At 41.5% G+C, this 55,131-nt stretch overlaps 1 protein-coding gene across 1 annotated transcript; it reads right to left on the bottom strand.

The window, feature by feature from the left end:
- Positions 1-489: 489 nt before the first annotated feature.
- Tmem236 (transmembrane protein 236) lies at positions 490-42,389 on the bottom strand. Its single transcript, XM_036187045.1, has 4 exons — positions 42,133-42,389; positions 25,911-25,983; positions 20,228-20,369; positions 490-1,061 (listed from the first exon to the last, which is right to left on the bottom strand). The coding sequence occupies exons 1-4, from the start codon at positions 42,387-42,389 to the stop codon at positions 490-492; spliced, it is 1,044 nt and encodes a 347-aa protein (XP_036042938.1).
- Between the last annotated feature and the right edge of the window lie 12,742 nt (positions 42,390-55,131).

The raw sequence follows: 55,131 nt of genomic DNA, 5'->3' as shown, positions 1-55,131 counted from the left end.
CTGAGCCATCTCTCCAGCCCCCGAAATTTTATGTTTTGAAGGAGACCCTAGAGCTACAGTTTTCACATGTCCAAGAAAACTCTAAAATAAATTCAATATCTTTGGGTTATTTTCTAAAACTAATTTCAGTTAATTAAGCCGTAAAATATTCTTCAATGTACATGTCATGAAAATCTCATTCTTGAGCTAGCTCATGGTTCCCAGAACTTTAAAAGGCTTTATTGAGAAGTGATTTTTTTAGCAAAAAAAAAAAAAAAGTGGGATATGCATGGCTAAAATCAACAACTAAGGTTTTCAGAAGCCTAGAAGAAGCAATTTGGAAGAATATAACTTTGCTTAAAGGTAGCACCATTTATATATGTTTTTAAAAAACTATATTACAGTTTGGAAGTGGTTAATTCTATATAGTGCAAAAGCTTCTGCTTAGAAACACTGTACAATTGTGTTTATATGCATAATCAGGATGACTTACTTTCTTAACATTTGCTGCTAAAATGGAGAGGTTTCAAAGGCAGAGAAAGGCCTGAGTTTGGTGACATAATTGAAGTAAATATAGGAGACAGTCACTAGAATATTTTTGCACAGGCCCAGTACTGGTGTGATAGTCCCCAGGGCAATGATCAAACTGAGTCTAAGGAAAATAAAGGGGAAATCCTGTAGCAGGACCCCCATGGAACTGAGAAGAGGGTTCTTAGGCGTGAAGACCATTCGCAGGAGAGATATGTAACTGAATATGTAGACCGGGTACAGCCAACCCGACTTGTACACGGAGTGGTGCCCAGCCACACGCAGCATTTCTACAGTGTCTGACCACGTGAGGAAGCTTTGCAGGAACAGCTGGGCTCGGACATCTCTGTGAGACATTGTCCTCAGGATTCCAGAGTGAAATGAGGGCTCCAGTGGCCCCACCAGTGCTGTCATGTAGTGGTGGTGGGACTGGGACATCACAGTGGGCTTGGCTGCCTGGGCAGATTCAGGATTTCCACCACCATGTACCACCTGTTCTGTCACAGTTTTTATCTGTTGCAAAGAGGTTATATGGATGTCATTGTCTTCGTGACCTGAAAAACATCAATTAATTTACATTTTAAGCATTTCTTTAATCTAAAAATTTTTACTTTACTTGTTACTAAACTGAGTTCGATGGCAACCTAATATCCCAGTATGGAAGGAGGACATGGAGGCTGAAGGATGACAAAATGTAGGCTAATCTAGGATACATAGCGAGACCCTGTCTCAAGAACAGACAATGTAGCAGATAGATAGATGACTGATGATTGATAGATAGATGGATAATAGATAGATAGATAGATAGATAGATAGATAGATAGATGATAGATGGATAGATAGATAGATAGATAGATAGATAGATAGATAGATAAATGGAGGATAGATAGATTGATGATAGATATTTAGGTAGTTAGAGAGACAGACAGACAGATAAAGGTAATATTGATCAGTTGGTAAAAACTCTTGTTTGAGATTGAGGCAAGACTGATGACGTGAGTTCAATCCCAAGAACTACCAAAAGTTCTCTGACCTCCAAATGCCCATCTTGGCAAATGCAGGACAGTACAGCAGTGATGATTCATCCTGTTCTGCCAGAGAGTCCAGATACCTGAGTTTGGTTCCCAGCACCTTGTCAGGATGTTCACTGTATCGGCAACTCCAGCTCAAGGGACATTCGGTCCTCTGTTCTCAGTGTGCACCTGCACTCACACATACACACACCTCTCCACAGACACAGACACAGAACGCAACAAAGCTTTCAAATTGTAATTCTTAAAATAGAAGTCTAAATTTTTGACTTGCAGAAAACAATGACTGAGTGACAGACTTTAAAAAGTTCAGAGATTCTTGGCACCTTGGTATTTTTCTTGGATATGAAACCTAAGTTATTTTCACAATTTGACAGAAGAGGCCATTATTGATTACTTATTGGATCCTTGGAGAAAATGAAGAAATGATTACCAGTCCATTTTTACAGTTTTAGAAACTGAAGCCCATGAGGTTAAATAATGCTCAAATTCAGACTCAGTGGCAGAGCTGGAGCCCTCTGCCTGGCTTGCTCAGCTCCAAGTGACAAACTTTTAACGTCATGGCTGCTATTGTCTGCATAGAAGCAAGACAGTGTGTGCTAACTATAAAAGACATGGGTATCAGAACCAAGTGAATGGACAAGTTTACCAGTTCAGGACCGCCCCCTGTAAGATGAAATGGGCTCCCAGGACTGATTCTACCTTAGTTCCCTAGAAGGAGAGTTTAGTGCTCAGAGGGAAACTGTTTGATCCACAGAAAATCATGAAAATAGTTCAGCTGTTCTTCCCCAGGGGCTTTAGGAGCAGTCAACAGGACTGGTCAGCTGAACCATGATGTCTGGGTCATGGGTCATGAGGCTGTATGTTAATCAATATACCTGTCAGATGAATGGGAAGATATCTGATCCTTGCCACAGTGTGTGTGTGTGTGTGTGTGTGTGTGTGTGTGTGTGTGTGTGTGTGCATGTTTGTGTGTGTGCAGATGAATGTGTGTGTACAAGGATGCCTGCATGTGCATGATAGCTGCTAACTTTGGATGTTGTTCCTCCAGTGATGTCCATTGTTTTTTAATACTGGATCTCTCACTGAGAACAGGCTAGCCAGAAATAACCAGAAAATCTATCTGTCTCCACCTCCCCAGTGTTAAGCTCACAAGTACCTACCACAATATCCAATACTTTTACATTTCTCTGAGATTTATTTATTTTATTTGTATGGATATTTTGCCTACATGTGTGTCTCTACACATGTGTATCTGGTGCCTACATAGGCCAGAAGAAACTGGAGCTACAGGTGGTTGTTGGCCACTACATAGGTGCTAAAATCAAACCCCTGTCCTCTGGAAGAGCCGCTAGTGCTCTTACCTGCTGAGCTGTCTCTCTAGCCCCGTGTCCAGATTGAGTGTGGCTTCTGGGGATTGACCTCGGGCACTCATGCATGCTTGCAAGCCTGTTACTGACTGAGCTATCTCCTGGGCCCTATAGCACATCATTTGTCCCACACCTATCCACTTAAGCACCATTTCTGTGTTGCTAAGATTTTATCAGCCTGGCAAAGTTTACCGAGAAAACATTCTGAGAGGTCCTGTTACCTGAGAAGACAGAAGGTAAAGGAGTGTTAGGTGGGGAGGTCTGAAGGGCAACCATGTCAGCAAAAACTTGTTGGGCTGAAAGGGAGAGGAGTGAATTTAATTCATGACTAAGCTACTTAGTGACTAAGTTAAGAGTATTTACTAAGGATTCAACAAACCTCGGTGATTTTTCATATAGTTATTATTTAAAACTTTTAAGGTTAAACTGAGTGTTTTTTAAATACAAAGATTAAGTGTTTATTCTCTTGGTTTATATATATATACACATATATGCACTGGGTGTGGTGTGTGCACGTACATGTGTGTGTGTGTGTGTGTGTGTGTGTGCACGTGCGTGCGCGCACACAGACGTAGAAGCCAGAGTTTGACTTTAGGGGCCTTCCTCAATTGTTGTTCATTTTCTTCCTTTTTAAAAATAAAATGTGATTATTTTTTTTTCTCTTTTTTTGAAAATAGATTGTTTTTACATAATATACCCTTATTACAATTTCTTCTCCTTCTATTCTTCCCAGTTCCTCTTCATTTTTCCTTCCATTCAGATCTACTCCCTTTCTGTGTCTCATTAGAAAACAAACAGGATTTTCAGGGATAATAATATAATACAATAAGACAAAACAAAAACCAATACATTGGAGTTGGACAAGACAAATAAAGGCAAAGAGCCCAAGAGAAGACAAAAGAATCAGAGACCCACTCATTCACACACCCAGGAATCACATAAAAACACTAAACTGGGAGCTATAATATATACTCGGAGGACCTGGTGCAGACCTCTGTGGGCCCTGTGCTTGCTGTTCTGGTCTCTGTGAGTTCACACAAGCTCTATTCAGTTGATTTAGAGGGCCTTCTTCTCCTGGAGTCCTCTGTGACTCTTATACTTTTTCAGCCTTGTCTTCTGTGGGGTTCCCCAATTCCTGAGGAGAGGAGTTTAGTGGAGACTTCCCATTTAGGGCTGAGTGTTCCAAGGTCTCTCTCTCTCTCTCTGAATAATATCTGGATGTGGGTCTTTGTATTTGTTCTCATCTGCTGCAGGAAGAAACTTCTCTGATTATGGCTGAGCAACTACTTTAGTGACCAAGACAGATACTAGATAGCCCAGTAACCTAGGGTAAAACCAAACACTACTGTTTGGGGGGCAGGGGGGAAGGAGTAATAAAATGACTCCTAAAGACATTCTGCTATGCTGTGGGATGTCGTTCTGTGTGCTGTAAATATGTATTGCTCTGATTGGCTGATAAATAAAATGCTGATTGGCTACTAGCTAGGCAGGAAGTATAGGTGGGCAAACAGATGAGGAGAATTCTGGGAAGAGGAAAGAAGGAGTGAGGAGTCACCAGCCAGACACAGAGGAAGCAAGATGACAAGGCAGAATTAAGAAAAGGTGCCAAGCCATATGGCTAAACATAAATAAAAATTATGGGTTAATTTAAGTGTAAGAGCTAGTCAGTAATAAGCCTGAGCTAATGGCCAAGCAGTTATAATATAAGCTTCTGAGTGATTATTTTATAAGCAGCTGTGGGACCTCAGGTCTGGGCGGACTGGAGAAACTTTCAGCTACACTGCTACACTCATAGATCAGTACCTTCCGCATTCTTTTTTTTAAGGAAAAGTCTCTTACTGAATCTGGAACTCACTGGTTTGCTGAGGCTGGCTGATTATGAGCTTCAGATCTGTCCTTCTCCATACCCCTCCCAGCACTTACCTCAGCACTTCAGTGCCTGGCTTTCTGCTTGGGTGTTAAGGATCCATAAGAAATATTCTAGGACCTTAACCCCTAGGTACCTCTTAACCTACATTAGAAGCCACAATGGCACGAATGGGTATCATTTCACAAACAATACTAAGAGACAGTGATAGTCTATAATGTATTATTTCTATAAAATCCTCTCTTTAAACTCAGGTGCTCACTTCTACATTTTACTTAACTTTAAAGAATTTACTAGAGTGCTGGAGAGATAGCTCAGTTGGTAAAGTACTTGCCATGAAAGCATGCTAACCTGGATTGGACTCAGAACTAATATTTTTTTTTAATTCTGGATATGGAGAGGTGGAGACAGGCAGCAAGGACTCGCTGGCTATCCAGCCTAGCATAGTTATCAAGGTTCAAACCAGTGGGGAATCTCGTTTCAAAAACAGACTGATGGCTTCTGAAAAATGGCACACAAGGTTGACCTCTGGCCTCTAAATGTACAATGCTGTTGGGTAACAGTTTCCTCCAACATTGAAACAGTCATCCTGTAGGGAAGCTCTTAAGTAGGAAGGTAAAGAAAATGGCTTCAGGAAGTCCCTGAAGCTGACCAGATTCACTAGGCTCCTCCCTGCCAAAGTAAACAATGAAAGCTGAGTCCCACTCAGATTAAGGAAGCTGAGTCCCACTCAGATTAAGGAAGCTGAGTCCCACTCAGATTAAGGAAGCTGAGTCACAAAGAAGACTCAGATAAGCTGAGCTACAAGAAAGACTCTGTAGCCAGAGCAGCTACCTGGAAGAGGTTTAGACCAACTGAAGCACCCAGAAAATACCCTCTCCAACCTGTTGAGCAGCCTGGAGGCTGTGCGGTGTGCTCCCAGTTTCCCAGCTTTTGTGAGCTGTTACCCATGCTGGGTTGGGCTATGGTGATGCAGCTGTCTTTGAGTAATTTCTGCTTCTGTAAATAACCCCAGTTAAATTCATTGGTTCACCAAGTTGGACTTTGGTGGTATCCATACTTTGGTCTGTGGTGGGCTCTCTATCTGGGGTGAATAGACCTGTGTGCTGTGTCTCCCTAGAAAAAAAAAGTTGTTTTTTTTTTTCCACGTAGCACATAGACATATATACACACTTGAAAGAATTAAAGGGAAAATCCATTTCTTAGAGTCACCATTTCCTAGAGAATCTCCTTTGCCCACTTAACACACAATGTTATTTGTAAGGAAAACCAAATCTTGAAAGTTGTAAAAAGACAGGGAAGTGCAAAACAAAATAATAATGGGAGATGTAGCACATGAAAGCAGAAGGGGGTCCCTATTTGAGAGGATGAAGGGGACCAGCAAGAGACGGGGAGGGAAGACAGAGAAAGCCGGGGGGGGGGGGTGTATGCTGTGAAAAGAGTGAAGCATGTCAATACAAAAGAAAAAGGGAAAAATGAAAATTCCCTTGCCAGCATTAAGAACAGTATGCACATACCAGCTTGATGACTGATTGCAGACTCAGCTTTGTTTCACGGCCAGGAAGTGGCACATGAACACGTTCTCAATGCTCACTGAGAGTTGCACTATCTCAGAAGAGCTGTCGGACAGAACACTGAGTTCCTAGCTAGTGTTTGGCTTTGAAAAGATCCTAGGAGTCTGTGTATATTTGGTGAAATTGGATCTGGAAACATCACGTGTTATGCCAGCTCAATGGAGACTAGTTTAGATTCGGGGGTGTCATCCTGATTTCCAGTGTGACTGGCTAGAACTAAAGCAGAGCTCTCTGCCTCCCCGTGGGGTAAAAGAGAGCAGAAGGGGCCAAGAAACTTGTGGGCCATTGCAGTAGACCAGCAGAGGACTACCAAGAACAGAAATACTGCGTTTCCAAGTTAACACTGCTTAAATTTCCTCATACAGCAGGCATTCATTTTCTTGCTGTTGGTTATTTTTTTTGTTTGGGCAAAGCTACATATGTATGAGCAAAATGAACAAAAGATGTAAGCTTAGAGAGCACAATACACTCGCTTCCTGAGAGGCTCAAGGTGCCCTGAACAAACTGAAAACCACAGCAAGTTTGTGTCAGTGGCTGAAACAGGTTCCTGCCTTTACTGTACTAAGTGAACAATTAAAAGGCATTATTTTGATAATATAGGAGCATTTCAGTAGGTAGTCTTTGCCTACTTTACTTCACCATTTACTTGTATTGATTTATTTCTACTTCTCACTTACCCCTCCAATGTCTGTCCAGAGAAAATTGGTAGTGAGACATTTTTAGGTGATATGTATTCCTCTTGCAAAGAAAAGAAGGCAATAAATTATGTAAATAGAATGAAGAATGGTAATAGGGAGGGGTTATGGGGAAGGGGACTTGAAAAGCCAGAAATGAAGCTGAAAGTCCCAAAGGAGACACCCAACTGCCCCCTCTAATCAAACAAGTATCAGAGTACCACATAACTGCTAGGCATGGTGCGCACACTTACAATCCCAGCACTTTGGAGGCTGAGGCAGGAGGATCACCATGAGTTCAAGGACAGTCTGAAAAGCAAATGCTACATATAAAGATTTTTGTCTCAAAAAGTAAAAAAGGCAACCAAATAAACAAAATCATGGCAGCAAGCCTAAGCTAGACTTTAGAAAATTATGAAGCAAACAGCATGGAAATGGACCTCACTGTAATGACTCTGAGTCTCCCATGGTCAAAGCAAGAAGGATAAAATAATACATGATGGTGAAAATAAAAAGGGAAGTACAGTCATCCCATGGGATCGGTTCCTAGGATGTTCATGGGATGCTCTAGTTCATGACAAAAATGATGCAACTTTTGCAAATAAGCTATCTCTATCCTCCTGTAGAGTTTAGATCCTCTCTATACCACCTATGAATATCATACAGCAAGAACGTTCTATGGTTGTTATGATATATATATTTGTAGGGAATGATGAAGAGAAGTCAGTACATGGTCAGTGCAGATGTAATTTTTCTCACCATTTACTTTTTTATATGTGTTCCTGTGTGTGTGTGCGCGTGCGCGAGCACTCTAGCATGTCCATGTGTGCGAAGGCCACTTGACCTTGGATGTCCTGCTCGGGTGCTCTCTACCTTATCTTTTCAGGAAGACTATTTCACTGAACCTGGAGCTAATAGATTCAGCTAGACTGGATAGCCAGCAAATCCTACAGATTCTCTTGTCTCTACTCTCCCAGCTCTGGGATTATAAGGCTTTTTTTTATATAGGAATTCCAGGGGTTTAAACTTAGGTTCCCATGCCTGCACAGCAAGTACATTACCCATAGAGCTCTCACCCCAGACCTTTCAAACATTTTTGATGTAGTGTTGGTGAATCTGTAGATGCAGAAACCACAGATGGTGGAGGAGACAGGGCAACTGTAAATTCTGTGAGGAAACACAGTCGTGGGGGGGGGGCAGGAGCTCCAAATAACCACAGGAGTCAAGGGGAGCCCATCTGAGAAGTGACAGAAGAAAAAGGAACCTGACAGGAAGCAGAAAAATCCTTCAGTTATCAGAAATGAAAAGAGTTGCTGAGAAACTGGAGAAGCAGAATGGAGATACACTGGGGAGCTAACGCTTACCGTTCATCAGTCACAACTCTAAGCTCCTTATTTAAAAAAATCCCAGCCATATGAACAGCATTGTTTTCTCCTGACAATGATGAGTAAACTGAGGTACAGAGAGATTAAGAACTATTTCCAGTGCCACAGAATTGACAGGTAGAAAAAAAAACAGAACTTGTATCCCAATCCCACAAACACTATACAACATTCTCTGAGGTACAGACAGATTAAATAAAACCTTTAGATCCGAGGTTAATGTTTCAGACTTTATTCTAAGTTCAGGAGTAGAAACTTAAAAAAAAAAAAAAAAAAGATCCGAGCCAGAGAAAGACTCACTTAAAGGAGAAAAGAAGGCACTGGCCAAAGAGGACCAGTGACGTCAGCAAAGGGACAATCAACAATAAGATCTCAATTCTCCGGACACAAAGAGTTACTCAGAAAAAAGTAACATTAGCCTTTTAACAGTCTCTAAACTATTTTCTCTGAGAGTAACATGTTCTAAAGAAAAGTAGTCTATGATGACTCAGAACATTGTGAGGAAATGTAGAAAATTAATTGTTATTTTAATATTAAAAAAAAAAAAGGTAGTCACAGCATGTTTCAGTACAGCACTTTTAGAAGACAAGGGAAAAGAAGGCAACACATTGGAGTGTGTGCCGAGGGAAATGACAGGCATCATGATTTGAACACTATAGACTCCTTGAGGGAGGAAAGATAGACAACAATCCAAACTAACAAGTGATGAGGTGTGCCTCCTGCTTCACGAGGCCCCTATAAAGTAGAATGAGTCGATGTCCACAAACACTGACCAGTGTGTGTGTAATCCCTATCACAGTTATGGATGTGTTTACAAACAAAAAGCAGAAATATCTCAACAATGTACTGTTCTCAATTAATTGGAGAAGAACAGAAAATCAGGAAGGTGAAATGACAGTGTGGTTATGGGTAGCCCATGGTGAAAGTCAAAAAGTTTGAGAAATGAGGTTACATGACTGTCTTAACAAAATCATGAGATGATTCCTCATATTTGCCCATCCTCACCACCAAGAAGAATGCTATCTCAGATCCCCAGATGTAATACTGGAGTAGAGACAGTTTATACCCTCCAACAAGAGTCCACAGTGTGCACCTCTTCCCTATTCTGTGATCAGTAGTCAGGGATTCATCTTGGCTGTGTGCATTGGTCTTTGTAGGAATGTTTACATCACAGAATCTGGCATGTTCTATGAATCAGGGGCTGGGAGATGTCTCTTAGCTAAAGAGTTTGCCATACAGGCAGAGGGACCTAAGCATCATATGAAAGGTGGACATAGTGACTCTGATCTGTGATCCCAGTACTGGAGAGGCAGAGACAGGAAAATCTGGAGGGGTCACTGGCCAGTCAGTCTAGCCAAATTGGCAAGTTCTAGGCTTAGTGAGAGACCCTGTCTCAAAAATCTAGGTGTATGACCAACGTAGACATCCTGGCATCGATATACGCATGTGTCTATGTACCATCACACATATGAACCTACACACACACACACACACACACACACACACACACACCCAGAAGTCAGCTTCCTCATTCAAAGTTCTACCCTGGAGAGCAGCTGGTTAAACATTGACCAACATAATATTGGTGGTTCCCAAAACCATGCAAAATTTCCCCAAAAATAATGAGGGGGAGGAGGGAAAAGAGAATGAAGAGGAAGAGAGAGAGAGGGGGGAAGTTGAAGGCGTGAGGGAGATGGCAATGAAGAAAAGGAGTAGCAACTCAAGACAATCAGCCCACCATTGCTTTGGGAAGGACACATGAGCACACATTCCTAACTGTAAAATAGCTGCACCAGTTCCATACAAAAGATGATGCATTGTTATTCGGAAAATGTAGAAACTCCAGTGTCCACTTTCAGTTCCCTGTTAAGCATTTCATGAATCTGCTAATTAAAGCATATGTCATCTCTGGGCTTTAAGCAATGGAAGCTTTGAAGGAATCCTAATCTAAGAATACAACTGGAAGGCTGGAGCTTTGGAGGCCATTTTCTCCACTGCCATTACTTCCCAGATGGATCTAACACTGACCAAGAATTGCCAAAACCTGACACAATGGTGTTTGGAGTAATTGACTCCATTTTTGAATGTTAAGAACGCTTCCTGATCAGAACTTCCTAGCCCCCAGCTTCTCATGCAGGCTGTTCTGGCCTTTTTCCATGGTTAAAATAAAGTTGGAAAATAAGGTTGCCTTACTGTGTATGTAAATACAAAAATCACAATATTGTACATTATAGCATATGTATTTCTAATCATATAAAATGTAAAATAAAATGTGAAGTATTTTTAAGCACATACATAGGCACAATTAATTCTAAATTTGAAGGTTATGTATGCACTTTTAGTATTTCCTGTATTGTTGCAAATCATTGAGGGATTCAAGTGTCTACATACAGACTAGAGTTAGAAATGCTGCTAGGAGCCCAAGCTGAGTGACAAATGGTGACACACAGGAAAACAAGCTGATTCACTGTCTTCTGAGCACTCGTCTCAGCTTTATTTATACATACTCAACAGCACAGCTAGTTAACATCTTCTCAAGTCCCCTAGACCCTGAGTTCCACAGACAAGGCCTCCATCTGTTTTACTCTTGTACCCCATCAGCTGGTAGAATACCCAGCTACCTTACAATGGAACAACAGGTTTGCTAAGTAAAGGATGGGAGGAATGTCCACCCTGGAGTCTGTGAGGACCAGGGAGCAATGAGCATTCTGGGAAAGAAACAACTTACGGTAAGGTACCAAGAAAAGGCATGAAAGCATGGTCCAAAAACAATGCCCCTGACTCAACAGACAAACGCATTCTGGAGTCCTGCATAGGCTCCATCACTTAGATTGGCCCCTGGCCCCGTGCTTACATAGGCTGTAAGACTGAGCCCCCCCCGCATTTTTTTCTTGGTTTTTCAAGACAGGGTTCTCTGTGTAGCTTTGTGCCTTTCCTGGAACTCACTCTGCTTGGCAGCCCAGGCTGGCCTCGAACTCACAGATCTGCCTGGCTCTGCCTCCTGAGTGCTGAGATTAAAGGCGTATGCCATCACTGCCTGGCAAGACTGTGTCTCTTTGAAAGCTCTTGAGGACATCAGGAAAAGCTGGCACTGTGGTCTATTTAGCTCTATGGTAAGAGGAGATGTGGCATGGCTTTGGACCCAGAGAAGAATGACAGCCCCATAGGACTCACCCCCAGCAGCTATCATTCACTGGATTTCAGAGGCCTCTCAGATATGAGTAGCAATGAGGGCCATGGAGCTAGGGAATAAAAGCACTGATGTATTTATTATTCAGAGAAGACTGTAAGCTCATAGAAAGCAGCTTTTATTCACACCCCCAATAATCAACCCATGCATACTCATTGAAACAGGGGCTTGGTGGAAGCAGAGCATAGGAAAAGCAGTGTCCCCAGAGATAGGATCCCACCGTCAATGTGCACACAATGTGTACAGAGAGTGATGGAGAATATGCTCATTGTTCAAACAGCCCTCCCCCTTGTCTAAGGTAGGAACATGTAGACATGGAGACTCAATAACCCAGGCCAGTAATTTTGAACTTGTCTTGGCTAATATAGCTGTGGAAAATGGGGCTTGGTATTTATTGTAAAGAAATACATGTTGAATTCTTTATATCTCTTTACTCTTATCTGTCTCTCTGGAAATCTTAATATCTATTACCAAAATTTCATGCAACTTTCAGTAGTCTTCTGTTGCATACTAAAATTGTTCATGGCTCTTTGCCCACTGAAGAGAAAAGTCACCATTTTGTAACACACTATTAAAAGTATCTATGAAGCCTTAGAGATGGTTCAGGTGATTCAGCACTTGTTTGCAAGCATTAGGACCTGAATTTGACCAACACCAACATACAAATTTGGGGAAGGGTTGGTGCATGCTGATCTTCATATTGGGGAGACAGAGACAGGCAGATCCCTGGGACTTTCTGACAAGTCAGCCTAGCCCAATTAGTGAGCCCCATGCCAGTAAGAGCCCCTGTCTCAAAAACTAAGGTGGGCAGTTCCTGAGGACTGACAGAGAAGACTGAACTCTGGCCTTCAGACACATGCATGCACACATGCACATACATACATACACACACACACACACACACACACACACACACACACACACGCACGCATGCATGCACACACACAAAGCTGACCTAATCAAATGGGGCCTGAACTCAAGGCTATTTAGCACTGATGCCCTGTGTCTGCTGGTATAAGGCTTATACTAGGAGTGTTTGGGGACCTGTCCATACAGTCTAAGCCTGAAAGCCAATGCTTCATTAGGAGATAAAATCAGAAATTTCACTCTACTCTCGCCTACAGTCTGGGAAACGGTGACTTCTTTCTTCAGAAAAGGAAAAAAATCCTAGAACTCTTGAGTTCTGAAACTTCCTTCTCTATAGCAAAGGGCAGTGAGGAAGGAAACGGGCTCATTCTTGGCATAGCCTTGTACACAGTGTTCCTCAGACTCAGCCTTGAGAGCATTGCAAAACCACACATTATGGAAACCCAGCTCACACTGGATGTGCCCATAATGTTTAATAAGCTATTCCTTAAGAAGCAACAAAGAGGAACTCAAAATGCCATTTTATTCAGAAAAATATATCCTGTGCCCTCTTCCTTTTTGTGGGGGTTTCATACATATATGCAATCTAATGTGACTATATTCATCCCCATTTCCCTCTGGTATCCCTGCTTCTTTCCCTCTGACACCATTCTTCTCTCCTGGACCCATATTGGCTTGACTAGTTCAGAAAAATGACACCCCTCCTCTCTTTGTTTCTTTCAACCTCAATATAAAACCTCGTGTTTTATATTCAATTTAGTTAAGGTGGGATGAGCTGCACTCTAAGGAAACGTGGGAGGTATTAAGTCCTTTGAAAATTTGGATCTGGTTTCTCGGAGTTAAAGTGGTATTTGCCATAGTTCCTAATACTCTCTGTCTCATCAGTGGTTTAGGGAGCCTTACAGAGGTTACATGTGGCAAAGTATGTCTCCCTAAGCTTGGATCAGTGAGTACATATGTACTCTCATTTCTTAAATTGACTTTTTCATACATTACATCTTGATTTTATTCTTTCTCCTCCCTCAGTTCCTCTCCACTCCACTTCATGTTCTTTCTTTCTCTCAACTCCCTCCCCCGCAAAAACAAAAATCAAAAGTAAATAAATAACAACAACAACAACAACAACAACAAAACCAATAAGACGAACTACTATAAAACAAAAAGTGCATTTAAAAAAAAAAACTATGGAGTCTGTTTTGTGTTAGCCAACTGATCCTGGGCACAGGACCTGCCCTCAAGTGTAGGTGATACACCCAATGGCATTACATTAGGGAAAACACTCTGCTTTGGGCAGAGGGTATCAATTGTAGATAGCTTCTTGTTTAGGAGTGGGACTTTGTGTCCACTTCCCCTTCTCAGTTCTGGAGTTTTGTCTGGTTTCAACCTGTGCAGGTCTGGAGCATTGCTGTCACAGTCTCTATGAGTTCCTAGGTGCATCGGCCCGGTTGTGTCTGGAAGAGCCCATCTCCTTGGAGTCATCCCCTATCTCTGCCTCTTACACTCTTTCCACCTCCTCTTTGGCATAGATCTCTGAGCCCTGAGGGAAGAGGGCTGACAAACACTACTTACAGCATTTTGTTTTTGTTTGTTTGTTTGTTTGTTTGTTTGTTTCTTGTCTTACTATGTAGTCCATGCTGGCTGTCTTCCTGCTGCACAATCCAAGTGGTCAGAGTATAGCATGCAGCATGCACACCAAGTTTAAAGAGACTTTCTTGGTGGTTTGACTTTTAAGGCACCCCCATACATGTGAAAAGGTGGTTTCTGGTTCATCAGAAATAACCTAAAAGTTCCATGTATATTACCATTGCTATTCCTCTAAGAAATTATGTCTGGGGGCTGAGGATCTAGTTTGATGGTAGAACCCGTGGTTAGTATCTACAAGGACATGGGTTCACTCTGCAGTACAGAAAGAGGAAGAGGAGAGGAAGAGTAAGGAGGAGTGGGGGGAGAGAGTAATTGCATTTTGATAAAACACTATCAGGAAGACATGGCCCAGAAGAACGGTTCCTGTTCTTCCTTCTCTCCCTTCTCTACAAGCTGCTGAAGCTAGGTCATTTCTACTGATCCACCTTTTCTACAGCTGATGTACAGATTTCTCAGCATTATTGAACAAAGTCACACACTGTTGATTAGAAGCAGAAGGAATTATTTCCACAATGTTCTCAACAAGTTGCTCATAAACCTGTTTACACTCTCCCTTGCCTGCATCATCCTTGTTGCCCCCAACATGAGCCCAGGGCTTCCCTAATCGCACATCTCCCTCTAAGCATAGGTATCATTCTCCACACTAAGGGTACGTCCTGTTTCATGAGGAAGTTGTGACGTCAAAGCTGTCGGCTACCCCTGTTTTATTTCTCCCTGCCCCTCTTCTTATTTTCACAATTGAAAGTCACCTAGGAATCTTTAAAAATTACTAGTCCTGTGTAAGAACATTGAATAATAGAATAATTCATAACCTCTAAAAAGTGACCAGGGCTGCCAGGTGATGGCGGTGCACGCCCTTAATCCCAGCACGTGGGAGGCAGAGGCAGGCAGATCTCTGTGTGTTTGAGGCCAGCCTGGTCTACAGAGAAGTTCCAGGAAAGGCATAAAGCTACACAGAGAAACCCTGTCTCTAAAAAACAAAACAAGTTACTAGTACCACAGCCTTACTGCTAAAAATACATGTTAACTATCATTAGATACAGCCTGGGTTTCAAAAACAAAAAAACAAAAAACAAGACCCCTTAATTGATTTTAATATATATCTGAAAATGAGTAACACTGCTTTTAATTCAAGACACAGAGAATCCTCCAGTGAGATTTTCTTTTTTCTGTTTAACAATCTACATGTGTCCAATCTTGTCCCAGAAGTTCTAGTTCAGTCATCTGGGACTGTACTTGGCTCTAATATCTTTAATGTACTCTATTAAGGGGCTTATTTTAATTTTATGTGCTCTCTGTGTGTGTTTGTCATATACACACATGTGTATGAATGCATGTTCCTGAGCACACGCATGCAGAGCACAGAGGAGGATACTGAATATCTATCATATTCTGCCTAAGTCCCCTTAGTCAGAGTTTCTCACTGAATCTGGAGCTAGGCTGGCAGCCATTAAGCCTCTAAGATCCTGCTGCCTCATAGGCCACAGTACTATAGTTACAGACACGAGGAGCCTTCCTGACCCACCAACACTGGGGTTGCAGACACATGGACAGCTATGACCAGCTTTTTATATGGGTGCTGAGGATTTTAACTCATAAGCTCATGCTGGGCAGCAAACGTTCTTACCTACTGGACTATATCCCCAACTCCTGTAGGTGTTTTTTACCTGTTATAGCCATCAGAAAAGTAGAAATACAAGAGAGGCATAAGTTGAAAACCTCTACTGAGTCAAGTAAATTAATGTCTTATCTTACTTAAGTTATTAACTATTTTTGGATTAGCAAATTTGCATCCTATGCAGAATTCAACTTTTTGCTGGCTTGGTTTGGTTTGATTTGATGTTTGGTTTGGTTTGGTTTGGTTTGGTTTTTGGTTTGGTTTGGTTTGGTTTGGTTTGGTTTGGTTTGGAGACAGGGTCTTACTATATAGCCCAGACTGACATGTAACTTAGGATTCTCTTGCCTGAGCCAGTAGGATGCTAGGACTGCAGGAGTAGCCATTAGGTCCAGGGTCAACTTTTCTTCATCAGACTTCATTTGCAAAACAAATTAATAATAATAACTTTCATTTAGAGAAAAAAAAGACTTTTAAGCATAATAGCAAATCCCAAATCAATAAGGAGAATTTGGTAGCCTGATATAAACAAATGAAAAATTCTTTCTAGCAAAACCACCATGGCAAAATTGAGAGGCAAATGATGGCACTGATGCTGCAGCTATGGCAGGCAGAGCTTGGTGTCCCCAATATCCCTGTCACCACCACCCAGTACAAAGAAAAAGACAGTACTTCATTATTCAAAACAAAAAATCACCAATGAAATGAAGCCATGTTGAATACCACTATAATTTTTACAATTGTAAATTCTGAAAGTCATAGATATGCTGCTATTTTGCCTCTGGAACTGGCAAAAACAGAATAAAAGCCAAAGTTGAGAAGGTGAGTGTGAGTGCTGATGCCACTGCTTAGGAATGAGAGCATTCGGGGAGGGAGCAGTTTGGTTGTGCATATTAAAAGCCTAACAATCTTAACGTGGACATTGAATCAGAAATCTGACACGGATGCATGTAACCTAGAGAAATATTCACCTGTGCTGCTGAGGCCCCTGCAGTGCCCAGCGAGGACTGTGAGTCGAGAAGAGGGCACAGAAGGAGTTGGACGAGGGCCCTTGTGAGCTGATTTATTTGAGAACCTTACCCTGCCAACATCATACCTGGCACTGCCTCCGCTCTGCAGAGCGCTGAGGTTTTCCACTCAAATAGCCTGCTGACCTCATCTCCAGCAAGACCTCTCTAAGGCAGCCCAACCACTATTGCCACGCACCACACTGGCTTACCATCCCCTTCTCTAGTTCCCTGGGTGAGCCGTCAGCCTCTGGTAGTCACTGTCTTCTGGCAACATGGTTGCCAAGGAGTCTGGGCATGAACAGATGCTCCAGGTCTTCTGAGGACACTCTGCAGTCATCATCCTGACATCTTTAGGCTCCAGTCCAGAGGTGCTTAACTCTTTCCATTCCTTCGCCTCCCTAAGTGCCTTCTAAGTCCCACACAGAGTGCAGCATCACTTTAAAGCAGACCACCTGTGCTGTGCTCTGCCCGTTACGTGGCTCTCCTTCCTGAATGAAACAGGCATTGCTTGACTAGCCCTAGCCATGCCCTATCCTTCTGTAACAGCAGCGCCTTATAATAGAAGACTTTAAAAAGATTAAATCACAAATCTAGATGCAGAGCAATAGGTGACTTAAACACAACATGAGTCTGCAACATAATGGAACATTATTTGGCCAATAAAAATGGTGGTATAGTCGATAAAAATAACAAGAACAACAAGCCTACCATACACTAGAGGGGGAAAAGAATCACAAAATACGTTCCTTTAATTGAATATGTAACAAAATCCCATCAATTATAAATCTCTAGCTTGCAGAGTTACATTAGTTAATTTTTTTTCCCTTTTAAGACCTCTATCTTATAACTTCTTTAGATGAATGTGTATTGTATGGGAGAAATAAAGCAGTCAAAATGAAAGGGTTCAAAATACTGTAATGAAAAAGTTGCATGGTTTGCAAGAGCCCTGTGCCTCCACCCTGTGTTCTTCATCAGGACAGGCCTGCTAGGCCTGCAGGCTTAGTAGGTGTAGGCACTGAGCAGCAGGAGCCACGATGAGGCTTTGTGTAGGCCTCCTTCTGCCTTTGGATAATACAGAGCCGTGCTTTCCCCAGAGCCAGGTGTATAGAGCGACTGAGCGACTCCAGTCACGGCACTGCTCTACAGGAGACACAGTCTACGGCTCTAAATTAGTGGCCTTCAAGCCTTTGGCAGAAAAATGTGTTATCTCCAGACAGAACTTTATATAAAACATCTTCTAAACAAAAGCCCTGTTGTCTGGCTGAAGCAGGGACTGAGACTGCTTATCTAATTAAACCTCCTCCGTCACTTCCCCTCCCCCCCCTGCCATTTTCACTGAAACAGCAGGCCTTCAAAGTGACAAATTGACAAACTAGTCATAGATGGTTTTAAGAAGGCAACCTCTGTTCCAGCAAAAGCTTTGTTGACTGATGGGGGAACATCAAACCAAGTCACCTTTTTACTTGTCAAGCAAGCCCATGGGTTACATGCATTCTCGACCTCCATGAGGTCCAAGCTTACTCTATGGAGAAAGTTTCCTCTCCATGTTCACCTACAAACCTCTACAAAACAGAGGCCTCTCCCTTGGTCTCTGCTGACCTCTAACCCCTTAGATGACCTGAGTGCTCCTTCACCTGTAGCAACATAATAGTACCTTACACACAGACCCTGGAGCACTTCCACAATATACTGTTAACGTTTTATAACACGGGATCCAACCTGGGCTACAAACTCTACTTAACTGAGTTCTGCTGATAAGACTAAAAACTCCCCCTCAGCCAGGCTGCTGTTGTGTTTATGCTTGCATCTTCCTGTTTCTGTGGGGTTGGGAGAACCTGATAGAGGAAAGGGGGAAGGATCCAATGATAGACATCATTAAGATTCAGGCAATGGAATATCTATTATTAAATCCTGAAGTAAGGAGACCTCTAGAAAAGTTTCCTCTAGAAAAAGTTATCTCAAAAGGAATCTAACTCTGCTAGATTCAGCTTCAGGTCTATTGGTAGGAGAGGACAGTGTGTTGTCCAGTGGAAAGTAATGAACATTATTTGAAATGTCTAAAGCCCAGGCAATATGTTAGCACCTGTACATTCTGGAGCTAAAGGGCTGTGTTTCCAAACTAAACATCCAATCTTCCATTTGCAACTTCTCCAGAAAAGTAAAACTCTGTGGAAGAAGTCAGCATTCCAACTGGCTGAAAAAGAGACAATCCACCCAAAGTACATAAGGCTCATTCCAGATGCTAAGCACAGGGCTAACTTTTTGGAGCTGAGCATGGTGGGTAACCACACATCAAAGACAACTATGCTCAAAGTGGGAATTCTGGGACAGCCACTAGTCTGAACTAAGGAACAGGAATATAGGAGACTCTGAGGATTTGGGCGTGGAAATGAGAACAAGAACAAGATGACTGTTGAATGCAAAGTAGAAATGGTGGATATTCAACTGTCTAGACCCACAAGTAAGAGCGCAGAAGAATCAGCGTGAGTCTTCTCTAAAGTAGAAGCAAGAACAAGATGGTAGAGGATGAAGAGATGGAAGTGTCATCATTAAGAGGAGATTCAGCTAGAAGTGAGAGCCTTGAGCTTTTTATTGTATTCTTGTCATTTGTTTTCATATCTGGACATAGTAGATACTACACATATCTACAAAGTTATCATGTCACAGAGATCCATGTACCAGCAGACTATTCCCATGAAGGTTCATTTTAGATAAAACGCTGCAACTGGAAACCATGCTGTCTTATGACTGGACACCTCAGCATTCTCACCAGTGCATACCTGTAATTTAAGCCCTCAGGTGATGTCTGAACAAAGACAGTAATCAATTAGTGAGAAACGTTTTTAAAGGCCAGCCGATATTTAATTTCAACTTTTCACTTTGTAGGAATATGGTTTGTCTCTGTCTTACTAAAGGTGAACTTTGACTTCCTTATAATCCATAATTTGAAATATGCAATTCTCTAAGATGTAAGTAGGATTTACAGTTATTATACTCATCTTATAGCAAAGGTATTCAAACAAAATGTTTTTGTTACTTCATTGTTTTTTTGTTTTTGTTTTTTTGAGAAAGGGTCTGGCTTCGCAACTCAGGCTGTTTCCAATTCTTTGTCCTCCTTCCTCAGCTGAGAACATAGGTGTGTACCACCAAACCAGGCTCAAATTTATTTTATTCTTCTAAATTTAAGGACTTAAGAACATCTCTAAAATGATATGTCAATAATGTTTTCTTGCTAGAGAAAACATTAAACTTTATTGGTATTAAATAGCTGATATTTTTATAAATCTATAAGCACTACCAATATACAAATAAGTAATAATGACTGGTATCAAAGTATGTTTTAAAATATTTATGTTTAGATACTTTTATTTTCAATCTTCTCTCAGTGATGTTGTCCCTAAGAAACACTGTCATTAAATGTTTCATTAAGTAAAAGAATAGCAGAAAGATAAAAGAGAAACAAAATTTTAATATTCATATTTGAAAGGCTACTTACTTTGTTGACTCCCTCTTAGAGGGTATATCCTGAGTTTCTCAATAATGTCAACCACGATCAGGGAGAATAGAACCAGAGACACTGGCAGGTCAGGTAAGGAATCAGGCACTGAATTAAGTGATCCATTGACATACTTTTGAACCTGTTTTCAGAAATCCATTTAAGCATATTTAATTAGTTTGCTTTATTCATTTTAAATTTTGTCAATAGTCTGCAGACAGTGCTAAATTTATCATAAATATATTTACTGAAAATTAAAAGCTCTGTTTTTAGCTTCTCAGATTTTAACTACAAGGCTTTGAACCATTTCTAAATATACAGTGAAGATTCTCACAAGTGGGATAGTTTTTTATTTAAAGTGCATGCAAAAATACAATAATAAAAGGCTGTGTATATAGCTCAGTTGGTAGAGTACTTGCCTCGTAAAAAGAGGCCTTGGATCCCTGGATTTGATCCTCATTCTGTGTGTGTGTCTGTGTCTGTTTCTGAGTGTATGTGTTTCTGTGTGTGTATGTGGTGGCTTGAAAGAAAATGGCCCCCAAAGGGAGTGGTACTACTGGAGGTGTGGCTTTGTTGAAGTAGGTGTGGTCTTGTTGAAAGAAGTGTGTCACTGTGGGGATGGGCTCTGAGGTCTCTTTTGCTTAAGCTTCAATCAGTGTGACACTTAGACCATTCCATGTTGCCTACAAGATGCAGAACTCTCAGTTACTTCTCCAACATTATGTCTGCCTGCACACTGCCATGCTCCCTGCCATGATGATAACGGACTGAACCTCTGAAACTTTAAGCTAGCCACCCCACTTAAATGTTTTCCTTATAAGAGTTGCTGTGATCATGATGTCTCTTCACAGCAATAGAAACCCTAACCAAGACAGTGTGTGTCTGTGTGTATGTGTATGTGTGTCTGTGTGTGTTTGTCTGTGTATCAGTGTATATCTGTGTGTCTGTGTATGTGTATATGTGTTCCCAGTAAAGGTGAAATGGGCCATTCCTTCCACTTCCACTGCTAAGCAGAGCCCTGACAGTAGCAGGTAATCTCAGCTAAGCTTTCTTCTTCATCTGCTTATGGTATATATAAACAACACAACAAAAAAGCTATGGTGCACCATATTCTTGATGAAATATTGGAAATTTCCTTTCAGAAACAAGACAAAGATGCCTTCATGACCAATTCTATTCAACTTGTCTTGGATATCTTAGACCATCTAATAAATCAAGCAAAAATAAATACAATACATTAAACTGTCTTAAAAACAAAGAAAAAGTAAACATCATTTTTCATAAACTGTATGAGTATATATGGAGAGAATGCTCCCAAATGGTGTATTCTTTTTAACTACTAATGGTGAAAACATAAAAATAAGGTTTTTAAAAGATAAAACCATTAACTGCAATTTAATCAGCATGTCAATTATAAAGCATATTCTAAAATGTATGTGGAAATAGAATGGGCAAAAAATTCTAGAAGAAAAAGAAGCTAGAATGATTGCTCTTCTGGTTCTGTAGAAAACTTATAAAGCTATAAGAATAAGCAGTGAGGTGTGAGTTAGCACAGGATAGACAGCAGTGAGGTGTGAGTTAGCACAGGATAGACAGCAGTGAGGTGTGAGTTAGCACAGGATAGACAACAGTGAGGTGTGAGTTAGCACAGGATAGACAACTGGGCAAAGTGATGAAACAAAACCTTGGGGACAGCCCAGACACAGACAGCAAAGAGGACTCTATTGAAACAAAGGACTGAGTTGTTACAAAATGGTACTCTGCTCATGGGGAAAAAATCTGAATTTGACCCACTCTTACACAACATAGCAAAACACCATTAACGCTGGACTGTGGATCTACAGGAAGAAAGGGGGGAGGACATTTTCCAGCAGATGAAATAAGTTCATGATGAGATTAGATCTTTAGGACTTTGCAGTTTAGATTCATAAATCTTAATTCTCTCACAAATGAAAGAAGTTGATAAATCAGACTATTTTAAAGCAAAAAAAAAAATTCTTATCAAAAAAATGCAGTAAAAGTGTGGAGGTAAGTCCCAGGAGGAACATATTTACAGTGTGTACATTTAAAAAGGGTTGTAGCCGGGCGTGGTGGGACACGCCTTTAATCCCAGCACTCAAGAGGCGGAGCCAAATGGATCTCTGTGAGTTTGAGGCCAGCCTGGTCTACACAGTGAGTTCAGGTCAGAGACCAAAACTACACAGAGAAACTCTGTCTCAAAAAACAAAAAAACAAAAAACAAAAAACAAAAACAAACAAAAAGCTGGGCGGTGGTGACACATGCCTTTAATCCCAGCACTGGAGAGACAGAGCCAGGTGGATCTCTGTGTGTTTAAGGCTAGCCTGGGATATAGAGATCCAGACAGGCACCAAAACTATACAGAGAAACCCTGTCTCAAAAAAAAACAACAATAATAATAACTAATTAATAAATAAATAAAGGGGTTGTGATTTGAACATGTAAATAGCACTTTCAAATCACTTTTTTCAAATAGTTCTTTTATTTTTTGAGACTATAATATAATTACATCATTCCCTTTTCCCTCTCCAGGCTCTTGTTACTCATGTTACCCTCCACCTTGCTCTCTTTCAAATTTATGGCCTTTCTCTTTGACCGTGTGTCTGTGTGTGTCTGTGTGTGTGTGTCTGTGTTCCTAAATACATAAGTACAACCTGTTCACTCTGTAAATCAAATCAAACTTAAAAGATAAGCAAAGATAAAAAGATGCTCATCCTCACTAATTTGGGAAAAATAAATTTGAAATGAGTTTCAACAACCTATCCCTCAGATTAGCTACAAACAAGAGCAAATTTCGGTAAAGAACGTGAAGCTGAGAGCACGTTCCTTCTCTGCTGCTGAAGTGTGCAGACGGACAGACGGCAGCACAGTCTCCCTTGAAACTTGCTTGACATAACCCATGCTTTGGATGGTTGGATATTGTATAGCCCATCCATTCTACTTCTATGGGTTAAATCAACCGATACAATCACATCTATAAACATGTTTAGGCAAGTTCCTGGCAACATTACCTCAAAAGAGAAACAACTGGTACTGTCACCAAGAACAGAACTGTCATACAAGTTTTTCACTTGCTTGGTTAGAGTGACATTGAGATATTTTATGTTATTTGTGGCTATTGTGAAGGGTGTTGTTTCCCTGATTCCTTTCTCAGCCCATTTATTGTTTGTATATAGGAGGGCTACTGATTTTTTGTTGTTGTTGTTAATCTTATATCCCACCACATCACAGAAGATGTTTTTCAGCTGTAGAAGTTCCCTGGTAGAATTTCTGGGGTCACTTATTTATATTATCCTATCATCTGCAAATAGCAATTCTTTGACTTCTTCCTTTCCAATTTGTATCCCCTGATCTCCTTTTGTTGTCTTAGTGCTCTAGCTAGAACTTCAAGTACTATATTGAATAGATATACTTGTCTTGTTCCTGATTTTAGTAGAACTGCTTGGGTGGCCCCAGCTAAGGCTCCTAGCAATAGAGGATACTTACCCTGAAACTGGCCATCTCCTGTAACCAGGAAAGACTTTCAGTAGAGGGATTGGAACACCATCCCAGCCACATAACCTTCAACCTACAATTTGTTCTGCCTACAAGATGAGCTGGGGTAAAGAGGCACAGAAATTGTGAGAGTGGCCAACCAATAGCTGGTCCATCCTGAGACCCATGCCACCAGAGGGAGCCCACTCCTGACACTGCCTGGAGGGCCAGGACCCAGAGGCTGGACAGCCCAGACACCTGTGATAGAACCAAACATGACTGGCAAAAAAAAAAAAAAAAGTCAATGTAGTGATGTCTAACGATATTCTGCTATACCTATAGATTGGTGCCTAGCCCAGCTGTCATCAGAAAGGCTTCATCCAGCAACTGATGGAAACAGATGCAGACCCACAGCCAAATATTAGACAGAGTTTGAGGAATCTTAAGGAAAAGGGACGTGAAAGATTGTAGGAGTCAGAAGAGTCAAGGACACCACATGATAATGCACAGAATCAACTTACCTGGGCTGATAGGGGCTTACAGAGACTGAACCAACAACCAGGGAGCCTGCATGGGACTGACCTAGGCCCTCTGCATATATATTACAATTGTGTAACTTAGTCTTCTTATGGAATTCCTAACAGTGGGAGCAGGGGCTGTCTCTGACTCTTTTGCCAGCTTTTGAGACCCTATTCCTCATATTGGGTTGTCTTGTCCAGTTAATATGGGAAGAGGTGCTTACGCCATGTTTGGTTAATATCCATGGGAGGACTGCCCTTTTCAGAAGAAAAATGAAGGAGGAGTGCATGAAGGGACAGAGCAGAGGTAGGGGTTAAGGACTGGGAGGAGAGGATGAAGGGGAAACTGTGGTCAGGATGTAAAATAATAATAATAATAAACCGTTTTTTAAAAGGACAGCACTGATGGGACTGAGGACGTAGCCCAGTGGTAGAGTGCTTGCATCATAAGTTCAATCTTCACTACAGCAGCAGCAACAACAACAGAATAGAACTGTACAACTAAAATGTAAATGGCAGCCTTGGGCTTGGCTGGCATACCTTAGATGAGAAGTATGTGCTTCACACCCACAGAAGTTAAATCCCAACACCACAGAATAAACAGAGAAATTATAATGGCTTTTAAGATGAAATACTTGAGTCTATAGCAATGAAAATAAGTGAACTATAACTAGACATAAAACCATGAATGACTCGTACATCATACTTTTGAGTAAAATACAAGATATATTATGTAATCAATAAGTGTAGTTATAGTTTGACTTCCCTAATAGAACATTCAAAAAATAGATAACGTCTCTGCTGCAGACGTCATGGTCAAATTAATCTTGCAAGGGAGGCAGAGCCTATGGGGATGCAGCTGCTCAGGTTGCATTTCTTCACCTGAGTGTTATTGGTATAGGGATATGTTTTGTGACATTGTAGTGATACTATAAAATTATGCTTCAAGTACTTTTCTGTTAATGTGTGACTATTCAAAGGCAATTTAATAAAAAAAAAAATCTTAGGAAATAATGAAAAAAAAAAGCTATCATACCCCAGATATACCATCATTTTATGAACTGAAATTAGAACTTCTGGGAATGCCTCCCCACCCCCTTCCCCAAAGCTGATGATGTCCTCTTTCCTAATACCTTGCAAGTTAATAACGTCATTCATTGGTGAGGCCTTCCCTGACTTCTGTGGAAAGTGAGGTTCTTACAGCCTGTGAATTTTGCCTATAAAAGTCCTGTCCTATGGTCTGGCTGTCAACTGGAAAACTTTTGAAGCCATATTTCATTGAAACAAAAGGCTATCAACATAATTAACATGTGCAAAATATTTATCAATGGATAACTTACCAAAGATAATTGTGTCGAACTGTGTAGATAATTGTGAAGAATGTAGATTGACTGAGATTTTTTTGGACTATGACTTTGAAATATACTCTTGTGTCATATACACAAGTACAGAAAAAAATGTATTTTAAAATGCCAGACTATCCCTCAAATCATAGAAGTAATAATCATCTTACAATAAGGATTATACATATATGCATATATATCAATTTGGAAGAAGACTGGAGTAAAATAAACTTTAGAAAATGTTTTGGGCATGCTACTCTCTTGAAAATCAAAACCATGACATTTGAAGACCACGAAATCCTGCAACAGAAGAAATGAAAAGTGCATACCTTGGTGACTGCTATAGAAAAGCTGAAGCTGGGGAGCGTGGTGAGCACCACACACATCATCAGAACAGGTCTCCTAGCAAGGGAGAAAAAAAAATAAGCAACAGCAGTAACATAGCACATCGACAGTTCCTGTTATATGTCGCTAATTTCATAGTTCCCCTTTCATTCATCTACAGTTTTTCTAAGAAGCTCACTGCTTCCCTATTTCCATTTCCCAAATGTTTGAGTATGGCAAAAAAGTAACATGTGCAGAAAAAAAAAAACAGAATGCTTTTCTCCAACAAAAGGGAGAAAGATTTCCAAATAGCTCAAGTAAACTAGTGATTGAGCCATGAAATAAATATCATACTGTATTTTCTGACAGGGAGAACTCAAAGGAATGCTTAGCGTCTTAAATTAACAAACAAAACAAATGACAGTCAGAGCTATTGGGTGGAGATATGCGTGAGCACAGACACCTGTACAGTGCAGCATGTGGGGGGGGGGTCAAAGGGTAACTTGGTATTATCCTCACCTTCACCTTGTTTGAGGTAGGGCTTCTCTATTTCACACTGGGCATGGTGGACTAGCCCATGAGTTAATGGAGAGTTTCCTGTCCCTGCCTCCTAACTCTCCATAAAAGCAGGGTCTGGCCCTCTATGAGGGAGGGTTCTAGAGAACTGAACTCAGTCCTTATGCTTGTGGGATAAGTATTTACCCACTCAGCCATGTTGCCAGCCTATCAAAGCATTTTTGACACAATAAAATATTGATCTCCTCTTTCCCTGGAACACCTTACATTAGTTACACTCGTATAAAGTGCTCCACAGTATAAGAAGTATTGAACAGTTAAGTTGTTAACAAATTCTCCTTACTTCTGCCATGCCTCTTTTTCTTTGGCTCCATCTTAGACACAGCCATCATTAACAAGGGAGACAGCACCCCCTCTGTAAGCCACCCCAGTGCAAATGGCTAATGCTAGGTACAATGGGATTTAAAATTGATATGTCAGAATTGATATATCAGAAACTAATCATTTTGTTCTTTTTAATGAAATCAAATATAAAAAAAGAAAATGGTTGCTTTGTTTCCTGTCCAAGACCAGAACTACATATTTGCATCATGAGGCTACCTAAGGGACTGTGCCTAAGGGACCATGGCTAAACATGCATGGGCTCTCATCCTTGTAATCTGACTTCTGAAAAGGGGGAATGTCCCAAGGATTATTCCTGTGCTCTTCTCTAAATAATCTCCCTCAATTACTGCACTCATCCCCATGTTTTTAACTACTAACCTACTTCCCCAGGACACTCAATACATACTGTATCAGCTGACATCTCCACCTGAATGAAGAGGCAGTTCAGATTAGTTGTGTCTACAAGACAACGGAAGCCCTCCCCCACCGTCACTCTAACACATCAACCCATCCTCTCTGACTTCCTTCGGAAATCTAAGTCCAACCCATCCTCTACTCACACCATAGTCCACTCACCATTGTCTCCCATCTCTAACTTCTCTAACAGTTTCCTGTTAGAGTTTCCGTTCTGGAAACCATCTAGTGTCTTCCTCTATTGCTCTCTGCCTGATACCTTGAGACAGGCTCTTTTGCTGGACCTGAACCTCATCATTTCAACTAGACTCTGTGCCCAGTGATTTCTCTGTGTCTGCCTGTCTCTGCCCCCACAATGCTGGAGTTAATAGTACACACAGTCATCCATGCCGAGCTTTTTACATGAGTGCTGGGGATTCAGACTCAGTCTCTCATGCTGGCACCCTTATCCATCTCTCCATCTCCCCTGGAATCACATTTAAAATGTAAAACACATTTTGTCCCTGTACCTCCAAAGATGGGAGGCTTGGGGCAGGGGTGGGGAATTTGTGTTTAATGGGCACAAAGATTGGGTCTTGAAAGATGAGAGGGGTTTATGGACAGATGGTTGACAGTGATGGTAACCCAGAAACACAAATGCATTTAATACCTCTAAGCTGTACATAAAATGGTTAAGGTCGTAAAGTTTATGTTATGTGTGTTTTACTTCAATCACACATAGCTCTCATGGATGCGCAATGCAATTGGAATACAATGGAGTCTTCTCATGGGAGCCCACACTTGCTCCAAGAATCCTTTCTCCTATTTTCCTCCTTTAAAATGATCTGCCTCCCCACTACTTGACTCCAGCCATTCCATCCTTCTGGTTGTCTCATGATCTCTCCATGCCGGCTTCTCCTCAGTCTCACTCTATCTGTTCCTCCTGCTAGGAGCTCTCTGTCAGATCTGCTGTGGTGGTGGAGTCTAGTTCCACATTGTCACCTATGTCTCCCACTTTGGTCATTTTCCCACATTCTTTCTATACACGTTTTGAGCACTTGACCCTCTGACAACTTGAAATCCTGCTGATTTTCTTCTGGTTTTTTGTTTTTGTTTTGGGTTTTGGTTTTGTGGTTTTTTGTTTGGTTTTGTTTGTTTGTTTGTTTTGTTTTGTTTTGTTTTGTTTTGTTTGTGACAGGGTTTCTCTGTGTAGCTCTGGCTGTCCTGGAACTTACTCTGTAGACCAGGCTGGCCTCGAACTCACAAAGATCTGCCTGCCTCTGCCTCCTGAGTGCTGGGATTAAATACCACTGCCCAGCTTTTCTTCTGTTTCTGTTGCTTGTCCTCTTCCTCTTTCTTCATCTCACAAAACTGAACTTCAATGGCTTATTCTTTGTTTCTAGCGCCTGGAATACTGTTTCTGAACATTTTACATATAAAAACCTGCTGGGAATCTAGAGAAACCTGAGGTATCCTCTCAGGATAAAAATCTAAATGAGTAAAATAAAATACTTTTGTAACAAATTAAATTGAAATTATCTATAACTCTTTTAAAAAATAATTCCGGGTTGGGGATTTAGCTCAGTGGTAGAGCTCTTACCTAGCAAGTACAAGGCCCTGGGTTCAATCCTCAGCTCAAAAAAAAAAAAAAAAAAATTCCATTGGCCTCCAACCTTCTTACAGAATTACATGCAATTATTCAAATTCTTTCAGATTTGTAAACACAGTAATGCACGTACCTCTCTATTGATGCATTTCCCCAGTTGTGGAGTACTTAAAACATGATGGAGCTGGGCGGTGGTGGCACATGCCTTTAATCCCAGCACTTGGGAGGCAGAGGCAGGTAGATCTCTGTGAGTTCGAGGACAGCCTGGGCTACCAAGTGAGATCCAGGAAAGGCGCAAAGCTACACAGAGAGACCCTGTCTCGAAACCTCCCCCCCCCAAAAAAAAATAAAATAAAAATAAATAACATGATGGAAATTGTAATCACTTAGAATATCAATGTAGCTACTATTGTATATCACATTCTAAAGTATTTGCTACATCTGCCATGTGACATGAATAGATCATGTGATAAGTTATAGGTCCTGATCATAGTGCTATAGATTGTTGCCAACATTTATATTGTGTAAAATGCTAGCTTTCAATTATAAGATATGTATTTATTATCTATCTCATTAGTTCGGTATGGGGCTGTAAAATACCTGCTACCTACTAAACTAATGGAATATTTAAAAAGTAAACACCAACCCCTATTTATGTTTTCTTTAATGAGTGCTTGAAATCCTCACATATTGCTAGGTTCTGCTTATAATTTATTAACAAGATAGATGAATTAAATTTACCTAAAAGGCATGCTGAAATCCCTACTCCCTTGGAACACAACCTTATTTGTAAATCAACTTTTACACAGAATGAATCAATTAACATAAGATCATAGGGTGGGCCCTAACTCAATATAGCCAATATTCTAATAATACAGACTAGCATAGAAAAAAAGACTTGAAAACACTGGCAGTAAAAGCATATGTCAGTAAAATCTTGGTGATTCCCATATTAGCTAAGGAGTGTCACAGACTATCTACACCCAGCAGTGCCTAGGACAAAGTCAGGAGTAAAGGTCGCTCACATCCCTCAGCACTAATCCAGCTGACACCTTGTCTCAGGCTTCTCAATTCTAGTCTGGCGAACAATAAACCATTGTTGTATGTATCATGTGGCTGGGGGCATGTTCTAGCATGTATGGAAGTAAATAAAGATTTGCCCCTGGGAGAGAGATGTAGCTGAAAGATCTGAAAAAGCAGGCATGGTTTTGGAAGTGAGTACCGGGGAACTTTGGGGCTGTGCAGCAGAAAAGCCTAGAACACCTTGAAAGGTTGGTGGTGGAAATGTAGGTGATATAGGAAATTCTGGACAGAGCTCAGAAAGAAAAAAAAAAAAAAAAAGAGGGAGGCTCAGAGAAAAATGTCCATCATCTCAGAAAGCAGGCATGCTTTTGTGAATAGACAGCTGCTAGAAGTTTGACCGGCAAGGTCCTTCTGGTGTGTAAGGTAGAAACAAGGGTCATCTTATTGGGACCTGGAGGGAAGGTGGTACCTTTTTGTATGATAGCAAGAAACAGGCAAGTTGTGTGGAGGAAAACAGAATGTATGTGTTAGTTACTTTTTCGTCACTGTGACTAAATACCTGACTGAAACAACATGGGGGTAGAAAGGTTAACTTTGGCTCACAGTTTCAGATCATCATCAATGCATAAAGCATGCTACAGCTCATGGCAGTAGGGTGTGGTAGACGTTCCTCACATGGCAGAGGGTGAGAAGCAGAGCGCACTTTAGTAGAACCAGGGGCCGATCTGCTCTCAATCTCCACCTCTAGTCACCTACTAATGGTAGCCAGATCCCTGTCTCCTAAGAGCTTCACAGCTGAAAACCGAGTGCTAGAAACAGGAGCCTGTGGGAACCTTCCCGTTCAGACCACAACTAGCAAGCAATGAACCAGACGCAGTGCAGAGGACATCACTAAGCAAAGAGCTAAAGGTGTTAGGATCCTGCCCTCACTCCTGCACATGAGCAGCGCGGGGCCTGTCCCTTAAAAGCCCGATGCAGACCCCACGCTCTCTCTGCTCTCTGCTCTGCTCCCCTCTCCCCCCACCCCACCATCTTTCTCTCTCACCAGGCCTAGTCCCCTCTCCTCCCCCCTTTTCCTCCAAATAAAGCTCTGAATACTGTTACTGGGTTCTGTCGTGACTGTGACCTTTCCACGTGGTAACCAGTGCCACCAGCACAGATCATCATCCTTTCATATGGTCTGTTTTCTCCCTGTAACTAAATGTAACTAAAGAACAAAATAAAATATGTGTGACCAAAAGGAGACTAGAACTTTGGTATTTAGAAAATTCTTACCCCATCCATATGGAGGGGGGTGACAAAAATATGCAGAGAAGAGAAAATCAAGGTTATGGCTTGTGAATTCAATCCACGACATGGGCAGAAACCCTTGGGCGGAAGTTGATGGGGACACAGGATAAGCGGAAGGGAGGCTGTTGGGCGTCTGAGACTCTACGAGGAAATGAGCTGATAGAGCTATTTGGCTACAAACAAGTTGTCCCAAAAGAGGGAAGAGTGGCCCTGACTAGTTCGGAGGCTGAACAAGCTGAGGTTTTGTTATGAATTCAGAGAGCAGAGGCCACCAACCAGGAGCCAGCACAGTTGGGCCTGGAAGATGGGTCCAGAGAACAGAGCATCCAGCAACAGGAAATCATCCCCAAGACTTAAAACTGAATGGAATTGTTCTTCCTAAGCTGGATCTTCCTTGGACCCCATTGCTTTTCCCTTTCTTAATTGTCTCCCAAAGAATAATAATGTCTATTCTGTCCCACCATTGTGATTTAGAAGCAATCTACATTTTTTTTTTCCAAGACAGGGTTTCTCTGTGTAGCTTTGCACCTTTCCTGGAACTAACTTGGTAGTCCAGGCTGGCCTCGAACTCACAGAGATCCGTCTGCCTCTGCCTCCTGAGTGCTGAGATTAAAGTCGTGCGCCACCACTGCCCGGTGTAGCAATCTACATTTTTAAAGATTCATATTTTTTATTTATGAGCTTTTGTGTGTGAGTGTATGTGGTGTGTGTGTGTGTGTGTGTGTGTGTGTGTGTGTGTGTGTGTGTGTGTTTGCAGGTGCCTGAAAAAGCCAGAAGAGGCCATCAGATCCCCTGCAGTTGGATGCTGGAAATTGAACTTGGGCTTTCTGAAAGAGAAACAAGCATTAATCTGTCTCTCCAGGCCCTGCAACCTACCTTTTGTCTGGTTCCACATGGGTCACTGGTAGAGAGGAATTGTGATCCAAGACAGTCATTCCCCAGGCCTTGCTCATAAGATGGTGATTTGGGGCCTTTGAAATGATGTTTAGATGAGTTTGTGAACATAGAATTGATATTGGAGTGGATCAGGCATTTTGAGATGCTAGAATGAATGACTTTCTGCAGAGAAACAGCCTGAAGTTTGTGGGTCCAGGGGATGGGATGCTGTGGGGTTAAGTTTGCACCCCAGTTATGGTTGAGTCCCTATTTCTAGTACCTCAGAATATAAGCTATTTGAAAATAGTGTTTTTACTAAAGTAACTAAGTTAAAATAGGGTAACAGAATAGATTTTAAGTCAATATTATGGGGACATTTTTGAAAGCAGACTTCTAGGAGAGGAAAGATGGGAAAAATGCCATGTGAACATGAAAATCAAGATCAGGGAATGGAAAGATGGCCAGCCACCACTATATATTTTCTGATGAGTGTAGAGCACACTCTCCCTTATGTCTCTTCAGAAGGAATCAGCCTCACTAACGCTTTGGCTCCAGACTCCTAAGTCTCTAAAACTTTGAGACAGCAAATTCTGCCTGATATCACCAAGCTTATACACTTTGTTCTAGCAATTCTAGAAGACTGCAGAATAAGAGAATTTCAACTACAGGTATCAGCGAATCTTTCACTGTCTACTTATGTTTAAACTAACAGAACACCACTATCCTACATACAGCATGGAGGAAAAGAGAACTTGTGGCATGGAGGCAGGTGCATATTGAAAAAGGACTTCAGCAGCCATGAGAAGATTCTCCCAGGAATTGAGCCCATGATTAGGAGACCAAACTCAGCCACCAGGGGTTAAAACTTTCTGTTTGTGCAGCAAGTTCTTGCCCTGAGATTACTCATGGAGGAAGCTTGGTAGGGGAGAAGTCAGATAATTACTTGGGAAATGACTCTCTGCTCAGAAATGTGAAAGATTCTCTTTTCCCTAAGTCGTTAAATCAAAGTTTCCTGCCAGAAGGCTCCTTTGAATCTGCTCTTGACTCCAGAACACTCCTCTACCATCTCCTGAGTTGCTACTGAATGCTGAGTACTGTCATGAAACATGACTTTTCCATCACTCAAACATCACAAAAGCTTCTCACCGATGACGAAGCTGATGCTGGAGGTTTAACTAATTAACTCCAGGTCATGCCCTAGGATGTAAAAGCTGAGTTCTAATCCAGAATATTCTGACTACAAATCTCCCGTTCCCAATGGCTGTGATGCTACCTGGCTCCTTTCTTTCTGCTAGCTCCTTTCAAAACACATTGATCTCCTCCCACTCCTTAAAACATAGATGCTTCTTCCCCTGTCCATACATTAGCCATCCTCACCTGTGGGGATATTATCTTTCCTCATCTCTCCAACTTCAGCTCAAATTCTACACGGTGAGCTTTTTTTCTACTCTCAAACCTGTGGCCACACACACCCAAACCTGAAAACCTGCTGCATGCAGGGCACCATGATCAAGTGAGACGGGGCGGGGCATAAAGAATAATTTCAAAGGAGGTGGGGAAGGACCTAGCACAGTGCTTGCTGTGCAAGTGTAAGGGGTCAAGTCAAAATCCAGGCACTGTAGTGTGCTTCTACAGCCTCGGCACCAGGGAGGTAGAAACAGACAGAGATAGGTCAGGGCCATGCTAGCCAAAATAGCAAGATCCTGGGTAGGGATAAAATCTATCTAAAAAGGAAAAATTGGACAGCAATGGAGGAAGACACCCGGCATCAACCCTTGGGCTTCACACATGCACACACACACACACACACACACACACACACACACACACACACACACATATGTGCACACATATGAGTGCATATACCAAATACACAGGCATACAATAACAAAAACCCTCCCTTATTCTCAGCGTTGTGTCAGTCTTTTCCCTGCATAATTGTGTGATTTCTACAGTAGAGCACAAATCTTTAAAGAAGGATGCAGTACCTAGAGTGGTGAGAGATTTAGTTGCTTGGGATTAGCTTCAACCAAATGAAGAATTTGTACAATGAGACAGTTTGGAGAGCTATGTCAAGGTTAGAGGGTAGACAGTCTTGAATGTTAGGCTAAGTCCTGGGATATGGGAATTAGAATCCTGGATACCAGTTTGGGAACAAGCCTGCCAGGCAGTGAATGGCTAATCTGTAAATGATTATTTAGAAGAGGATTGCATTAATGAGAAATGGGAATTATAAAGAAGTTCAGATAGCTGAATTTACAGTTATATATACAAACCTTTCATTTGCTTAAACCAGTAGAGGAGACTGGTAGATTATTGTGAACCTGAGAACTGGTAGATTCTTGTGAACCTTATTTAGGCTAAGACATTTTATGTGACTTGCAGGAGGTGTGGCCTTGTTGGAGTAGGTATGGTTGTTAGAAGAACTGTGTCACTGTGGGGGAGGGCTTTGAGTTCTTACATATGCTCAAGCCATGGCCAGTGAGGCAGTCTCTCCTTCTGTGGCCTGACGATCAAAATGTAGAACTCTCAGCTCCTCCAGCACCATGTCTGCCTGTACACTGCCATATCTTGCAATGATGATAATGGACTAAACCTCTAAAACTGTAAGTCAGCCCCAATTAAATATTTTCCTTTATAAGAGTTGCTGTGGTCATGGTGTCTCTTCAGTGCAATAAAAATGCTAACTAAGACAATATAGAACACCAAATAGATTGGACAAAAAGTAACAATACAAAAAAAAATGAAACAAAGGGTTGATTCTTTGAAGAAATCAACAAGATAGACAAACCCACATCCAAACTAACTAAAAGATTGAGAGAGAATCTCCAAATTAACAAAGTCAGAAATGAAAAGGGGGACATAACAATAGACACTGAGGAAATCCAAAGAATCTTTAGGTCATACTTTTAAAACTTATACTCCACAAATTGGAAAATCTAAAAAAAATGGATAATTTCCTCCATAGACACCACTTACGAAAGATCAGATAAACAACTTAAAGTGACCTATAACCCCCAAGGAAACAAAAGCAGTCATTGAAGGTCTCCAAACCAAAGAAGAGGAAGGAAGAATTGTGGGAGCCAGAGTGGGGAGGACACCACAAAAACATGGCCCACAGAAATCAATTAGGCGGAGCTCATACAGCTCACAAAGACTGAAGCAGCAATCACGGAGCCTGCAAAAGTCTACACTAGGTGCTCTGCATATATGTTTAGTTGTTTTGAAGTAAGTCTTTTAGAAGTCTGTACTTGGAAGTAAGTCTTCTAGAAGTTTTAGTTGACTAGACTCTTAGTTATAAAGCTGGTGGTGTGACTACAAATGAAGTCAATGGTATTGAATTGATGGTTGAAGTCAGTATTTGCATCAAAAGGACATCACGATATAATATCCATACATTAAAAAAGCCAGCCAGCATCCCAAGGAGACTTCCAAAACTGTACAAAGCCCGGGAACCACGAGGCAAAAAGGAATGGTGGAGTTCTGCAAACTGAAAGAAGAAGAATGGCTAGGACCACCTGAGGACAATGGGGTTACATGACCACTTTCATGAGTCTGAAAAACTTTGGGACAGATACAGAGTGCTCGTAGACGTCACCCTGGAGACATGCCACAGAAATGGCGCTTATATTTTTGACAATGGATAATATGCGTAAGGAACATAGAAAGGGGTTGTTGGGGAGTGATGGGCAGATATCCTGGCCACAGCCAAGCTCACTGATATATAAAGGGAGGCAAAGTCTTGAAAGAAGATCAGGAGGGAAGCTGCATGGTGGCAGTCTTTGATAAATAAGGAAGACCATTCTGATAATTAAAACCACAGAAAATACTAAGCTCCCTGTCACAAAGTGGGGGAGGGGGAGGTAAACAGTCTATTTATCTTGTAAGAAAAAGATTAGACACTGGGTTCTCAGATTTCTTCCATCTACCAAATTTGATTTTTAAGGGACAAGGCTGATGTTCAGAAACCTTTATTCAAGTGATAATGTAGATAACGACTGACATATATGACAGATATCTCAAACGATGACAAAGGAGTTGAAAAACTCCTCTCACCTGGCAATGTCATAACCAGCTTATAGTCATAGCACAAGGATGTACTCATACATTTGTGGTGATGTATACTATATGTACTGTGCGCCAATCATAAAGCCATGTACAGTACATAATACCAAGATGATGATAAGCCTGTTAGTGGTCTCTGCGTTTACTACTCTTCTTTACAACTTGCCCTGTTGTTTTATGTTGGACTCCTACTTATTAAACAAGCTTCTAGGAGTGGCAGGAGGAGTGCAGAGGTGGAATTAATGGAGAAAGGATGGTTAAGGGACACAGGGGTGCAAACTGATGGGGAGAATAACAACAGGATGGCACAGTTAACACCAGTTAGCTGAATATTTCAAATAAAAGAGAAAATGAGTATTTCCAGTGCAGAGTTGAAGACATCTAAATACATATATGTATATAGTATAGTTACCCTAATCTGATCTTTATACAACATATACATGTATTGAAATTCCTCAGTGTGCCTCCAAAATGGGTATAATTACTATGTGACAATTTAAAAGAAAATATACTTAAATATTTCAGTTTAGAAAAACTCTCTTTATCCAGACATAGCAGTACATCTCTCTAATTCTAGCACTTTGGAGACGAATGAAGGAATATAATGAATTCTAGGCCAGTGTGGTCCATATAGCAAGACTCTGTCTCAAGAATAAAAAACAAACAAACAAAAAACTGGGGTGTAGTTCAGTGATAGAGGACTAGACAACCTGGCATGCAGAAGGCTTTGAGTTTGATCCTCAACCAAATAAAAATATCCTTAACAGTATACAGTATGTGTAGAGGACTCGGGCATATATTTCTTGAAGCATCAAGAAACTTATTTCTCAGAAGGTATTCCAGCTTTAAACACACATGACTGCACTATCCTATTAAAAAGGACCAGGCAAGAATGAGGGATGAACAGACATCCAGAACCCCTGCCATAATTAACAAAATGTTCTTTGTTTCCTTAAACCAACTCAGGACAATGGCCTGACGCTGCATCTGAATACATAAGACCACAAGGAACCATGCCAGAAGATCAAATCCATGGTAGGACTGGAAATGAAGGCCCAACTTGGGTGAGATAAGCAGTCACAGGGAAAAGGGAGCTGGTCCACAAGAAAAGAAATGATAGGCTATGGTGACTTCATTGCATATAGTGGGTAGAGACCAAAAGGGTGGCTCTTACTGACTTATGGAATAGAGTAGGGTCACGAAGGAAAGCCTACAGTCCAGAATGATAACGTCACTGATTCTGAACAAAGAGGAAGATGACAGTCACATGGGAACACTGGTAAAGTAAATAACTATAAGGCACTAATATATAGATACTGGGATCAAGGTGCAGATGCAGCTGAGTTGACAGGCTGCTTCTCTAGCTTGCAAAAAGTCCTGGTTTTGATCCCCAGCCCTGCATAAAACTGGGAGTTGGGGGTGTATTCCTGTGATCCAAACACGTGGGAGGTGGAGACAAGAGGCTCAAGAATTCAAGATCATCATCAGCTACACACCAAGTTTGAGGTGCTTCTGTGATAAATGAGGTTCTACCTCAAAAACACCCATCATAATCATTAATAATAATAATAATAATAATAATAATAATAATAATAAAATGGTTACAGATATCCTACTAAAAACAGTGGGCTACATTCCCTGCAGGTTAGCCAGTCTGTACAGTGTAGCACAGAGGTCACAGGTGCTGTGTGTCCTATTGGAGGACCCTGGAGACAGACATTCAAGGGATGTTCTTGCATCTCTTGTTTGTGTGATCAGTTAACGTCTGTGACTCAGTTTCCTCATTTATAAAAGGGAAGCTATGCTTCTTGAGTATCAAGTTTAGGGACTTGACCAAACTGATGTAGCTAGCATGGCATATAGGAAGTGATCAACAAATACTTGGTCTTATTTTACTATGCGGACACCTACCACCACTGCCATTTCCATTGCCTAACACAAAGCAACAGCAAAATCTCAAGGAACTAAAATGTCACTCAGGAGACAGCCTTTCAAACTTTATGATCCTGAGGGTTCCTGGTACATCATAGCTTGTATCTTGAAAAAGAGTAGGAAGAATCTGTGAAATATGGCTCTGGGTCCTGAGGCAATCTGGGAATTTCCACATATCCTCCAGAGCTGTCCTGTTTGTGAGCCTCCTGATCCTCCAGGAAAGGATCTCTCTTATGGATTGTCACATACACTTGGGTATTTACTTAAGGAGCTTTTTTTTATTCCACCTAGCCTCTCCCTAGCCCACATGGAAAGGATCTCTCTTATGGATTGTCACATACACTGGGTATTTACTTAAGGAGCTTTTTTTTATTCCACCTAGCCTCTCCCAAGCCCACATGAATGATTACAAGGCAATGAAGAAAGGAACAACAATTCTGAAAGAATGAGGAAGTGCTGAGCACAAGTGAAAGCTCAAACTTTACTGTTGACTTGGTGTATGTCCTCAGCTCTGTGACTTGCTTCCTCTTCATAGAAGATTTATAGCTACCTGGTCAATTCACAGCCCTGTCCAGTAGGTCACAGAGAAAGGGAAACTCAAAGCACTTTTGTAAATGCAAAGATTACTTTTGAGATTATAATGGTATCACTATATGGGTTCTCATGTTCAAATGGCAAAAGAGAGCCTACAAAATTCTTCAAATTCTAGGAGTACCACTGACAGCATCTACTTCTCTTCAGTTTCATCATGGCATCTTTCATTTCTCCAGATTGCTCTAGGGATTAAACAAAGTTCACAGCTTAAATGGAAATAACCAGTTTGGCTGGAAGGCACTAACACTGATAGCCATATAGTGCTTTGAGGGACTGTATTAGCAATTTTAGAGGCACAATATTATGCTGTTTAAAAAAACAAACAAACAAACAAAATGGAAACTAGATTGTTCCTGTTTGGTTCTTGAGAAAACTAAAGCTTAGAAATTATAAATAACTCATATAAGACAATGTCAAAGTTGAGAATTGAGTCCATGTCTGCTCTTTCTTAGCCTTGTTATTTGGGCAGATTCTTTATCAGTGATCTAGTCCCTCTCTCTGAAAACCAGTTTCATAGGGTTCATATGGCCTTTTGGGAATGTGCTCAAATAGTCTCATCAATATCAAACCTATGAATTTAAGGATTTATGAAACTTTATATGAACAGCTATCTACCTAGTTACTCAACAATAAATAATTAAAATAATGTTTTTTGATTTCCACTATGTATATTGTTTTAAAAAGCAATCTTCATGTAGCAATTAAGGTTTAATACCCTGTACATGATTGCACTTGTGTAAAGGCAAAAATAACTTTGAGGTTGTAATGGTATCACTATATTGCCTCTCATATGGTCAAATGACAAAATATCATTGGAAATCATGTTATGAGTACTACTGAAATGTACATCTCTGGGAGAAATATATTCTAATGCCAGTAAAGCAAACCATGGTTGGCCTTCAAAAACAAAAAAGAAGAAAGAAAAAATTTCCTAAAATAGAAGAACTTGCACAGAATCAGACAACTCTGAGCTTACAAATCTCAGACCCACCTCAAGGCAGCCACATCTTTTAACGAAGTTATCACTTTAAGTTTCTATTTCACCAGATACAACATGAGGACAGCAACACCTAACTTCACTGAGTTGCCATAAAGTCTAAATTTAGCTTTGCTGAGCATGTAAAATGCTTACAAGTTGTTTTCATGAGCTGTTTCTTCTCTTTAATGACTCTACAAGGTCACTACTAGATAGTGTTCATGAATGAGCCCATGAGGAAATAGTTGCAGAGTTCGCTGAATTACAGATAAACTGCTATCTATGTAAAAGCATTCCCAGCACCTATGGCCAGTCCCACCCACAAGCAGAAACTAAAGACACGGAGAGGATTCCCCAGCAGACGTCACTGAAAGATGAAGCTGTGGCAGCAAACCCAGACCCTTTGTGTGACTTGGGACAGATGTGTGAAATGAAGCTTGAGCAGAAGGGTGAGGCTGCACCATGCTTTGAAGACCAGGAGCAAAGACTTCTCCTCCATCTCAGTTGCCCTGAAGGCCCAAGACCTTGTCCATGAGAGATAGCCTACAATTATGGTTGGAGTATCAGGCATGGACTGAGACAGGCCAGAGTCCAATGTTCAGTTCTATCACTTACTAGACTGGCTTTGGGAACGTTGCTAAGTCTTTCTGAGTATCAGTTTCCTTTTTTGAATACTAATATGACACATTCATTAAAAATATCTACTTTTTTTTTTCTTTTTTTTTTTTTGGTTTTTAGTTTTTGGTTTTTCAAGACAGGGTTTCTCTGTAGCTTTGGAGGCTATCCTGGAACTCGCTTTGTAGACCAGGCTGGCCTCAAACTCACAGAGGTCCACCTGCCTCTGCCTCCTGAGTGCTGGGATTACAGGCGTGTGCCACCACTGCCCAGCTAAAAATATCTACTTTTTAAGGTAAAATACTTGTATGAGGTGGTACAGAATTAAGAAATAAAAATCCAAGTATAACATCCTCAACATACAGGATCTGTGAAAAAGCAATTACAGCTTAATATTCATCATATTGATAATAATTAAGTGGAAAACTTGGCCAACTGAATAACATTAAGAGCATAAAGTGCTAGAGAAATGAGCCAATGTCAAAACAAGCCATCAAAGCCAAGAGTCTGGGGTGAGGGTACTGCAGTGGGCTATTGTCCAATTCTCACTGTCATTTGGATTTGCCATTATCTCCTCAAAATCCTTTGCTCATCTGACTGTCTTAGACAGTCAAAACAATTCAGGGTGTATGGCCCATCTCTAAGACACCCCATTTATGAACCTGAGGCTCATGCCAAGGGTGGAAAGTTTCTGCCTCCCATGGCAAAGGCAGTGCCAACCACAAAATGATTTACTTCTGAGAAGTCTTGCCCTTAGGGAACAGAAAGTGCCCTGACAAGGTTCAGGGAGCCACATCCAGGGTCAGAACCTAAGGAACCTTTGGTAAACTCGACTCATACTTCAGCAATCTGTGTCAACATCCTTCCAAAGATTACTCTATTGCTGTAGGTATGGCTTTTACATTTCTAAATTATATTACAACACTCAGCTCTTCCTTTTTCAAATTCTCTCTATGTTGCTCACCTGTAAAGTAAAGGATCAGTAACAAAGTGACAAAGAGAATTGAACTCATCAGAGAATATAAAGAAATCCCAGATAAGTGAGAACCAGATCTAAAAGGAAAGACACAGTAACAGGGATTGTTCTCAAGCTCACCAGTCACAGCTGACAGTAAATGCCAAAGCAAGGCAGTTTTGTTGCTGCTGTGTTCACATTTTTTTTCGTGAGAGTCAGTGTCTTGCTATGTAGCCCATGCTAATCTAGAACCCCTGGATCCTGCTACCTCAGCCGCCTGATTGCTGGGTGTGCAGCATATACCATTGAACCTGGCAACATCAAATCTTTACCTAAGGCACTTCTGTATTATCACAGACATATTTTCTCCCTGCAAGGCTTACCATCACCTTAAGCATTCTTTTTGTTTTTAATCTTAAGAAGCAGGTTGCCGGGGTTGGGGATTTAGCTCAGTGGTAGAGTGCTTGGCAAGGCCCTGGGTTCGATCCTCAGCTCAAAAAAAAAAAAAAAAAAAAAAAAGACAAAAGCAAAAAAATAAGCAGGTTGCCTAAAACATCTCAGTTAATAAACAGCCAAATCGTGCCTGAGACCCACGAAGTGCAATGTAAACACTTAGAAAGATGTGTTACTTCCAGTTGGGCGCAAAAGTGAAATTCTGTGTGCTAATGATCTTGATGTGTGTAGGTTAACTCGGGAGACTCTGTACAATTCAGTGCAGAAAGTACTGGTAAATTCAAACCAACATACCTTGTTAACATATGTAATTTGTTATTCAGAAAAGAAGTGACCATAGAAAATGTAGCAATAGCATAACATCAACATGTTTATATAGAAGATATAAAAGATACCACAACATCAATACATTTACAGACAGTGAGTGCAATGTCACCATTATATTATACACACTTGTGCTAAGTTCCTATGCTTGGCACACATGTATACATCACATCTATGGATTAAAAACATGGCAGGGACTCCCTGCTAATGAGCTCTTTTACTTACCATCCTACAATTTTTTGGTAAAGATGCCATCTCTTGAATAAGATGACTTTTATCGGAACCCAGACCAAGAGACTCATTGCAGCCACATAGGCAATGGAGCAGGAAACAATGAGCCAATAGTGTGTCCTGTCAAAGCCATCCCTGGTCTTCTGATAGGCAGTAGCAAACTGTTCCATTATCACAAGGGTAGGGACGGAGAAGGCAGCAAACTCAAGAAGCTCAAAAACCACCAGCTTAATTATTCTGCCAGAAAACATCCTGAAGAGCAGCAAACAGCCAAGTATCTGGCACTCCTCTGTTGACTGTGAGCAGCATACACTGGGATCAAGTTCCTTGTACTCCAATCGCTAACCAGTGATTTTATTCTTTTATTGACCCTCATATGGTTCAGTGATCTTCTGACTTAACAACCATAGTCTCTTAAAGAAACAGAACCCCTGTGAAAATGACCACTAAATACATTCACACATCTCCTCCTAGGAGTCACAACAGCTCTCAAGCATAAACACTGGTAAAACAGAGGGTTTTATTGTTTGTTTTTTAAACGTAATGTTTACGAGTAATTTTGATCTAAGTCATTTATATAATAGTTAACCCTTATTAGGTAGAACCATTAGAATAATGTAATTCTAAAGTTAAAAAGAATAGACTTCATTTACTAGATTACATCTATACTTTCAGCCCCCTGTTTTTATATATAAGTAAACTCATGCAGAGAGGTACTCAAAGTCTTTATCTTCAAAACTACTCTTTATAATTCTTCAAAGTTCTGAGAAGGAGAGTTTGGATTCAGTTTATCAACTTCCTAACCAGGATCCCTCCTGATATAGTCTTCACTCATTATTACATGCTGATGGGTGTGGTACACAAATTTACACTGTTCTTCATTCACTGGTTAGGAAACTGTCATACTATTATTAGAAACCCGTTATCAGAGCTCCATATCTTATCTAGAAATCACATGAAATATGTAAAATACATACCCATCCTTCCTTCATAAAACTTACTAGAGGTCCCACCATGATCATCTTACTTGGTATTATGATGTGAAGATGACAGACAGGGCTGCCTGCTCTGAAAGTGTTCATAGTCCAATAGAGAGAACAAACCTATAAACACCAACAGAGCGCAAAGGCCAAGGGTATAAAACTACATGATACAGTAAAGCTAAGGCACAGGACGACTTCGTCTTTGAGCCATAAGAAAGGGAAGGAAAGATAAAGGATGACTAAGATGCATGAGAGATGTTGGTGACACTTCAGATAGAAAACTACACAGGGAGCTGCAGTGGTCAGCAAGAGCTAGCAAGACATAGCAGGGGCTAGGAGAAGGTGACATTAGAATACCACTGAGTCCTCCCACAAATACATGTCCCATAAGTGTAGAGCAATGACATGGAAGGAATTTACTACAAAAGAAAATCAATGTTTTCCTCTCTCTCTGTGTGTGTGGGGTGTGTGTGTGTGTGTGTGTGTGTGTGTGTGTGTGTATGTGTGCTTGTGCAGGAACACAGGCAATTGTAGGCCAGCTGATATGGATTCTGGAAACTGAACTTGGGTTCTCTGTAAGAGCAGTATTCTTTTTTTTTTTGGGGGGGGGGTGTCCAAGACAGAGTTTCTCTGTGTAGTTTTAGAAGCTGTCCTGGAACTCACTCTGTAGACCAGGCCGGCCTCGAACTCACAGAGATCTGCCTGGTTATGCCTCCTGAGTGCTGGGATTAAAGGTGTGCACCACCATCTCCCGGCCAAGAACAGTATCCTTAACCACTGAGCCATATCTCCAGCGGTGACTCTTGCTCTCTGCCCACAGAAGCCCAATACCATGGGAATAAATGTTGACTATATAGATATCCACTGAATATTTAATGTATGCGGATCACTGCAGTCCCTGTGGGAGATGATACAAATGCATAGTAAGACCTGGAAATCCTTATAGAAGATGCTGAGTAGATCAGAGATAGGAGAAGCCATGGTGTCCAACTCCTCCACCCTTCTCCAGCCACATACGCCTGAACAAAGGGCACTGGGTCATGGAACACTCAGCAATCTACCTAAGACCTGAAGTCCCCTTGGTCTATCAGATTCTTTCCCTTAGCAAAGTGAACTAAGAAACATGAAGAGTGTCCTACTTTGTTTCTGTTGCTGTGATAAAACACTAACAAAACCAACTTGTGCAAAGGGGTCTCTCATCTTACAGCTTACAGTCCAGCAGGAAGGGAAGTCAGGGAAGGGTCTCCAGGCAAGGAACATGGAGGAAGGAACTGAAGCAGGGGGCTGTGGAGGAATGCTATGTATTATTTTGGGCTCCAGGCCCACATTCAGCTACTCTTATACTTTTCAAGACCACTTGTCCAGGGGTACAGTGAGTCAGACCTTCCCTTATCAACCATTAATCAAGAAAATGCCCCAATGGACTTGCCTACCTGTGAGGAGTAGAGGAAAACTTGAGTGTGTAAAGGCCAAAGTGAACATGTTATTGACATGGTCATGGTCATGCCAAGGACCATAGGCTCAGATCCATGGGCAAATGCAAAGCTGTCCCTGCAGGGTGAGACTCAGAAGGATGGCTAAGCACATCTGGTCCATGTGTGGAGGCTGATAGTATGTGCAGAGAATGTCCACCATAGCTTTCTCCTCACAACCCACCCTGGATGTATACAGCCTGAAGACTGCTTGCCTCCAGAGACTACTCCTACCTTTATTCAGCTGTATGCAATAGCCCTGACCTCCTGTTCTACTGTATATGCTAAACATGTTGTGGTTTCTCCTTTTTGAGATCCCAGCAAATCTAATGAAAATATTTTCAGAGTTGAGATTCCCCTCTTCCCAGATGACCCAGTTTGTCCCAAGTTGGAGAAAAAAAAAATTGTTGTTGGAGTAGGTATGGCCTTGTGGGAGGAAATCTGAGGGTGGACTTTGGGGTTTCAAATGCCCAAGCCAGGCCCAGTGGCTCTCTCTTCTCTTCCTGCTGCCTCCAATACAGATGTAGAACTCTCTTGGCTCTCTCTCCAGCATCATGTCTGCCTGTGTGCCACAATGCTTCCAGCCATAATGATAACGGACTAAACTCTAAGCTAGCCTTCATTAAATGTCTTCCTTTGTAAGAATTGCTGTGGTTGATGCAGAGACCCACAGCCAAGCACCTGGCTGAGCTCCTGGAATTCAGTTGAAGAAAGGGAGGAGGGACTATAGGAACAAAGGAGGTCAAGATCATAATGGGAAAACCACAGAGACAGCTGACCTGAGCTAGTGGGAGCTCACAGACTCTGGACTGACATCTGGGGAGCATGCATAAAACCAAACTAGGCCCTCTGAATGTGGGTGACAGTTGTGTGGCTTAGTCTGTTTGTGGGGCCCCTGGCAATGGGACCAGGGCTTATACCAGGTATATGAACTGACTTTTTAGAACCCATTCCCTATGGTGGGATGCCTTACTCAGCCTTGATGCAGGGTGGAGAAGTGTAGTCCTGCCTCAAGTTGATATGCCAGCCAGTGTTGACTACCCAAGGGAGCCCTTATCCCTATGAGAAGTGAATGGGGGTGGGATGGAAGGGAAAGGGGGGAATAGGAGAAGGGGAGGGAAGGGGAACAGTGGTTGGTATGTAAAATTTAAAAAATTAAATTAAATTTTAAAAAAAAGAGTTGCTGTGGTCATGATGTCTCTTCCCAGCAATAGAAATCCTGATTAAGACAAATGGACTATCTCAATTAGGCTAAACGAGGTGGAAGACATTGTGTGCAGTGTCATCCAGGGTGTCAGACTGAACACAAAGGAGAAAGCCAGCTGACCACAAACCATCCTCTCTCTCTGCTCACTGATTGTGAATGGAATGTGACAGCTGTCCCAGGCTCCTGCTGCTATGACCTTCTCCTCCATGGTGGACCAGATCCTCAGTTTGTGAGCCAGAACAAACCACTTTTCCCTTAAATCACTTCGGTCAGTGTATTTTCCCACAGCAACAGAAAAATTAACTAAGACAGTGACTATGTGATGGATGAGCAAATAAGCAGAGCCAGATGCAGAGGGAATGGAAGATTCAGTAGAAGGATGATGTTGATCCAGAGAGTGCAATGACTGGGATAGGCCGATAAGAAGTAGACACACCAAGAAATACCCACTCTAGCGATGCCTCAACCGTTCATGCGAACCATTACAAAAGGGAGCCATTGCTCCTTGCATATATGTTCACATGTACATGTATGCACACATACACACAAGCACACTAAGTTAACTGTGAACATTGAGAAAAAGAAATAAGGTTTAGGTGCAAGGGATAAATAACATTCAGAACTGACATGTGCAAAAGCTGATGATTCCAAAAACATGACCCTGAAAAAAAAATGTAGAAAGCAGAGGACCATTCTCAGAGCTGAGTACAGACCTCTATCATTCTTCCTCTTGACTCAAAGCAATATCTACTTACGGCTGCAGCCTTTTCTTCACATGGGGGAATGGAGAGGCCTCCCCTCTGGAAACTGTGGTTAAGGGTGGTCATGCTCTACAGACAGAGCTGAAGAGGACAAGGAAGAAGCAAGTTGCAGAGACAACAATTAACAAACACTCTAAGCGACACAACTTCATCTTTGCTTTAAAAGATTTTAGTTATAGATAGTCATATGAATTTAACATTCAGAAAGATGCCCATCAAATTAATAGTGTTGTGTCTGGGAAATGGGGGAGAGCAGAATGTGAAGGTTTTTTTTTTAATCATTTCATTAGTATTGCCATCATCTAAATATTTCATAAGCCTAAGAAATTAGAAGATAATTTTAGACTAAGAAGATGTATTTTAAAATCATTGCCATTGGCCTGGAGAGATGGGCCAACAGTTAAGAGCACTTGTTCTGGTAGAGAACTCAGGTTTGATTCTCAGCACTCACAGGATGACTCATAGTTAACTCCAGTTTCAGGGTATCTGAAACCCTCTTCTGGCCCCCAGGGACATAAGATACACATGTGGTGCACACGCATACATGCAACCAAACACTTATACACATAAAACAACTTTAAAATAATCATTGCAATTGAATAAAAAGTGTGCACTATATTTTGTTTAAGTCTTTAATTTGCCAGCTTCCTTCCTTCACTTTCCCTTGGGCAGAAGCCAGATCAACAACTTTCACTTCCACTTAACCTCTGAATGGAAGAACTGAACAGAGGCCAGCAGCCACAGAGCTAGCATCAAGCAGGAGAAAAGCATGGAAAACCATCTCCTGAGTAGAGCTGAGCTGCTGTCTCCTGCCCTTGGAGACTCGCTGAGAAATGTGGCCTCCATCCTTCGCGCTCACCTTAAGAACTTTCTCCTGTCCAGCCCCTCTCTAGTCACTTTCTCCAAGTAGAATGAGACATTTCCTCCTTTGTGCCAAAGGCTTTGGGAAACCCTCTCTGCTCACAGTTATGTCTCTCTACATCCTGGTTTGCAGGCTGGATCTCCAGAAAGCACAAACACTCCTTGAAAGCAGGAAACATCTGCTCCCATCTTGTGTCATCATTTCCCAGCACAGAACAGCACATATTCATGGAAGGAAGGAGTGAAGACAGAAAGGGAAGCACAGAGCAGCTACAGAGGTGCAGTCTTCAGTCATGGCAACTACTGCTCTTTTAGCCCAAGGCAATGGTGGTGTTCACTACGCTGCATTTCGGGAGAAATCAAGAGAAAGCCATCTGTCCCTTTGTAGTCGACTCATTCTACACACATGCTCGATTCATTTGGAGGAGACCTACTATGTCTCCTTCCTCCATCACATGGTCTTTGGGGTCCTGAGGTCAGACAGGGAAGACAAAGCCTAATTTCATAACTGAAACCAGTTTCATAACTGATGTTGTTAGGCAATGATTCTGGCCCTTTCCAGACAAAGGCACTACAATATCTTTCCCAAATTTTTGAAACCTGTCTACCTTCAAAAACATACTGCATGACAGATTTGAGCACTAACAAAGGCAACCAGGAGAGAACTGCCTGGTGTTTGTCTCATCCAAGGGATAACTGTTATTTATTAACAGCAACACTGTTTACCATATGAGAGAAGCCACGAGGCACACCAAAACCCACTATAAGAGTTTATTAAGGTAAGGGAACAGAAGGGATGTGCATAGGCCTATGGGATGATCTTGCAGGAAGAGAGGGAATGAACAGGTAGAACCCACTTTTATAGGTCCCCTCTACCCCTGCCCCGCACATGCACATATGGGCTTATGTAGCTACGCCACTCATGCACATAGATTGCATGACCACACTGCAAGCAAATTACATGATCACACAGCGCATAGATTACATAGGATGTAAGGCTCTGGGAATGACTAAGCATCTTGCCTGATGCTGGACAGCGCATGTGCAGTCATGTAGCTGGGGGCGTGGCTAGGAATTCTAACAACAACCTTCAGTGATATCAGTCTTCACATCTCATTGTCTCATTTGCCTGAGTTGTAACTGAATAGACTGGCAGGCAGGGAAAATATCTGAAAATAGAACAACTAGCTCCCCTGGCAAAGGAAAAGAAAACCATTAGGCTAACACTAAGCTATGAGGAAGAAACAATGCCATGGCCAGACTTGGAGACAAAGACAAAGGGAGATGCAAGAGGGCTTCAAAAATCACCGACCCTCCAGGGGAGGGCTGGGTACTCTGGTCCTCAAGCCTTCCCTCCTAAGTTCCTGGATGAATCCGTCATGCAACTGCATGCACGTCAACAACCAGAAGGTGTGCAGGGACCATTTTCAAACACCCCAAATGCTGTACTCGAAAGAATCCAACAGTGATTTGAGAGGCCTGTGCCTTAGTCTGCCCTTGCCTGGCTGGGTGTCAGAACTTCCTGATAGAAAACACATTTGGTTTCGGAAGCTGGATCTGTGGTAGAAAGACCGACTCGTGTGGTTTGAATTTACTTCCATGTAGGAGTGTTGATGCGGTGCCTTTTATTTTAGTAAGCAGAAGATACCATTCCGTCCAGAGGAACACCTGTTGTCCACACTGCCAACTGTCATTTCCTTCCTGAAGGCAGGAAGTCAAAAACTGAAAGTCTCTAAAATTGTTAGCAAGAGCATTTGTAATCTCAAGGCTCATTCATTGTTTGCGGCAGATCTGTGAAACAAAATGTACAAACTGCCAAGAATGTCCTGGCATGTCCGAGGTTTGTTTCCTGTGCTCCCATGGTGTTGAAGTGCACAAAGTCAGGAGCTGGTAACAGTGACAGTACTCTTGGGATCAAGCTGGATCTGCAGAGAGACTGGGGAGGAGGTGGAAACATGTTCCAGGGCCTGACTTACAATTACTAAAGCTTGCTGAGCCTCATAAGCAGGTGTGACTAAATGAATCACTGGAAGTCATCTTAATAAGCTTATGAGTCCATGTGCTCTCTAACCCTCCACCGCTGTTACAGTCTCATAGTTTAACCACACTAAATTTACTATGTGATCACGAATAACTTCATCTGCCCAGGTGTAGCAAACAATTGAAGCCATTGTGTAAGAGCCAGAGCATTACCATATTCGTTAGGAAGCCCTTTCAGACCTGACTCTTCCTGAAGTCAATAAAATGCAAAGAAGGCCCTTACTTTAGAAATGCTCTCCTTTCACACTGCCTAGATCTCAAAGGCAAAAACTAAAATAATGCCTTCCTATCCCACTATATAACCCCTCACCACTGCAGAGAAGGGTAGCTAGAAGTCGTGAAATACAACAGCAAAGAAAAAAAGAAATCACTCTCTACAATGATTCTTAAATTTTGATTTTTAAGAGAGGACAAGGACCTGAGTTTGCCTTTTAGTACTTCAGAGTAATGAATTTACACAATCAAAATGTATCGAAATGTACATTCACCCCTAATCAATTAACATGAAGTCACTCCCAAATGCATAAAACAAGCACATAAATTTGGGCTTAAATTTTCCAAATTCCCACTGTTGAGGACTTAATTGATCCAACTTTTGTATAAGTTAAAAATTTTGAAAGCACTCAGTAGACTGCCCAGAGACTCAAAAGACATGCAGTTAATTTGACCATTGCAATCCACACAACTTCCTAGCAGTTTGCCTAGAAAGCACTTCTCCTTAACACCACTGGGTGGCGCATGTTTGGTTTTGCTTAAGTCAGGTTTTAGAGTTGCTCCTCTAAAAATCAGCCTTTTTAAAGGTAAGGGCTCTAGAAAATCGTCTAACTCAGGTTTTCAACACATGCTAAGCATGTACAAGGCCCTGAGTTTATGCTTCAGGACTGGGGAAAAAAAAAACCCTAAAAATGTATAATAAATAAAATTTAGCCTAAAGGTGTGAGTCTTGTAGAGATAATACAGTTTCATCTATCTATGTAAGTCTGGCCCATTGATATCAGTGGACATTGAACTGATAAGTCAGAGCCACTCCCCCCAAGATCACTTCCTCTTCACTTTATTCAAACAAGCCCTCTGCCTTTCCCCACCACCAACCCCGTTCTCTGCAACTCAGTATTCCACTTCTCCCTTTCACTGCTTTCTTTAACATCCTTCAAACACTTCAGGGAAAGGCTTCAGACCTAGCAGTTCTCTTGAATAGCTTGAAAAGCTGTCCCTCAAACATCCGAGTCAGCCACCTCACCTTCTTAACAGACTCCACCTCAAAGACATCTACTTGTGTCTAAAGGTCAACACCCCTCTGAAATTTCCTGTCACTTTCTCTGCCACAAATTTTTTCTTAAAAACTTGACAATAACATTATGCTAATTCTACTTATTTGTTATGTTAGTTGTCCTCCTAACTAGAATATGTTTCTTGGAGGAAAGTGGGTTTTTTGTTTGTTTGTTTTTTTACCAGTTTTTAATCTCTGTTTTATAATCAAACCTATGTTGGTGCTGCAAATAGTAAGATCTCAGCAAGTCTTTGCTGAAGGAGTTAACTGATTTCCCAGATAAACTGAGTTGAGTTCTCTCTATACTTTCTACTGTACTGGCCATCCCAGGCTTCACCTCCAGTGGGAGAGACAGGTGTATCTGCAAAGAATTCCATAGGAGCACAGTAAGAAAGGCCAAGGCATTATAGGAGAAAAGAAGAGAAGGCATTGAGGAACCTGAAGGTTGACTTAAGTTTCTCAAAAGATCCAGGTGTGGTTGTGCATGTCTTTAATCCCAGCAATAAAAAAAAGAAAAGAAAGGAAGAAAGGAGAGGGGGAGGAGGAGGAGGAGAGGAGGAGGAGAGGAGGAGGAGGAGGAGGAGAGGAGGAGAGGAGGAGGAGGAGAGGAGGAGGAGGGGGAGGAGGAGGAGGAGGAGGAGGAGGAGAGGAGGAGAGGAGGAGGAGGAGGAGGAGGAGGAGGAGAGGAGGAGGAGGGGGAGGAGGAGGAGGAGGAGGAGGAGAGGAGGAGGACCCAGCCTCAAAACAAAACAAAAAAAGTTTCCCAAATGAAAAGTAACCCTTGTGGATGCCTGCTAGAGGGAATGTAGATTAGTGTAGCAACTGTGTAAATCAGTGTGCAGGCCGCTCAGAGCACTGAAAATACAACTACCATCATGATGAATCATTCCTGGTTAGCATCCTACTGAGACACTTGCGTACTCCTGTTTACCACAATACTGCTCACAATAGCCATATGGAACCAGGCTAGGTACCTACCAGTAAGTGAACAGATAGGAAAACGGGGTACATAAAGACACAATGAGGGTTTCCTCTGCCATAAAGAATGAAAGCTGGGTGATATGGCTCATATCTGTAATCCATGCACTTGGGAGGCTGAGGCAAGAAGATCGCCATGAGCTGGAGGCCTGGGTGTGCCAGATAGTGAGCCACACTGGGCTTCAGAGTCAGACCCTGTCTCAGAAACAAACAGGCATACAAAATGAAATTATGTCTGTCATCTGCAGGAAAAATGTATGGAACTAGAGATCATTATACTAACTAAATAAGCCAGATGCCTAGATTTACAGTGTGTGTGTGTGTGTGTGTGTGTGTGTGTGTGTGTGTTCAATGTACATGGGCAACTACATGAAGAGAGAAAGAACCAACAGGAGGAGGGGGGGACTATAGACAAAGTACATCAAATGGCATGTCTGAAAATGCTATAATGGTTCTTATTACTTGGTATGTTAAGAACTTTGTTAAGCTTTTTTAAAAATTCACAAAGAAAATATGTATGTTTTCTTCACTTACAAAAAGTAATTTACAACAGAGCCAACAATCTAATTGGCTGTGTTAGTGATCAATGAATCAGGACAGCATTGCACTCAACAGAATAGACTAAGAGCCCCACTGAGCTAAGTAGAGGAGATGGGCATTACAGACAGAAGGTCATGTTAACTCGCTTCCCTTAGAGGACTAAGGCAGAAAAGGCTGACTCATCACCAACCTGACTCAGGTTGGCTGTGAGCCCTTCCTTGGTCTTTTGATGGTCCTTTTGTTGTTGCTTTAGACTGGCCCATTACTATGGTTACAATTAGATTATAAGATGCTACCACAGAAGATTCCATTCCGGTTTGATCTGGTCTGCTAGAGCCTAACATGGAAGCCTCTTCCAAAATGACACCCATAAATTTCACTTAATCTTCTCTATGTGTATTCTTTCAAAAGCCCTAGAAGAAAATGCTATTGAATTTGTTGATATGAAATCACCAAAGCCTCTATCTACACCAGTGGTTCTCAACTTTCCTAATGCTGCGACCCTTTAACACAGTTCCTCACACTGTGGTGACCCCCAACCATAAAATTATTATTATTATTTCGGTTTTTCAAGACAAGGTTTCTCTATATAGCACTGGCCATCCTGGAATTCACTCTGTAGACCAAGCTGGCCTTGAACTCACAAAGATCCTTGAACTCACAGAGCACTAGGAATAAAGGGTGTCACTATCACCTGGCCATAAAATTATTTTTGTTGCTACTTCATAACTGTAATTTTGCTACTATCATGAATCATATTTTTGGAGATAGAGATTTGTCAAAGGGGTCAAGACCCACAGGTTGAAAACCACTGATCTAAGCCAGGTTAGTCCTGATTCCTTTCCATTGCATTTTTATTACTAATTTCTAATCTTGTGATTTCAAATTGGCATTGAGTGACTAAATAAATCCAGTTTCTTGTAGGATCCAGGCCTGCTGATGCTAAAGAATGTTTTGGCAGCTTATGGGGTGAGCACATGTAAGTCATCACTGAGTTAGAAGAACAACACTGGCTGGTTCCAAATTATGCTCTCTAATCTGGAGGCCATGTCTTGGGGATGAAAGAAGTAGACCTTGACAGACTACCAGCCTCTTTTATCATCTCTTGTTCCTGGGAATTTTTAGTGACTGTACCACATGAACTCCTGGTTTGAATATTTACTTAAAAGATTCAACTAGCTTTTTTTTTTTTTTTTCATAGCTGAAGACCGAACCCAGGGCCTTGTGCTTGCTAGGCAAGCACTCTACCACTGAGCTAATCAACTAGCTATTTTGAGAAACATATACACTCTCATTTGTTTAGGAGTATAATCTGTAAAAGCTGTCCATTTCTGTAGCCTCTGACAAGAATGGGGATTATGAAACTCAAGCCTCCATCAGTGGATTGGGAGAAGCCTCAAGATCTAGGCTGGAGTTTTAAATTGATTTATAATATAAGTTACAGAGGCAGAATCTAAGGGATTTCTTGGGGATCCATGGCTTTCTTTACTCAAAGGTTACTGCTAAGCCTTAGATAGAGTGGATAAGGAGACTTAGCTCAAAGAGAGGAGGCTGAAGTGGTCCAGGATTTCCCAGAATAGTCTCTTCTAAGTATTACTGGTATACCCGTTAATACAGTTTTCCAGACCCATCCCAAGTTGATCAAATCAGATTCTTCACGCAAACTGCATGGACAATTTTATCAAGCATCTCTGTGATTCAGTTTTAAAAATCGGAACTCCAGCATGCTGAAAATCTCTACCAGGTTCAACATTTTGTAAAACTGTGATTTTTGTGGGCATACTTTTATTCATGATGGTGTGGAGTATTTTCTCTGCCTTGAAACTTGATGGGGAAATGGTACTTCAGAGAGGGTCACTTGTGATGCTGCCAGAAGGCAAAGCTCTTAAGTTCCATGCATGTAATTCTTTTCTCCAGGAAACTCAAAGCGAAGTTTAAAAGAAAAATCTTCATATACATTATGCTTTATTGATTGGATATCTCTGAGTAAGTCATAAAACAAGAGATACCCACATTGCAGCATGTCAAGAAACTACCAATGTTCAATAACATGACCCTCCTGATTCTGCAGAGATATAACTAAGTCACTATTCTTCTGATTGTTGGATGAATCTAGAATATTCTTCGTATTAAGTAAATCAAAATTCTGAAAGCCAATGCTTTTGAAATGCCACACCAAGAAACAGTAAATCAGAAATGATCTGTGAATGAAGTTCTTTTTCTGCAGCCTGTCTAGGTAGTTCTCAGCTTAGTGCTTATTTTACATTCTTTCTATTTAAATCTCAGCAGCACCACCTACTGATAGTTTAAAGTCCGCATTTTAATAAATTCTAGCAATGCACATATTACATAATTCACTGGAAAATACCTACAAACATGCTTTGGATTTTCACAATATACGCATGATAATATACATGCCAGAGGGAAAGTTTAAAATGTTTGCTGGTGTCAGGTCAAATTGCATTCAATGGCATTTCATGCTCCCATCAAAGCATGGCTCTTACATGCTCCTTCACCACCAGTTGCTTCCTTCCTCCTGGAATGTTCTGTCATTCTGTGTGGCAGCTGGACTCAGCCAATGAGAGGGTGACAGGAGGTCAGAGGGCAGAAAGATGTATTGAGGCGTTTATTCTCCTTATATCTCTGTCCTGCCTGAGGTGCCTGGTACAATTCTGTCTGTCTGTCTCTCTTCAAGTCCAGCTCTTCTGGAGTTCTATATGCCTGCTGATATCAGCCGGCTTAGGTGTGGTGAGTTGAGGGTGCCTCCATGTCCTTCCTCTGTGTGCTCCTTCAGCCTGCATGTGTCTGCACAGTATGCAGGTGTGTTCACTCTTGTGTATGCCTTTGGAGGTCCAAGGGAGATATCAGGTGTCTATCTCTA

This window comes from Onychomys torridus, chromosome 5 (genome assembly GCF_903995425.1).
Source record: "Onychomys torridus chromosome 5, mOncTor1.1, whole genome shotgun sequence".
Classification (NCBI taxonomy): Eukaryota; Metazoa; Chordata; class Mammalia; order Rodentia; family Cricetidae; genus Onychomys; species Onychomys torridus.
The sequence above is the reverse complement of the archived record's forward strand: the minus strand, read 5'-3'. Positions and strand labels throughout refer to the sequence as shown.

Coding starts and splice junctions, on each gene's coding strand:
- Tmem236 (XM_036187045.1), bottom strand. CDS start 42,389: ATGTTTTCTGGCAGAATAATTAAGCTGGTGGTTTTTGAGCTTCTTGAG. Junction 20,370..25,910: donor TTTCTATAGCAGTCACCAAG/GTATGCACTTTT, acceptor TTCTGAAAACAG/GTTCAAAAGTATGTCAATGG. Junction 1,062..20,227: donor TCTAAGAGGGAGTCAACAAA/GTAAGTAGCCTT, acceptor GATGTTTTTCAG/GTCACGAAGACAATGACATC.